We start from the raw sequence: 60,948 nt of genomic DNA, 5'->3' as shown, positions 1-60,948 counted from the left end.
TTGTTATCTTCCCGCCGAAATGACGTTGGCGCGGGACATAATCTTTTGACGTCATTCCATCACCAATAATGGTTACGCATGAACGTTATGGGGTATCAGGTGGTATGTTAATTAATCACAATGCGCTAATTTTATCCACGCTAATAAATCATATTTTACATTTTTATCACATTTGCGCTAAAAAGTACGTACAGTATCTTCAAATAAACATGAAATTAAAAATGATATTTTGAAATTATTTATTTCGTTTTGTAACAAAGCATTATGGATTTCATATCAAAAGATTTACATAATAAGGGTATTTTTGAAGACACTTTCCTGTTTTTATTTCTATTTTAAATTTATTTTTAGTATAGTGCATTAAATAAAATTATATATCAAATCAAATTTGATAATAATTATTGGAAATTTAGCTTTTACAGGTAAATGTCTTCAACAACACTAATTGATAACGCTCACGCTCACACAAATATTACATCTACATATATGTACAATAGAATGTAATCAGTTCCACACTTCACACGGTAGTTGTGTTTAGAAACTGATTCAAGGAAACAAACATTGTATAATATAAAATCCGACAGTCTTGGAATTTTTTTCCCTTTTTATATACAAACTTTACATATCTTGTAATCATGTCTGAAAATCTGCTATTTCGACATTCCAGGAGTTACTATCACTGTCGCTATATTCACCCAAGGATTATGCCAAAGCAAAACTGAAGGCTCTGTGTGTGAAATCAGATAGGACGGCTAGTTTGATCCTAAAATGTAAATAAAAAAATCAATAACAGTACATTGTGGTTGACTTTGTGTGGCTTTGAAGTTCAGCGTCGCCCTCTCTGTAACTTTCAAAGGAAGTCTCTGTAGACCTGTGATTGGTCTTTTTTTTCACGTGCCTTCAATATTTACTATGAGATAGTCCAAGGGTAGATATAACGACATTAAAAGTAACCCCTGGAGTATCGATGACTGAAAATCTAATACACTGTATATTTATTATAATGTGATTTAAGTACAAAACCTACAGTTTTTACTATCTAATAAAACTTAAGAAACATTCTTAGGATGGTTACTTATGGATATTCTGTATTGGCATATTTTAGAGTTATCTGTACTTGTTGGTAGGTATTGATTGTGACGTCATGTATTTGCAGGCGTAACGTCATACGTTTTCACAGAAAATTTCGCGCAGAAAATAATGACGTCACAATGGATACCTACCCGCAAGGGAAGCAACTCTGTAGTATGCAAAGACGGAATAGTCGTTTTGGGTTGTTATATTTCAAATCTTTGCTTTTTATATTTAACAATATTCTACGGAATAGTCAATTAACCATAGTTTTCCAAGAAAACATAATTATTTTTTAAAGTTTTTAAACTTACTGAAAATTGTTTATTTAAAGTTTAGTATGAAGGGATATTCCCTCTTACAAATAGAAAAATAAAACATCCACGTTTTGCTGGTTCTTTGGTGCTGAAAGCTGTACATACATAATTTGAAAAAGATTGTTATATTTTAAATCACAAACTGTTCCCCAAGTACATATTGAACAGTCTGTATCTTCCAAAGTTACCAAATCCTGGCAACCTTCGTCGTTGACCATCAAACGGTTGTCTAAACATGTCATTAGATGGCTCCTGTCGATTTTCTTGGGTAGATTTGTCAAGGATCTCCATACCTTCAATGGTTTCACTCTGACTTTGAACAGCAGCATTTGAAGAAGTCTGACTGTTTATTGGTTGAAAACGACCTTGACCTATGACCATCCCGTTAGCATTAGGATCTACAAGGCGTGGTCCCATTACCGGTGGCATTCCTGACACGGGAGCGTTTGTTGGTGGTATCATGCCACCATTTTGTATCATGCCACCATTTTGGAAAGGAGACGGTTGTTGACCGAATGGAAGGCGTTGGAACATGCCGTTGTTTCCTACTGGTCGGGCAATACGTGGAACGTTCAGTGTCTGGCCATTCGGAGGATTGATCATTACAGGAATTACTTGACCATTTTGTATTCTAACGAGCCTCGTCATCGGTTGGTCGGGATTCTGTGCAACACCATTAACGAATATTGGAAGGGGCTGTTCGCCTACTTGTTGAATACCATTCACAATACGCGGTTGTTCACCATTTTCAACGGCTCCGTTTACAGTACGTGTTTGGTCACCGTTTTCAGCAACACCATTCAATGGTCCGCCATTTTGTGGAATACTTTCACCATTTGGAAGAACTCCCGAAAATGATGGCTGGCCATTAGTATTTGGGAGAAACCCAATTGGCCTTGGAATCTGTCCTTGTACTGGATTGCCAGAGAATTGCCCACCTTGTTGAATAGGTAAAAATCCTAGAGGCCTGGGTCCTTGCCCTTGTAGTGCCGCTTGACCTGTTGTTATTGGCATTTGAACTGGATTTCCGTTCGGATTCAACTGCATTGGATTTATACGCTGTCCATTTGGACCGATAACAACCTGCTCTCCTTCAGCCGATTGCTGTGTTGGTAAAAACCCGAGAGGTCTTGGCCCTTGTCCCTGAACAGCAGCCTGACCTGTTGAAATTGTCATCTGGTTTGGATTTCTGTTCATAACTTGTCCGTTAGGTCCTATAACAATTTGTTCTTCTCCATCTTGCTGTTGAGTAGGTAAAAATCCGAGAGGTCTCGATCCCTGTCCTTGAACAGCAGCCTGGCCGGATGTAATTGCCATCTGATTAGGATTTCTGTTTATGACCTGTCCGTTAGGTCCTATAACAATCTGTCGTTCTCCGTCACTTTGCTGTTGGGTAGGTAAAAACCCGAGAGGTCTCGGTCCTTGTCCTTGGATAGCTCCCTGACCTGTCATGATTGCCATTTGATTAGGATTTCTGCTTATAATTTGTCCGTTTGGCCCAACGACCATTTGATTGCCCTCCGGCTGTTGTTGTTGAGTAGGTAAAAATCCGAGAGGCCTTGGTCCTTGTCCCGGAATGGCAGCTGGGCCTGTCATGATTGCCATTTGATTTGGGTTTCTATTTATAATTTGTCCGTTTGGTCCAATGGTAATTCGTTCTCCTTCAGTCTGTTGCTGAGTAGGTAAAAACCCAAGAGGTCTCGGTCCTTGACCTTGAACACCAGCCTGTCCAGTCGTTATTGCCATCTGATCAGGATTCCTGTTGTTTACAAGTTGTTCGTTTATTCCATCGGATATTGCCTCTTCAGATTGTTGCTGGGTAGGTAAAAACCCAAGAGGTCTCTGTATCTGGCTTTGTCCTTGAATTCCATTAGATTGTTCAATTCCTTCTTCCTGTTGTGTAGGTAAAAAGCCGAGAGGTCTCGGTCCCTGTCCTTGTATAGCAGCTTGCCCCGTCACAACTGGCATCTGTATAGGGTTACCATTCGGACTTGCCTGAGTTGGACTACCGAGTGTAAGTCTTTGTCCATTTGGACCAAGCTGTACTGGGTTTCCTCTGCCAATTATCTGTCCGTTTGGTCCGATTTGGAGTTGATTTCCAGTCATGACTGGCTGTCCGTTTGGTCCAATCACCACCTGACCTGGTATTTGTCCTCCCATTATTGACCCCGAAAGTATTTGTCGTCTGCCAAACTGATCCTGGCCCTGACCTGGGATGAAGCCAACCGGCCTTGGAGATCCATTCACTCCCATTCCCACTGGAAACCTACCTTGACCCCGTCCAGTCATTGGATTAGACCTCTCGCAGGCACACAAATAGCCCCATTTATTGTCGAAAGCTGAAAGGTAAAAGATGCATCTTGTTAATATACATGGCGTACCAGTTGAAATGTAATAATTTATTTGTGTATTGATTATCGTTCATATCTGTTTTGTTTCTATATTTAGCCATTAATGTCATTAATTTTTAATTACATCGGGGTATGAAAATAATTTTGTTTGCAAAATGTATGAATCCGCGTAGTGCATTCTCACAAACGTTTGCAAATACATGATGTAATATGATTTATTTCAAAATCATTTTTATTTTGATTACAATAACAGCATGTTAAAAGACCTTTGCAACGTACAACATACAGAACACGATTGTATATAGATACATTTTAGTGTTATTTTAATTAGAGAGCAATGAATTACTGCAGTACTAGTAATCAGTATGTCAACTCGTCGCATTAAAATTCCAGATAGGAAGCAAACTATAAAAACTTACCTGATGTATCATTACAGATAGTCATTGCTTCGTCCATTCGACGAGCAATATTTCCACGCATGCAGCCCATGAAGTATGGAAACTCATTAGTAGCGTGGTATCTGTACTGGCCGTTGACAAAACGACCGTGACATTTGTCAAGGTCAGAGTTCATGACTTCACGTTTAAGGTCAGATGCCATTGGTCCATAAATTGGAAACCCGTCACGTGCAACACCAATCAGCTCGTCTTCTGCTCCCTTATAAAGACAGTTTTTAGGGAGGGCGTGATAGTGGTAAGCGCCCATTGGGTCGGGGTGGCCATTACATTGGTCTAACTGTTCAGCTGTGTCCCCCTCCACGGCATTCTTGCCCTCCAAATTTAGCGGATTAAATATAAAAACGCCAGTTCGTGTGATACCGATAGGCCCCATGGGAAGACATCCGGGCTTTTCAGCTAATGTCGGATTCTTTGGAACACTGAAGAGGTTGTTTCTCGGTATGACGGGTTGTGACGTCAGAGAATCTGGAGCGTGATCAGGCAAGCCATTGGAAGCTATGATGAACCTGAAAAATAGATGTTTATAACTATTATATTAAAATGAATAGTCAGGCAAAAAAGGGGTAAGTCGGAAAAATGGTGTTATTGCATTAAGTATAATTTCTTAAGAAGTATATCAAATAAATAAAAACGTGAAAATCGCCCTGAAAGCAGTGAAAATTGTTTATATTAAATCCGTCTACTGATTCAAATCGTGTTCTGTCGCAATCTATACAATACTTACGAGGTTTCCGATTCGGATACACTGACAAAGCCTCCGTATCGTCTGCTGTTGAAAAATTGGCCCGCTTCTTCTAGCTCTAAACCTCTGGCCCGCGAACATGCAAATAAGTAAAGGACGCATACGAATAATGGCGTCATCTTTAACATTCTGTAAAAAAATGAAACAGATATTATTTATCAAACAATCAACTTTCAGTGAGTTTTCTTCTTCAAAATCAATTTTTAATTAAGTTATGCTGTCTAATTTCATCTAAGTTAAAAGTGTTATTCTCTATTGCTGTTGATGACGTCATGTTCCTTGGAAGTGAAATAGCGCGCGAGGCGATATGAATGAAACGTCAGTCACGACTTCCTGTCAGGTTATGAATGAGTGAGTATTTTGCTTGTAAGGTGCGGTAACCGCAATACCGATTATCTATTTTTACAGGTATGAACTATAATTTATATTCGGAATATGACGAGTTGTATCTGTCGTCTTCCAAATTGGTCCAATAGTTGCACAATGTAATTTACAGGGATCTGAGCATTGGTAACAGTTAATATGCTGACTGCCCATAGCCCATTTTGGACGTTTGACGGGTCCAGATTAAAATACGGTAAAATTACAATCTGACTGATGTATACCATACGAACCTAATTCTCAGATACCTGAATTGTATTCGACGCGTGTTTACAATTGATTTTTACGATGGTTGATTGATAATTAAGATTTTGCATAAAGAGGGACTTTACAAAGTCTGAGAAATCATAATAAACTTCTTTTCTATAAGACAAACACATGCGAGATGTCAAAAATTGCCTATATGTTTTTCCATGTTTATATAACATCATGTAATCCATATTCGTTTAGCATGTTTAATTAATGCATAAATTGGTACATAAGTAATAACATAAGTAAATGAATTCTACAAATTTCACGAATCGAAATTTACAATATTTGCAGTTATTCAAGATTTTTTTTATCATTTAAAGACAATTAATGTAAAAATCAAAATTCAAAAATCATAACTACATGTAACTATCAATGTATTCAATCGGTCATATGACCATTATCATAATACAGTAAATTGCAATATCTATCCTCAAAATACATTGCAACACTCTAAAGCTATTGCAAATGGATATTCCACCTAACGCTATCTAACAGAAAATTGACAAAAATGTTGAGATATTATGACATTTATCTACATTAAGAAGCTCGGCAGAAACGCTTATATATGAGGATAGTTATGTCTAATATTAGAGACAGTACGTCTGTAGCTTCGGGCTACTGGATATTTCTGTAAACAACTCCATAACCTGCTCGAGGGTCAGGACTACATGTATATGTAACCAAGATCATGATAGAAAAAAAAAATAAAAAAAAACTTTCCAAACGATTTCCTTGAATTATGATTTTGTGATAGATTTGTTTTATTTTTATTATTAATCTATTTGAGATGTCTTTCCTGATTTAAGCAGTTGTAGTCCAGCTAAAGCGGAACCAATAGTAAACAGAGGAGAACCGGAAGTACATTTTGTTTATTATGTTCTACATCATAATTTGACAGAATCGTGAACCTTCGACTACGTTCGGAGTTTTGGCCGGAGGCAAATAATACTCATTACCTATGTCAAATATTCAACACCAAGTTACAGTACCAGGCTAAAAATTTGTTTCATTTTTTTTATTATTTTTTTCTTAATATTTAAATCATTTTAATGAATGTGTTTTTGATAATGTACATTGTAGATATTTACAGACTTGATAGCGCATTGATAGTGTTATTATGTCATAATGCTTTGTTCATGTTTGGAAATGTGGATCAGGTTTACAATAGAAGCTTTGGTTGATTCAAATAGCTCAGGTAAACTTATTTTTGTTTAAGTATACGTAACCGTCGTAACTAATCGCCCTTACATTAAAATCTGACATTTTACAAAAACAAATATAAAATGTCTATTGTAGTCAGATGGATAACACAGTGAGATACCAACAGGCATTCCATAAGAACGTATCTTTCTTGAAAGTTCAGGGCATCCGTGTTATAATTACGATAACACATTGCCTTTTTTCCGGATAAAACTTTACTTTATATTTAAATTACTTATATCAAATAATTTATTGAAGAAAATGCTTACAGAGCTACATTGAAAATTACATAATTTCATTAACATATCATTAAAACAAACAATATATCCTCATCAATACAGGGATATTAAAATTATTTATTGTATCTGTTCAAAAATATGGATATGCATAAATAATTTATCAGAACAAAAATATTCGCGCTTATAATGTCAATTATTATTAAAATATGCTGCAGAAATTGACAACCTTTGTAATAATCTCGTTTCTATAATAATATCTTATCGAAAGTATATATCCTAATGCTTTTTAGCTTTGATGGAAATTGATATACAAAAATGTATATGTTAAAGTTTTATGTGCCGTAACTGGGTAAAAAAAATGGACATGCTATTTTTTCTTCGTTAATCTATTGAAAACCATAAGGTTTAGTGAATAAAGCCATGAACTCTATTCTCAGTTCTCATCTGTACATCTAACTTAAACCTGTGCATTTTAAAGATACATTTAAAGCTTCTAATTTAAAAATAACCGGTGCATTTTTATTTTATATTATTTTTGTGTTAATAGTTAATATACACGATTAAGCACAAATTATTGTTCAATGAGAATATCATTTATGCTCTGTTGGAGTTGGAGCATCTTTAAGTACTGTAATTTTCAAAAAGTTCGTAATTTTTGGTAATGAATAACATATAAAAAGCTCTACTTGATTCACGTGTATGTAAAATAAGGCACAAATAACTTCCATATAATCTTTACTACAATCAAGTAATTTCATCCGATTTGTGAATATTTTCATTGGTTAAGAAGTGATATTTTTATCCCAACACAAAACAAAAATATAACATCTCCGCTTTAAACGCCGTTTCTTATTGGCTGCTATAACAATGTTATGATTTCCTAAAACAAATGTCGCTCAATCCTTTTTTTAAAAATTAGTAATGTTGTGTAGAATAGATTAATTAAATCTGAAGTATTCAAGGTTGCACTGATTTTTGTGTTATATTTACATAACATAAGAATATCTAAAATTAAAAAAAAAAATACTATTGCAATAGTTTTGTTCATTTTTCCTTTTAAATAATTAAGTAATGAGTATATCACGCTGATTCAAATACTACAAAATCAATATTTGTTCTTCGATAAAGGCAGTTGATTTAATGAATAATTAGAAAATCAATATAACAATAATATGCATTGACGTTTAAGTTAATTACAACTTACCTTAACTGTCTCAGTGTTGATTCCTAGTTCCAAGTTATAATGCTACTTGTAAAGAGCAGCAGTGGTATATATATATTGCGCGGGTGTATCTACCCGCGCGTGCGTCGCAAGTCTGTGAAAGATCAATCAATGTTATCAAACTTCGCCGGAAGGTATTCCGAATCCTGACCATGACGCTAGTTTCCGGTTGTGTAGCCAATCAGAAAGCAGCATTTTGGAAATGTCTTTATCAGAATTATTTTCGACTTATATGCATGTAATGTCGGACGTATATGCACTGACGCCTGTTTATAGCCGAGTCTCCTTTTCCGATTGGTCAAAACTGTCCACACGTAGAAACTGACCTCTGTGACGTCACATGATAATGCTATACCGTATCACGGTGTACCATCGGAAATGCGTTTGTAGCGTATTTATTGACATATTTTCGAAAACCTCAGACATTCCTGCATTATATTAATATGAAATCATGTATATACATGTACCTTTGACCTTATACCACATATATTTCCAAATAAGGATATGAGTCTTCATTTGAAGACCACCAACCAGCAGGTTTATGTTTAACAAGAACTGTGTTACGTAAAAAATATATTTGAATATTGAAATAAGCTTTAGAAATATAGTATAAACAAAGCTATGTTATTCGAAACGTTCACGATAATTTGAAGATACAAACCAGTGCGCTGATAAATTGTCAACAAGAAATTATTGAATGCGTGTATCATCCGGGGTTGAATTCTTTATATATTATTGGCAAAACTGCTAATTAGTTTATACAAGCAGTATCATCAGTTGATTACTTTTAAAAGGAACAAAGTACGTTTCGAGGCATTTGCTAGTCCCTATGACTAACATATTCAAAGTTGGAATCATAACAATATAAAACTTTTAAATCATATTTAGATAGTCATCAATGTCAAATGTCTACCTCTTTTTCATAGATTAACAAATATTTTGACAAAATCAGCCGTAAAATCCATCTAAAACAAATACATTCGTATTTACATCTCCTAACATCAACTTTCAGGTCCCAGAAAAACTTCATGGTGATACTGATCCGGTCGGTAAATAGAAAATACGAATTTCAAAGTCACCAAAACGCTTGATCTGCCTTCAGATACTTGTATTCTGCCCGCTTGAATTCACATTTCGGTTTATTTGTAGTAATCTGAAGGTGTCATCATATATAATCCGCTAAAATGCTATTTTATGAGGACTCAAGTTATGGTTTTACCATCGCATCGAATACGGTATAATAATTATATAAAATTGATAATAATGTAATATTATATTAACAATGGTGTGAAAAAAGTGTATACTTTATTGGAGACATTGTTAAGAACACAGGGACCTGGCACGAAAATTTTAACCAATAGTATACATATATATATTATAGTATCAAGGGTATGAACTCGGCGGTCGAGAAAAACGGACCTATTTTTTTAAAACCGTGATTATTTTAATAAATGGGTTCTATACAACATTGACGGATATATTACCTTAAAGAGAAATAATTTATCTCTCCATTGAGTGCTTGATGAACAAAATTGGCCAAGTATTGACGAAGTTATGGCTTGATGAATCGGGAAATTTACGAAAAATATGCTAGGTAGACATTTCCCTGCCCGGTCGAAATGTCGTCTCGGCTCTAATGGGCACCTCAAAAACCAAGCCAAAATCACAAAATCTACGCTTGTGGTGGTAAACAGTATCCATAACTGTGTTCATCCACAATCTCCTTTGGAGGTGTCATGACCCGTACTTTGTAGAAACTCCATTTAAACATCGTGTAGCTCACTTACTTGAACCGTCACCGCCATGTTCATTTGTTTTTCGGAACGCTTCTCGAGTTTACCGACAAGCACAACATAACATAATTTGCATAATGTAGTCACGATATGTAAAGTCGAGAAGCGTTCCGAGAGAAAAATGAACATTGAAAATGAACATTAGAGATTGAAAAACACACAAATTTTATTATAGATATGTCGAAATGTATGGGTTATACACTTACTCAAATAGGAATCAAATTACTATAAATAAAAAAGTGGAACTTAATTGGTGGACTTTTAGAATAAAGTAATGAAATTATTTTACATATAGCTCTTTCACATGTGATAAAAGTATATCAATCGATGTCACATTTCACGATTCCACATATATAATAACAGTACACCTATTTGGATTAGTTTCACTTTTTCACATCTTGAAAGTATTCTGTTTCACATTTAACGATTTCAGAATTATATACTTTTATGATATGTGAAATCGTTAAATTTGAAACAGAATTGTGGTATTTATGTTGTCATAATTAATAAGGCATCGCCATTAAGTTGTTCGTCATAGTTTTTTCTAATGAACTTCAATAATGTAGTGTATTATAGCTGGTTATGCATGGATGAAATTGCATTCTAATTTTGGGACTATATAAAGTATTTTATTTTGTTACCTGCTTAAAGTTCCATGCATGTTGTCATGCAAACACTCTAAGCATACATCATGCCTGATAAGGAAAGACAATCGTGGTATATTGGAAATGTGTTGTAGAATGTGTTGTTATTTATCGTAAATATAACAGTCCTTCTGTCCACAGTATACAGATACAATCTCATGGAAATCTTTATGACAGTATAAACTATACTTTAAAGTGTAAAACTATAAACAGTGACTTCACCTAATCTCGTCGAATTGGAGAATTCAACGTGTAATTACACATGATAACGTAAAAGTTTAGCCGAGACATGCATTAGGTTTATTGAATAGTTTGCTATATAAGTGTACTGTGATTCAATTCTGAGGTTTAATGTTTGATACAACGTCCCATCAATTGCCAGGGTCTTCAAAAGACGTGCCAGGTATGAGGTGGGGGTCGCAACCGAAAAGTAGAGGGCATGAAGTTACATGTCGGGACATCTTTTAAAACCCTTCGGTTACTGCGCTTCAACTCAGCGGTTTGTCTGCTCATGCCTAATAATATTCTTATACATATTCTCGCTCAGCCTCCCATCCCATCCTATTGTTTGTACCGCCATATATGTCTCTTTTTTAATTAAAATGATAGTCCCATCGCACCGTTTATTTGCATATCGAACAGTCGATCGGAATGTATCAAATCAGATAAGTTATCTAAAACTATACAAGGCTAGTGAACAATACTATAAAAGAAACAATCTTTTTACCCTTATGTTTACCGGGCAAAAGATGTAACCGAAACGAGCTGAGCCACAGCAATTTAAGACTTTATTATTTTAAGAAACAATGCACAATAAACAATAGCAACGACAAACACTGGATCGATTACCGATTTGGAGTTCCTATAAGTCAAAGGACACAAATCATTGGCTGTAGTTTTTATATTGGTGTCTAGAGCGACGGTTGTTGAGAGACATGGCTAATCATACTTTACTGATGACACAAAAACCTATTACAGTAAGTATTTAAAACGAATTTGATAGAAATACAAACGAGTGATCTGGACGCTATCACTTCGTAAGCGAGGCAAGTGAGTTCAATCCACCTCATATGTGATATATATGTGAAATCGATACATCTAAGATAAATTGCTATACTTTTAAAGATAAATGTGAAGCTTAATGTACTTTCATAATATCTGAAATCATAAAACGTGAAACAGATTTCAATACTTTCATGGTATGTGGAATTGCTATATGTGAAACAGATTAATATCATAATTTCATGTCATGTGAAAATGTTATATGTGAAACAGAACAATATACTTTTATGATATGTGAAATAATTTTATGTATGTGAAATAGTTTGATGTATGTGAAATAGTTTGATATACTTTCATAAGTGAAATCTTTAGAAATATTAAACAAACTGATATAATTTCATCAAATGTAAAACCGTTAAGTTTGAGATAGATACCAGTGCATGTATATACTTCCATGAGTTTTCTTGCTACTGACCTCAACAGCAGTATATGTTTGCTAGAATTACCTGATTTACAACAGAGGTGATTAATGGATTTTAATAAGTAATTTCAGATGGCTAGTCACGAAATAACTTTTACTAATTGATACGAAAAGGAATGTTATATTTAGCTAACAGTATTGCGATATCAAGTACTTTTCTAAGGTGTCTTTACTTACACGTATGATATATTCCACAATGTGTACTTCACATAAACATTTGTTAAGTGATTTATATTCAAAAAGCTAAAGAAACATAGAGAATGACCTTTTTTAAAGATTCTCATCCGCCGAAAGAGCAATAATGATATTCTTCATTTCAACAATAATTGGTGTTTAATCGTGTATATACATGTATATGCCTAATTAAAACAAAAAATAATATAAAATAATTTATTTCGCCTTTGGGGCATGCGCAATCAGTACTTTATTCCATATAGGATATAGTGCCACGGAATTCTTTCGGGATGCAATTAATTATTTTTCATATTTTTAACCATCCTCGATATTCCAGGGGTTCCGATCACTTACGATCTCTACACCCCTGGACTATCTCATAGTAAAACTGGAGGCAACAGAGTAGAACAGGTAATTTAGTCATTTGATGTACATCAAAGGAGCCGTATAACGGTACACTGTGGTTGACTGGGAGGCTTTGATGTTAGGCGTCGCTCTCTCTGTAGTCTTCAAAGGTCTGTGATTGGTCAAATCTTTTCCGCTGAGCTGCCTTCAATTTCACTATGAGATAGTCCAGGGGTGTAGTAGAGGTCGTAAGTGATCGGAACCCCTGGAATATCGAGGATGATTTTTAACTTGAATCAAAATAAGAAGCTCAAACTTTTTAACGGTGGTAATGGTGTAAAGTAAGTAACTTTTGTAACTGAAAGAAATACTAAATCGTCTGCTGCTGTTTTTGATAGTGAAAAAATACCATTTGTCAGCGGTGGAGCATCTTTAAGAAAATTTACAATAATATTCATTAGAAATTACAACATGTATTTTTGTTTTCACAGTTCAACAAGCTTTTTGGATTTGGATTTATGATTGTCGTCTCTGTAACATTGCTTTGTATTGGATTTCAAACCAGCATCGAACAGATGGTGAAATTACAGATTTCCAATCAAACAGATATAATATCGACCGAATATGCTCATCAGATAAATGCCAACACTATTTATAATGCTCATCAGAAAAATATCAACACTGTTGAGAATACTCATAAGACAAATGTTATCACTGTCGATCATGATCATCACAAAATTGTTAATATTGTCGAGAATGTTCATCAGACCAATGCCAACACTGTCAATAATGTTCATCAGACCAATGCCAACACTGTCAATAATGTTCATCAGACCAATGCCAACACTGTCAATAATGTTCATCAGACCAATGCCAACACTGTCAATAATGTTCATCAGTATGCATCAGACCAATGTCAACACTGTCAATAATGTTCATCAGACCAATGCCAACACTGTCAATAATGTTCATCAGACCAATGCCAACACTGTCAATAATGTTCATCAGACCAATGCCAACACTGTCAATAATGTTCATCAGACCAATGCCAACACTGTCAATAATGTTCATCAGACCAATGCCAACACTGTCAATAATGTTCATCAGACCAATGCCAACACTGTCAATAATGTTCATCAGACAATGCCAACACTGTCAATAATGTTCATCAGACCAATGCCAACACTGTCAATAATGTTCATCAGACCAATGCCAACACTGTCAATAAATGTTCATCAGACCAATGCCAACACTGTCAATAATGTTCATCAGGAAAATGCCAAACGCTGTCGAAAATGCTCATCAGTTAAAACGCACATCGGTTGAGATTGCTAATCACTCAATATTTAGTGATCATGTTGATCACAAAAACAACAAATCTGATGACACGACAAACGATATTATAACTGGTCAGAGGAAAGTCAGCTCCGAAGAAAACTGGATTAACAGTTCCGTATCAACAGCAATGAATGGTCAAGGAAGGCACACTATCGTTTATGACTGTAGTAAAGCAAGACAAGGGGCATGTGGAGGTTTTTCGGACAGAATTTCGGGAATATTATCAACATTAATTATTGCCGTCCTCACCAAGCAACAGTTTCTGATCAACTTTAACAAGCCTTGTGTCCTGCAGCATTATCTGGTCCCAGCTACTTTCGAGTGGAGGTATAATGCATCGATGTTTCAAAATGATACAAAAAATATCATTATCTAATTGACTTTAGGTCCAACAAAATTAATATCTATTTGAATGGAAGTCTGAATATCAACACATTCTTCTCAAAGGGCGTCAACTTCATTCGTATGAACTGGGATTTCACAGAGTCTTTCAGAAAAAGACCAAACATAGGAAGTGAAATTCCATGGCTGACAAAGCTAACTTATGCTGACATATATAAACAGTTGTTTGAAATGTTATTTAAGCCATCGCCTTTGCTCCACCATGCGTTAAAGGAGCAATACCGGACACAACGTTCTCGACCAAAGATAGCATGTGCTCATGTGCGTGTTGGAGGTAATCCGACCATCCCAGGAGATTATAAAAGAGTGAATAAACCTCTGGTAATTCTCTGGCAATATTTTGATACCTTGAACAAAACTGAATACGACTTGTTCATCGCTTCTGACTCTGAGCAGGTAAAGGACGCTGGTAAGAAGCGTTACCATGGGAACATGATAGACACCGTCGGGAAGATAACCCATATTGACAGAAGAAGTAAGACAGATCCAAACGAGGGATTCCTGAAATTGATGTTAGATTTCTACACTTTGATCACGTGTGATAAACTGATTATCACAGATAGTGGGTTTGGTATTTTGACAGCGTATATCCGACAAACAGACGATGGGTTGTACTGTTGGCGAGGACGAGACCTCAGACCGTGTTCTAGATATACTGTACACAATACATTTCCTGGTGAATTTTTAGCACCAGGTACGTTGCCAGTATTTTAAAATACAAAACTTATTTTGAATCTGTATAAGAACAATAAATATACGATTCGATGAACATAAAAGAAGAAATGGAGCCACCAGAATGCTGATATTTATTTGTTGTCTTACAGATATGACATATAATTTGGTGACAGAAATATGGACGTTTCTCCTGAAACATACATTTCTCGTATATTGTGTCAACATTTACAAACTACATAACAAGTTACGAGTTAATAGTAGTACTTATGGTTAGCTATAATGCACTGTCACTTTAGATCAACTTAGTTGTTCAAGTGACCTAATCAGTGAATAATTAGCATCCGGAATATCACCTGATAATACCTTATTACACAGCGAGAATTACTAATGAACGCCTGTTTTGACTCTATTCCATAAAATATCGTTACTGCTGGTATTTCTGCAAGGTATTTTATTAGACCGTTCTCTCTTCAGGTCTTAATATAAGTTGATTACAGTTAGAAATAGGGCAATATAGGTCACGGCTTGTTTGTCGTGGATCTCTCCCCCACTTTAGTGACGGTGAACCTTCTGGCATGATATTTATAATGTGCTTACCTCCAGGTTCATATGGCGGGTCATCGACAAACGTGTATATTCTGCACTTATTGATAGTGTTTATTGACATTTAGTGAACTCATTGATATTGCTTATTGCCATTGAGTGCACTTATTGATAGTACTTCTGCAATCATTGATAGAGATTATTGAAATTATCTGCACTCAGTGCTTTATATTCACATTGTTTTCCTTTATCGGAAAAAAAATGAATATTCAATTAATAATGTATCAATATGTATTATATTATATTGTATATGCGCGAATATTAATTCAATGTAAGCTGATTATATTGAGATCAATTTTATACAATTATCGACCTTTTTCAGGTGGATACGGTGAGTTATCAACCCGAGTAAGTGATATATTCCGAGGCCGGAGGCCGAGGGTTATATCATTTACGAGGGTTGATAACTCACCGTATCCACCTGAAAATAGGTCGATAACTGTTTTATTATATGAAACATACATATATGTACCCGGCTCTTCAAAAAGAATTAACTACAAAAACAGGATGTTATTTGCAAACTTTCTGTTTACAAAAGTAGTTACATGTAGTATTAATGGTAAATATCCAAATGCTCCTTGCTAACGGTGTAGACTGGTAGAACCGGAATATTGTATCAACTGCAGCCCGTCTGGCATTCTTGAACGTTTTCCATAAATTGAAGTTTGCAGTTCATTTCTGTTGATAACCGTTGATCGCAGTAAACTTGCTGCCTTCCGCCATAATAATGATGTCACAATAGACTATCCCGACGTCATTGAATGAGGGAAACTCCCGTTACGCTATATTTGGGTACGACTCGACGTCAAAAGTGATTATGACGTCACATCTCAAGGGAGTTTTCCTCGATCTATTTTTGACACAGGTTACTGGACTCGCGAGAGGTATCTGGACTGAGTCCAGTAACCTCGCGTGCTTTTCGCCGCTGATTTTGGGGTTGATATCGCAGTTGATGAATACTTCTGAGAAGCGTATCGGCCAATCAAAATACAGCAAAAGCAGCAGTCATATGATAAAAAAAATATTATCATACGTAACCGAATGTGTATGAAAAGCAGACTAATTATAAACTTATATTAATATCATATAATAATTGTCATAAATATGTGAACGTCTATGAAAAATAATGAATTACAATAAAAAGGAAACTGGTTTTACCGACATTAATATAGTGTAAGCATTAATCTTCAGAATCGTGTGTGCGCTTACAGTCGTTATGATTTCGCAATTGCCAGAATACATCCATGCTGTTATCAGTAATTTAATACCACACATACAATATGTCACGTGCTGCATACATAATCCCATTCTTTGGTGTTGGCATTTAAATCAAACATCGACGACGAGTAGCCGTTTTTAAATTTATGTGTATATAACTACCTTGTACACTTCACATTTTTTGTATTATATAAATGGATAAAGAGAATGGATTGTCTCCTTACAAAAAATCACTGGTAGGAATTCCCATGACGTATTATTTTGTTTTAAAAAGCTTTTCAATCATCATGTAATGCAATATTTGTAGTACAATGTGTATATAAATATGATATCCTTTTTAGAACAAACCCGTATCATTTTAATAAACCAATTTTAGAAACCTATCCGGAGACACACGATTGTTTGCACTCCGCTTGTAGCACATCTTCGACAATCCAGAGGTTACTATCACTGTCGTTATATCCACCATTCTCGATATTCCATGGGTTACTATCACTGCCGTTATAGTCACGCAAAGTTGAAGGGTCTGCATGCGATAATTTAACTCTTCTCTTTGGTGTACATCAAAATAATCGAATAACGGTGTATTGTTGTTGACTGTATTTTTGAAGTCGGGCGTCTCTCTTTATAATCTTCAAAGTAAGTTTCTGCTGACCTGTGATTGGTTAATTTCCTGCTTCAGTTTTATTATGAGATAGCCATGAGATTAGGCCAGAAGTGGATATACGGAGAGTGATAGTAACCTCTGGAGTATCGACGATGAGTGTAAGCGTAGTGTCGGTGTCTATTCGAACGCATGACTGAACATGCTTCCTTCAGCACATTTACTTTATAACATTCAATAGCTCTTAGGAGTCGGATATCGGATGGAGTTCCTGTGATCTCGTGACAGACTCATATCGTATCATTGTGACTGGTTACAATACTAGTTTCTAAATCCCATCGTTTATATCTTACATAAGAAAGATGTTTTAAATTATCAAAAAGTTATACAATTAATTTTTGTTCAAAGGGATGTCCAAATTCCTTTACAATTCAGTCGGATATTTGTAAAGAAAGAGTCAAATAGTTTTATCCTCATAAAATGCTATTTCTTTTCAAACATTTTTGAAAAGATCTAAGTCTTGTATATCGCCAGAGTAGTCTACATTTGAACTCGCACAAAATGAAGTAAAATCACTCCGAAGTGATTTACTATTTTCTATTCTAACAAATTTAATATTATTCGTAACTGATATTTTCAAAGAAAACAATGATTTGGTCAATTTTGCGAACAGTCGTACTTATTTGTGCACATGTATGTGGTTAAATCAGTGAATTGCCAGTAAAGATACACATTGTGTTAACAATATATGTACCATAAATGGGCGAAATGTTATTTTGTCTCTAATAATTTATTTAAAACCATCAGGTTTGACGAATTAATTCAAATGGAAAGACAAAAATGTGTGATGCCTTATGAACTTAATTACAGAATTGATGTACTGTAACATTCTTGTTTGTGTGCCTTAATTACGTGTTTTAGATACCTGCAGAAATTCTTTACAATTACTAATAAAACTGCACAAATTTGAATAGGAATTGTAGCTGTAAATATAATAATTTTGGCGGTACTGGGCCACAAGAAGCTCTATTCGATTACACATATACATGATCATAAATCTTTTAGTTCTGAAGGAAAATTGTTTTAATGATATATTTCGTTGATAAACCTGTACTAACATTGTAAAGATGTTCCACCGCCGACAAAGCGACATCAATAATTATCATCAGTACAATAACTGATGGTTAATAATGTATATAATATATGTCTATTTAATACAACAAAGGCATTGTTTTGTTTTTGTTGTATGCGCATTTAGTACATCATTTCATATAGGCATAACGTCATAAAAAGTTCAAGGACGCACTCAATTAGTTTCGATACTTTTAATCGTTTATTCTAAAGTAGAATTAAAACCTCAAACCTTTCAATGCTGTCGATAGTGTTATTATTGTTATTGAACAAATATATTAATTCGTCTGTTCCTGTTTTAATACAGTCAAACCTCGCTGTTCAAGTTCAAGGGACAGACAGAAAAACTCATCATTTGAACATCACCTGATCATGTTTATATAGGTACATGCGCAATCAGTACTTAGTTCTATATAGGACATAGTGCCATGTAATAGTTTCGGGATGCAATCTATAAGTTTTAATACTTTCATCTTAAAGTAAAATAAAAAAAAAATCAGACTTTTCAATGGTTGTAATGGTGTAAAGAAGTAAAATTTGTAACTCAAAAAAAATACAAATCCGTCTGCTCCTGTGTTTGACAGAGTAAAACAAAAACACTTGTCAGCGGTGGAGCATCTTTAATACTCACAGCACACTCACAATATGAGATCCATATTATGTACATGCACATGTAATTAGGTTATAACTCAAGACATAAAAAGTAAACCTGTCTATTATACCATATAAGGGACTAAAACGTCCTTATTACAAAGTGGTCTTTATATACAGGGAAATTTATTTGAAATGAGTCATTACGGACCTTGAGAAAATGGTCTTATTAACAGATGGTCTTTATACACAGGTCAAATTGTATTGAAAAGGGTCATTTGTGCCCATTAGAAAGTGATCTTATTAAGCAGATGGTCTGTATAGCCGAGTGGTCTTTATACACAGGACAAATTGTGTTGAAACTGACCATTTAGGACCCTGAGACATTGGTCTTATTAAGCAGATGGTCTTTATACAGAGGTGGGTGATCACACAGGTTTACCATAAAGATGAGGCAATCAACGAGACAAGGGCTAAGCTAGGTCAGAAATTATTTATCGATTTTTTTCTAGATAATTAACCATTGATATGATTATGTGATGACCTGTTTATATGCTAATGCTATTATTGGATATCATTTATGACTTATTTTCGGCATTAATCATTATTTATAATGATGATATATAACCGGCCATAAAGTAGTTTTGATAAAATGATGGGGAATATCTTCTTATTATTTTATATCAAAATTCCCTCATAATATTTTTAACACAAATGATTATAACATTTTAGTAACAATGATTTTTATCAATAATAAAGCTATGAAACTTACAAAGCTATATAAAGCTATGATAAATATAAGATGGACAAACGGCAAACGGACGCCGCGTCATGGCATTAACTTATACAAAGTAACGTGTATATGTACTGCACATTTACATTATAAATATACCAAGTTGATGATGATGTTATAAATTTGGAAACAAGCAATTGCATCATTATTATTTAGACAGTTAGATATCCATAGATATATCCAAAATACACAATACAATGTACAAATTACAAATATGTTCAATGAAACGTGTACACTGTATATGGTAGGCCTATGTATATTGTATAGTATAATTCTGTTTTATGTTACAACAGTAATTATATAGACATTCAAATATCTCCATCTGCACATATACCATGTATGCATACACGTGCACCTGTCCAAGATTTAATTGTACATGTGTATGTACAGCAAAATTACATAATTTATCTATATATTGCACATTTGAACATGCATACCTGTATACATCGTACGATGAGTTGTAGTAACTACATGTATTTAGAATTGCCTTGCTCTGCGAAGAATATTTGTCAGATCTTTAAGGGAACTGATTAGAAATCAATGAAAATATCTCACTCTGTGTGATAAAATTAATACAGGGCCATGTTTATTATATGAAGTAGCTATATAGCTAGTTCGTGTCAGGAAGTGTTGTATCAGGAAGAAAATAAACAAGTTCGTGTACGTTGTACACGTTCTTAATTTTCTGCTGATAATTTATCAATACTCCTTACGCACAATGGGGTCCCTTCAGTTGGTCCGGATTGTTTTGTTTAATGTCCGGTCGTATTAAACAGCCATGGTCATTAAAGGGCTTACCAGGTTTGATGGTGGAAAAACCGGAGTACCCGTTGAAAAATAATAATAATAAAACACTGATCGCACGGTACCTGGCAACTGCTCTACATGGGATTCGAAATCACGCCCCAGAGGTGGAGGGTTTGTGGTAATATGCCGAGGACATCTTAATTAGTCGGCAACAATCTCAAATTGGCCGATAAAATACATTTAATGATATATATATTCCGGCGTATAGCACAGACTTTTTGTTGTCGCATTTATAAGTAATGAACGTTGTGTCGATAACAAACTTGTATCGTAAAATCATGAAGTATGATTAATAAGTTATTATTAGGTTAATTACGATAAAAGTTTGTTATCGACACAACGTTCATTACACTTTTGATCTATAACATGTACATTGTGTAATAGGGCACAGGCGTCTGGCTCGTACCTCATGTAAAAGGTGTCTTGACTGTTGAGTCAAGCGCCTGTGATCAGTAATATTTTAAATCAATATGTAAAGGAAATCTGACACTAAAACGAAGCACTGGCACCCGGAAGAATATCACACGTGCTCTACGTAATAAATATCTTTATTCAAGGTCGGGTAACAATCGAATTTTCCCTTATCAACAGAAAAATGCCCTAAGAAAGTTTTAAATGTTTATAGAGAGCAACCAACTAAATGATTTTACATAGACCACAGTGTTAAACTTTGGGGCCATTTCGAAGGTCTTTTTTTATTTAGTTGGTTGATCCCTATATAAACAGGCGAGAATATAGTTCCTTATCATAAGACTGGAAAACACTGGATTGGTGACATTGTATACAGTGTACAGGACAGGTAGAGGTATGTAAACCCGCACTGTCAATTTAATGTCGATGTTACTTGGGATGTTAAGGACACAATGTACATGTATGGTCATATGGTTTGTATGGTTCAATTTTACGAACAAAGTAAATTTGGTGTCGTTATATAATTTTGAGATAGCATAGCTTTCGTGTTACTGTGAAAACACAGCTGTCATTCTCTTGTCTTCTTCACAGTGGTACCTACGATGGCCGACAGCGGCCGGCAAAAAACAACTCCTACAAAACGTTTTTCGTACTTAAATAGTCATTGATATTTAAGTACAACTTTTATTTTCTAAAAATGTTTTTTGTCATGAAAAATAATTATGTACAAAATAATTATGTACAAAAAATATTTTCTAAAAATAGTTTTTGTCGTGACAAATTTTTATCACATATTTATGTACAAAAAACAACAGGTCTGATGCTAAACCCTGTATTTAAATGGAATCTTCCTATTCTCAGGTGTACAATTAATCTTTCAGATAAGGAATTCAACAATGAATGTTCCATTTGGCTTGCTTAAAACATAGACTGTGTCATAGACAATCAATTAATACTGGTTTCTTGGTGGACTTTATTTTATCTATATTCGAGAAAGTTCATAAAAGTCGCAAAATGTAAGTGGTAATAAACAGGTCATAATCTCTATTTTTTGCCTAATTATTATCCCTTTTATATATCTTTGTATATCAAAGGTTTAAATGTCCATTTAACTTAACTATTTGTTGTAAAACATGCCAGATTTTCCTGCAATCCTCAGTTATAGAACCCCACAAGTATCTGGTATGCAATTAATCATCGTGATAAGGAGTACGGCTATGCCCAAATTGGGGTGATATTCACAAAATACCGCGTCGATAGTACTGAAATATAAAACCGTTAATGAATTTTGTTTACAATGTTGAGTTATATACCAATATTAACTTTTAATCCCGATTATCAGGACTACCATCAGAATAAGGAATTCGGCCAATGAAGATGACATATGGAGTCTGTTCAATGTAAAAATAGTCCAATCTTAGGCGCGTTTGCATTCCTTATCTGAAATATTAATTGAATACCTGAAAATGGGAAGATTCCATTTAAATACAGGGTTTAGCGTCAGACCAGTTGTTTTTTGTACATAAATATTTGATAAAAATTTGTCATGACAAAAAATATTTTTAGAAAATATTTTCTGTACATAATTATTTTGTACATAATTATTTTTCATGACAAAAAATATTTTTAGAAAATAAAAGTTGTACTTAAATATCAATGACTATTTAAGTACGAAAAACGATTTGTAGGAGTTGTTTTTTGCCGGCCGCTGTCGGCCATCGTAGGTACCTCCATCCCATCACATTATACTGACAACGAAGCAATCATGCTGTGATTTCACTCTCATGTTGCTGAGAGCTAAGCAGGAGCAACAACTGTCTCTTTCATCGACGGTTTTGTGTGATACAAAAAATATCGTATAAAGCGAATTTGGTGAGTTTATTATTTCTCTTCTCCTTGTCTTGATTTCATCTGAACTACAACTTTTGCCAAGGTACTCAACCCTTGACCTTGAGTTGAGATTTCGCCCTAGTGAAGAAAGAGACTTGATTTTGTCGTCTGACTGAAAAGATATTGTCCCAAATTTAGTCGCCTTTACCAGTACGCAACTGGAACGGCGTATTTAATTATCACGGTGGCTGATCTATGCCATTTCGTCTTTTCGCCCCGAAAAGACTAAATTTAAATTTCGTGAAAAGACGAAATGTCAAACACGAAAAGACGAAAGTGATGCACGCTAATTAGTGCCTTAATTCTTTGTCTTTTCGCCTTCAAAAATCTCGTCTTTTCGGGGGCAAAATTTTTTCGCCCTGAAAAAGACGACAAATAACAAAACTTATATTTCGTCTTTTCGTCTTTTCGCCCCGAAAGGACGAAAATAAACAAACCTTAAATTTCTTCATTTCGCCCTATCAGTCTCCTCGTGTCAAAATATCATGTTCAATATATACTGCATATATATCTTGTGTGATTTCAGAAACTACACTATATCTGTAATATGATCTTTGCAACGTTCACGTAGAATCACTCGATGGCCTATCTTGTCAATCCCCAACGACTCGAACTTGTCATCCTTTAAGTTATGACTACCTTTGGTGTGATTTCAAGTTAAGAATGTAATTACAATGCAAATTGGTTGGTTTTACAGTATATTATTGCAGTATAACACACACATATGTATATAGGTTTATATGATATTGAACAATATAATACAAAGTGTATGCATATACTCCGTTTTCCTTCTACTCGATGCGGTTGGACATATAAGATATCAACTCGGTGTTTCCATTTTTAGAACAATCGAGTTTATATTCCTTCTGTGACGTCATTACCAAAACATTGTCCTATTGCCAATGTAAAGTCGCTATACAACGACGTAAAAGAAATCAAAGGTAAACTAACGTGTGTTGAAAGTGATTTGTCTGCTTGCAAGTCATTCATTTCTTCCGTTTCCGACTCGGTTTCGTCAGTGAAATCGTGAGTCAAGACAACTATTGCTAATATTCAGGCGATTCAAGAACAATCCCAAAGAAAAGTCGACGCGGCTATCAATGGTTTCGCTGAGAAGATAGGTGCTCAATTAGATGTAGTTCAGAATTTCGTATCTGAAGCTCTCATTTCTTCTGACTCCCAACTCTCCTCCTCCAAGAAAGATTACGACAAAAACACCCCGACCGAGTGGTCATCCGTTGCCTTAGAGAGTAAGGAATCTCCCAGCGAACCAGTAGCTGGAAATCATTCCTTGTCGTCCAAAACTCTTCACGGTACTCCAGTTAAATGTCGGCGTTTGGTAGATTCCAGGAATTCTACTATGAACAAGAATAACACTAAGAAGACTTTGACCTCTGCTCGTCACCATGGTGATCATTCCGTTCTTGCCTCTCCTTCGCATCTTCTGGTAAGCATATCACTAGCAAACCTCCAAATCCTCCCATTTTGAGTGCATTCGTCGCCGTGGTGAGAAATAAGACTACCCGTCTTTTTCTTTGTGGCATGTCAGCGTCATGTACATTCAATGATATTCAATCGTATCTAAGTGAACGCGGGGTAACGGCTAATTTCATTCGCATCATGAAAAGTAAGATAAAGCACAGCGTTTCTGCTCAAGTCAACATACTCTCGTCTGACGTTGAGAAAACAAAATCTGAAAACTTCTGGCCCAACGGATTACGAGTTATTATTATGAGTGATCTTAATGCACGGTTGAGTGGTCACAGAATCAACGGATATGAGGACAACCGAGGTCACCAACTTCAAGCAGCCTTGGATCGTCATCATTTTTTCGCGGTAACAACGTCCTTGTTGTGTGAAATGGTCCTACCCATATCTATGTTCACTCTGATGACGGCCCATCTTCCTTGATCGGTCACCTGATTATTGAATCCAGTAAACATGACCTTATTAAAGAATGCCGAGTGATCCACGATAATTATCTTGATGTATCTAATCATCGTCCGATTATCTGTGAAATGTGTTTTCCTGTCGACATTCTAACAACGTGTGAACAGTTGCCGCACACCCCATTTAAATGGAATTCAGCTGACAGTTCTGATTACTAAGAAATATATAGGCAATCACTCCATTCATTTTTTTTTAAATTCTGATGTATGCAAACGCGTCTTAGCATCCGAACAAGACATTGAAATATTTACCAGAGATATTGCTTCTTGTCTTTACGCTGCGTCGGAGTCTTCTCTGAAGAAACGTAAGTTCCGCCGAATTCCTGAAAACCTATTGGAAGCGTTTTCTATGAAGGAATGCTGTAAAGTAGTTTTGTAAGATTACGATATTTATGTATTAATTGGACACATAAAGCCGAAATAAAAATTAATGAAAAATTCCTTCAAAAAGAATTCTCATTCTTGAAACAAGGAGGAGAATGTCATGGCGTCAACACTGTTTTGTGTGTGTCCTAACGAAATCCTCCTTCTCTAAAGTTCTCTATACAAATATTGTTCTAGCTCAAAATTTAGCAAACTCTGTTTTAAAAGAGTTTGGTATGGCTTACAATCATTTTAGAAGTTTAAAATATGCTAGAGAAGGGGATTTAGGGGTAATTATTTTGCATTTCGACGTAGATGTCCTAACGATAACAACGTTAGATCTACTAGCGCACGATGATTGCGCTTGAATGTTGAAAAAACTACACTTTCTTTACGAAATCCATTAACAGCCGATTAATCTTGAATGAATTTAAAGTACGTATTTAGGCATTGACAATCAATAAGTTCATTGATAAAGATACAAACAGAGGTAAACTTACCGTGAGGCGGGCCTCGCGGCAGTCATTACGTTGTTCTCGGAGTAAGGTTTGTGACGTACATTCCCTACCGTGGCAAAGATTCTAATGAGATTTTGGACCATGATACCTAGTAGTTTGGGAAATAGGCAGAATTTGACGATGTTTTCTCGTATTTCTCCAGATGTGTATAAGTGTTGGCATTTAACGATATGTTAAATGAAAGATAAACATTTCTTCCGAACTACGGCTGTGTATAATTTGCTATAACATGCTAGTTGGAATAAATGCGCTTAAAGTGAATTGCGATGTCGTAGGTCACGTGACCGAGTTGCCATCCCTAGAAATATACATGTAACGTAATCTTTGTAATTTGCTACCGATTTTTATATATATATATATATATATATATAAATGCGAATAAAATGATGTCAGATTATTTTATCGGAGCTATAGTCATAAAAATGCCCGTGAATAAATGGGTGTCGCTGTCTACTTTAAGCTATACAAATAACTCGATTATATCAGTTATATCATAGGCCTAACCTCTATTTATGAAACTCTTATAAACAATGATGATTTACGACAGACATATCAAGAGACAATGAAATATACAATAGAGACATAAAATATGTAAGTCTTTGATCTCACACCGTGTGCTAGTGGAAAAATAACATTTATATTGATTCAGTGCGAAAAATGCCACGGAATCGATAAAAATATAAATATTAATTAGAAAGCTTATGGGAATTCCAAATATTGACCTGGAGGAAACTACACGAAAGGAGTTGTGCTTAAATCCAATTCCATACCAAGGAGTATACAAAGGTTTTGGTGAGTTTGAATCTGTGTGGTCTTTTCCCCCAATGACAATTAGAGTGAACGTGCGTACATGAATGAATACCGCTTTTAAGTTTTACAAAACTCTCTACACATATGTGTATCTTACTATATGGATGCTGTGTATTGATCAATTCTTTCCGATTTTACAAATGATGAAATGTATATATGCTATACGATCGTTTCAAAGTATAATTATTTACAGTATAGTGCTGTAAATGTTTTTTGAAACAAGCATTAAGCGGCAATTTGCCAAATGACTGACTACTTTTGTAATAATGAAGACAATAAGTAGGATTTTCCGGTAAATATAGAGCGCTTTCATAATTCATGTACCTTTAAACGCGTTCGAGTAACGGGGTGCTCTAGGGCTATTTATAGAGGGAATGATTCACAGAAACGCAATGAACAAAACAGTGATGCACATATGCAGACTTAAATCAATATATAATTGGGAAAGATCGTGTTTGAAAACCATTTAGAAAATATTTTGACATAGTCTAAAGCGTTTTAGCTATATATAGATATACAAGTACAATAGATAGATAGGCTATCTATAGATAGATAGATAGATAGATAGATAGATAGATAGATAGATAGATAGATAGATAGATAGATAGATAGATAGATAGATAGATAGATAGATAGATAGATAGATAGATGGATAGAAAGATATTCTTTATTTCCTCATTTTTATGAGATTACAACAGCAAGGAACATAGAAAAAAATTGAAGTGTAGAATCATTTCACGTGAAACACTTGAACCTTAATATTTACAAGTTCGAGCAACGTTGCTACGTTATGTCTGGTTTACTGATTGTTCATATTCTAGTTGTTTCTTAGATTCGTCACTGTCTTTTATAAATATTCATCAATTTTTGCATACATTTTTGGTATCAATTTTGAGATGTATTTCACCATTTCTGTCCAGTTTTCGTCTGACGAATCGATATCTTGTGATCGCCTGCCAAGGCTAAATTTTGTTTGATCAGTTTCACTCATGTTCGTAAATGTAACATAGTCATTAACATGAAGAAAATTAACAATGATTTCCAGGATTTGATCCCTCTCAGCAAACAGAATATGGCATTCTATCAGAAAATGTACTACTATATCAGTTACCGTTTTACCACATAATTTGCAAATAACAGGAACAACTTCCCAGACAAAGGATAAGTGTATAAGGTCACTGATCTGCCATGTATCTTTCACACTTAATTTAGAAATCTTCCACAGTGGATGTGTATCCAGCTTAGTATGTATGCTAGCAAAAATGTGTAGACTTTCTTTAGCAGCCAAAGATTCTCTCCATTTTTCCTCCTCGCGAGTTTGTACTATCCGTTTTATGAACTGTTTCCGTCGTCCCTTTGAAGGAATATCGTCGTCAGGGTTGTTCAATCCAAAGAAAATCTCGATATTGTAGTTTTTCATCATATTGTGCACGTCCGGTATAAATCCCAAGGAATTAATGTTGTTCGTCGTATATGTTTTAAGTCTAACATCAGATAATTTCTTCCATAGAAAGACGCCATCCCCTGTATAAAGCTTATTCCAGAAGAAGAGCTTGTACTTCTGAATTTCTGCATTAATCTCGCTAAGGCCTAATGATGATATAGTTACAGCTTTCGGAGAGCGGGTGTCGAATCCTTGTATTCTGCGCGCGGCTTGACGCTGAAATATTTCCATATCGTTTGACGTGGTGTTGGAAAAATTACTCCACAGTTCACATCCGAATAAGAGAGATGGTAAAATCACTTTTTTTTCCATATTGAAACACTTGAGAAAGGGTTCATTCCATTTTTGTGAATTCCTATCGAAATGAAGCTGTTCAATTTCCTCCTATTCTTGGCAGTCGACTCCTGCATAGAGAGGTCGCTTTTGAGGTTTTCGTTGAAAGTAATGCCCGCGTATATTTTTGATCTTTCCATAGGAAGTTGTTCTTCACCAAGTGATACTTTACATTTTCCTAAATCGACTCTTCTTCTCTCTGTACGAAATATTACTGCTACACTTTTAGTAGAATTGTAGTTGAGCCTCCATTTCCGTGAGTAGTTGTATACAATATCGAGGAAACGTTGCAGTGTGGTATTGCTTCCAGATATGACACATATCGTCCGCAAGAAGTATACATGGAATATGTATATTTCCACAGCTATTCCATTTCGAGAGACGTCCAATTCATGCGCTAAGCTGTCAATCATGACGAGAAACATCCAGGCAGATATGATGCGGCCTTGACCGACGCCTTGTTTGACGAAGTAGGTTTGCGACATTTTCTCGCCATATAGTACCATAGCTTTCATATTTTGAAAGGAGTTATACAAAAGTCTCCATGTTTTCGAGTTGACTCCGAGCTGGTATAGCTTGTAGAAGAGGCCTGCTATCAAAACACTGTTAAAGGCTTTTTGATTGTCTAAAAATGCTACACATACCGGAGATGACGTTTCCATATAGCTAGATATACTTTCATTTAGAATGAATCCTGCCGTAATACTACCACATCCCTGGCGAAATCCTTGCTGGAATTTAGAGGGAAAATTGTTAATCTCCGAAAATATAAGTAAACGTCTGTAAATTATATTCTCGAAAAGCTTTTGAATTACCGACATTAGGGTTATATGCCTATAACTGTTGACGTCAAGTCTGTCTTTATTGTTTCCTTTATATAGCGTTATAACTATTCCTAACTTGAAATGATCCGGGCAGACTTCGGTTCGTATAATGTTGTTAAATATTTTTGTCAATAATTCCACAATAATGTCTGACAAACATTGAAGATGTTCAACAGATATCTTGTCATGTCCAGCCACTTTTCCTCTTTTCATTGATTTCAGTTCAAACAAGATGTCTTCACTAGTAATTGGTGTATCCAAGATTGTATCAACATTATCAAATGACTGCACATGAAGATTTGCCACTTCTGATTCAATATGGGTTTTAAACTCTTCATCAAATTGAGCCCTGCTAATAGGACTACTTAAATGCTTATAGTGTTGGTACCAGATATCTCTGAGTGTATCAGGATCTCGTACTATCTCGCCATTAACACGCAGCTCGTTACATGATTCTTTTCGGATATTCTTTGAGCGCACTACCTTGAAAAATGTTCCGACGTCTAGTTCTGCGGCCGTCATAAGGTATTCATATTGCTTGTTTAAGTAAGCTTCTCTTGCCTTATTCATCTCTTTCCTAAAGTTTCGTTTTGCTTCTTTATATTTCGCGTATGATGCATAGCAGAATCCGCGTGATTGACCATGTGCGATCCATATGATACGTCGTTCTCGCATAAGCTTGTGTGCTGATTTTACATTACCGTCTTTCTAATATGGTTTCAAATAAGGTCTATGCGTCTTTTGCGGTAAACACTCCTTCGCAGCCTTATCAATTTGTTTACAAAACCTTTTCAGAAGCATATCATTGTCACTGAGATCAGCCGATATAGCGTCGTCTAGCGCTTTGACTTCTTGTTGCACTTGTAGACGAAAAGTGTCGAGTTGGTCATTGGAAACTCGTTTCCAGTTAACAACAAAACTGTCTGATCGGTAAGGGATCGCGTTTGCTCTATAATGCGGAAGAGTAAGTGTCAAGCCAATCGGCAAATGATCGGACGTATTTAGAACACACTCATCGATTACTCCACTTCTGTTAACCATATCCATTTCGTACTTTGGAAACAAGGCGTGGTCGATAAATGTTCTATAAATTCCATTTTTTGTCATATATGTGTAATCAGGTCCGAAAGACCATGTTTGACTATTTATTGAACACAGTTGTCTTTGTTGTATGAATGATTGTAATAAAATTCCTTTTCCGTTTGCACTTTTATGTTTTTTTTTGTCCCGAAGTCTTTACTGACGTGGGCGTTGAAATCTCCTATTATGAGTACGGTACCGTCATTTGTGTATTTGTCGTAGCGACATTCTAGCGTTTCGAGACCATTGATGTAATCGGTTTTACTACAGTTTGATGACGGCATCAACACACCAATTATATATATATATTCGTTTGGTTACATGGAATCACAGCACATATTATCCGGGAAGTACAGTCTATGGAGATCACTGAGAGACCTAGAGTTTTTCTCCACATTATGCCAATGCCACCGTAACCCGTCACTCGCGTCCGTTCTTCGATATCAGTAGGTATTCGGCTATCTGTCATATTGTAACTGCTAAATCGGTTATCTATGGTATCAAGGAAGTCGGATTGCTCAGGTAGTAGCCATGTTTCTGTGATAATCACGATGTCTTTGGGAGTTGGCTCAAATTTGGAGCACCATACATAACACCGCGCGCGTTCCAACCAACTATGTTGATACTTGTAGCAGTGGCCATCACTAACATCATCAATAGGAGAATGGTAGTTGTGTTATCCATATCACGCAAATCCATCACTTTGCCTACTCGACGCTGTTTCCCAAACTCGGGCCTTTATGTCAGAAGGCCAAAAGTTTTCTGCCATGGATCTATCATAACAGTCTGCGCGAATATTCAGACGCAGAGTGTAGTTCGGCGGAACCCAACGATTACGTAACCACTTCTTTAGCACACGAACAAATGTCACAATAACTATACGAGATAAGGCATACTCTTTTATGGTTTTGGTGACTTATTCGGGTGATGCGTCACACTTTACACGCGATAATACGATACGCTTTATTCGCGGCCCCGTCTTGACGCCGCAAAATTCATATTGAGACGTAATTTTCGTTGGTATAGCTTGTCAATACTCTTAATCGTGCTGATGATTTTGCGAAACAACTTTTGAATACGATTGCGCTGTATCATCGTATTTATCGTAGACTCTACTTGTCCTTGGTGCATAAGACGTCGGATAAGAATCCTTCTCCATGGACAAAGAAAACCTTTCTGGTCTTTGCGATGATGTCGAACCTTCGGGGTTCGGAGTATCATTGTTTTGTAGACGTATCCCGCCTGAAGTAGTAGTGTTTGTTATCGATATAAGATGGTGTTCATCCTGTCCCTCAGTACCTTCACTCATTTGATTCTGTATAACGTGACTGTCGGAGACATTTAATACGTCATCTGGACGTCGGTTGTTTTTGTTAACTTCTTCATCATTACATTGCCTGTTTGATTTTGGTTCAACTGCGTTTTTTTTCTATCTAACTTGGCCTCCATTCCATTGAGTTTTTTGTTTATCTTTTCAAGAGTGGGCATTAGTTTTTCATTAGAGACCTCTGTGGAATGTTCAATCATTTTATTGTGTTCGCGAATCATTCGTATTTCATTTCTTAACATTGCCTTTTCATTTTTCTCTCTGTCGTTTTCTGTTTGAAGTAAACTGATTGTCGTGTCTTTTTCCATTAAATCATGCTTGTAACGTTTTATTTCTCTTTCCAACTTATTTTCGTTTATTTTATCATTTCCGCTTTGATTTCCTCCATCTTTTTATCAAGCGCTAATTGAATATTCTTCAGAAATTCAAGTGTTTCCTTGTTATTACACATACACCTACAGTTGTTTACGCCTATGTCATTGCACGAGCCGTCTGTATTGTTTACCTGTGCGCTCACCTGTACTTGGTCCTCGATATCTGAGGCTCCCGAGGAGGGGACTCCACAGATTGATTTAGCGCGGTCTTTTATCCGAAGGAGATTGTTAATATCCATACTGTTTACTGTTGTACCATCAATGTAGTGAAATAACACGTATATATCATCGAGCAACTTATCACTAGCTTGTGAATTACCACCATTTGTTCTGCGTATCAATTGCCCTTTCGGTGTATCACGTCTTCTCTCAAGTGCGAGTTCATATAAGCCCGATCGTATACCACAAAGTTCAGTGATATTGCCATTGTAAATTTCGTTCAATTTTTCTTTAAATTTCAAGCGGTCGTTATTTCCGATAATGTCAGATAGATGACTGAAAATTTCACTGTTACTCTGTGAGAATACAAGTTCATCATCACTGTCTTTGACTGACTCCTCGAGAGCCTCACCAGGTGTATCACCACTCATAGCGAGCGAACATTACATATCACTCACAGAAAAGTACTTTACATATTTCGTTTTCTTTAAAAGAAATGTTCAGTTCGATATTCTCATAATAAATGTACTACTCACACAAATTTTCAAGTCTTTCACCTGCCGTTACTTTCTTTAAATCCATTAACTTTCGGAGCTGTTCTAAACAATCTTCCTTGATTAGGGGACATAATTCTCTCTCTCTCAAGACATTGAAATATTTACCAGAGATATTGCTTCTTGTCTTTACGCTGCGTCGGAGTCTTCTCTGAAGAAACGTAAGTTCCGCTGAATTCCTGAAAACCTATTGGAAGCGTTTCCTATGAAGGAATGCTGTGAAGTAGTATTGTACGATATTTATGTATTAATTGGACACATAAAGCCGAAATAAAAATTAATGAAAAATTCCTTCAAAAAGAATTCTCATTCTTGAAATAAGTAGGAGAATGTCATGGCGTCAGCACTGTTTTGTGTGTGTCCTAACGATATCCCCCTTTTCTAAAGTTCTCTATACAAATATTGTTCTAGCTCAAAATTTAGCAAAATCTGTTTTAAACGAGTTTGGTATGGCTTACAATCATTTTAGAAGTTTAAAATATGCTAGAGAAGGGGATTTAGGGGTGATTATTTTGCATTTCGACGTAGATGTCCTAACGATAACAACGTTAGATCTACTAGCGCACGATGTTTGCGCTTGAATGTTTGAAAAAACTACATTTTCTGTAAGAAATCCATTAACAGCCGATTAATCTTGAATAAATTTAAAGTACATATTTAGGCATTGACAATCAATAAGTTGATTGACAAAGATACAAACAGAGGTAAACTTACCGTGAGGCGGGCCTCACGGCAGTCATTACGTTGTTCTCGGAGTAAGGTTTGTGACGTACATTCCCTACCGTGGCAAAGATTCTAATGAGATTTTGGACCATGATACCTAGTAGTTTGGGAAATAGGCAGAATTAATTTGACGGTGTTTTCTCGTATTTCTCCAGATGTGTATAAGTGTTGGCATTTAACGATATGTTAAATGAAAGATAAACATTTCTTCCGAACTACGGCTGTGTATAATTTGTAACATGCTAGTTGGAATAAATGCGCTTAAAGTGAATTGCGATGTCGTAGGTCACGTGACCGAGTTGCCATCCCTAGAAATATAATGTAACGTAATCTTTGTAATTTGCTACCGATTTTTTTTTTTGTATATAAAATGCGATTAAAAAAATTACCAAGACATGATGTCAGATTATTTTATCGGAGCTATAGTAATAAAAATGCCCGTGAATAATGGGTGTCGCTGTCTACTTTAAGCTATACAAATAACTCGATTATATCAGTTATATCATAGGCCTAACCTCTATTTATGAAACTCTTATAAACAATGATGATTTACGACAGACATATCAAGAGACAATGAAATACACAATAGAGACAAAATATGTAAGTCTTTGATCTCACACCGTGTGCTAGTGGAACAAAACATTTATATTGATTCAGTGCGAAAAATGCCACGGAATCGATAAAAATATAAATATTAATTAGAAAGCTTATGGGAATTCCAAATATTGACCTGGAGGAAACTACACGAAAGGAGTTGTGCTTAAATCCAATTCCATACCAAGGAGTATACAAAGGTTTTGGTGAGTTTGAATCTGTGTGGTCTTTTCCCCCAATGACAATTAGAGTGAACGTGCGTATATGAATGAATACCGCTTTTAAAATTTACAAAACTCTCTACACATATGTGTATCTTACTATATGGATGCTGTGTATTGATCAATTCTTTCCGATTTTACAAATGATGAAATGTATATATGCTATACGATCGTTTCAAAGTATAATTATTTACAGTATAGTGCTGTAAATGCTTTTTGAAACAGGCATTAAGCGGCAATTTGCCAAATGACTGACTACTTTTGTAATAATAAAGACAATAATAGGATTTTCCGGGAAATATAGAGCACTTTCATAATTCATGTACCTTTAAACGCATTCGAGTAACGGGGTGCTCTAGGGCTATTTATAGAGGGAATGATTCACAGAAACGAAGAAATGCAACAAAAAAAACCAGTGATGAACATATGCATACTTAAATCAATATATAATTGGAAAAAATAGTGTTTGGAAACCATTTTGAAAATATTTTGACATAGTCAAAAGCGTTTTAGCTATATATAGATATACAAGTACAATATATGATATCAATCTGACTCGTCGTTGCCATGACACCGATCCCTTCCCGCCTCATTGTTGATTAATTATCAATGCCACGTATAATGTAATCAGCCTTTACCTTTAATTTCAATTTCAATTTCTTTATTAGTTTAAGCTTTACAACTTATTACTGTTATATATAAAACACAATTCAGTTATCATATTATGTAATAGTGTAACATGTAAACGCTCATACACTAATACTGCATTGCACATTCACACACACATACATACACCCATTTTAACACGTACGGACGTACGCACCTTCGAACACACGCGCGCACACACGCGCGCCCTTACACGCCTTCTCATACATACACAGTCTCACACTCTCTCACTCATCCATATACAGCATCTTGGCTTACTCTCTCTAGTTTCTAATTCTTAATTAATAATTATCAATGTACATGTCTGAATGAATTGTCTACTACGAAAATCATTTAATAGGTAGGAGAGTGATAAGGACTGTTCACTTAAACAATTATAACAGCAATGGCAAATTAAAGTTACAAACTTTAAGATAGTATTTAATCTAACTATCAATATTGTAATACTCACAATTTCATAAAACATTTTCCCGGCGCTTAAATGCTAAGTGTAAATATTTGCCAAGATTATGAAGTTCTTTGACATTATTCACGGATAATAATTGAACAAGTTTAAAAACACTAGATTTACGCAAGTAGTATGGTTTAATATATTTTTTCCGAATATCTGAATAAAATGGACATCTTAATATAAAATGAAACTCGTCTTCCACTTCGTTTTTGTTACAAAAAGTACATGTTCTATTTTCTCTCGGAGTGTTGATATATCTTCCGCTTTCAATTTTTAGATTATGTGATGACATTCTTATTCTAGAAATACACTTCTTATATCGTTGTTCAATAGGTTTCTTAAGATAATACTGTAGATCAAAATTATCTACTAAATGCTGATATAAAAAGCCCCTAGAGGAATTACTGATATCACTTGTCAGGTCTTGAAAATATATAAGATAAAATTTGTTTTCAATCATCTTGTATATTGTTTTCCCATCTAAATAACTATTATAGAGGTATCCTAAGCCTAACCTATCTAATTCTGATTTTATATTTACAATCCAATTGTCGTTGCTAGACTGTCTATTTTCGTAACAGGCTTTCAGAATGCAGTTTTCAGTGTTTTTGACTTTAACCCAATATTTCAAAATTTTTAATTTTCTTTTATTTTGTAATGATAATCTTCCTAGTTCACAATACACCATATCATGACAAGTCTTTTTACCTACCCCTAAAATATTTTTGCAAAAGTTCGAGTGAACCCTCTCGACGTCTTGTGCCTTGTGAAATCCCCATATTTCACTAGCATAGCCTAAAACACTAGCCACGTATGTATCAAAAACTGAGCATAATGTCTCTGCATTGAAATAATTATTTTTCATTTTATTCATGATTCTGAAATAAGCCTTCCTTCCCTTTTCGGCTACATGCTTTTGTGTTTTATTAAATTTACCATTGAAATTAAACAGCATTCCAAGGTAATTAAATTCATTTACAATTTCGATTTCGTTATTGTTGTAAAACCATTTCTCTTTTTCTCTAACATGACCACCATTTCTAAAAATCATAATTTTCGTTTTTTGAATATTAAGTGTAAGCTTCCATTTATCATTGTACTTCTGCAATGCATCTAACAATGATTGCAGGGCACTTGGCGATTCGGCTAACAAAACAGAATCATCCGCGTACATTAGTAAAAATATAGTAATCATGCGTAATTCAATTGATGGACAATTTTCATTTATAAAGTTAATTTCACAATCATTTACAAAAAGACTGTACAAAATCGGTGACAATATTTCGCCTTGAAAGAGTCCGACTCTATTAGGGAAATAATCTGAAACATGACCTTCGTATCTAACACAAGATTTGACATTATCATACAGCGATTTTATAATTTTTATTAGTTTTCCTTGTATTCCCTGTTTAATTAATTTGCTCCAAAGGTGACTTCTATCAATCAGATCGAAAGCTTTTTTATAATCTACAAAACAGCAATACAGACGATTTTTATTTTTTAAAGCTCTATTAGTTAATGATTGGAGAACAAAGATTGCATCCACTGTTGAACAACCTTCTTTAAAACCGAACTGTGCGTCAGTAATGACGTTATTTTCTTTATCCCAATTTAAAAGTCGTCTATTTAAAATAGATGTAAATAGTTTACCCATACAACTAACCAACGTGATACCTCTATAGTTACATGTTTTATTGACATCGCCATTTTTGTAAATAGGTATTATATTACCACGTGACCACATCTCTGGGAAAAATCCAGAGTCATATATTTTTGTGAATAGGTTTGTTATATGAGGAATGAGAATGTCCTCAAAGTCTAAGAAAAGTTCATTAAAAATACCATCTTCCCCACAGCTTTTATTCCGATTGATATTTCGAATAGCGATGTGGACTTCGTCTTCTGTAATTGGTTTATCCAATTCGTCGAAGACAGTGGATTCTACGTCATCGCCTAAGCGACCTTGGTTAACAATGTCATCGTTACCCCCTCCTAACATTTTAAAATGTTCCACAAAATCTTCCATATTGATATTTGACCGAGGTATTTGACTAGGCCCTTTTGAAAAATACTTATAAAAATGTTTCGGGTTAGATTTTCTTAAAGTTTCCATCATGTTACCTTCTTGAAGTTTGTATTGCCTTTTAAGTTTACATTCTAATTTCTTATATCATTTTTTTCTTATCAATAAGTGTTGAGTGATTTTCAATCGATTTACATTTATTATAATCTTTTAATGCATTTTTGTATTCGATGTAGTTCTTTTTACGTTGATCTGAAAACCAGGGTTTGTCTTCTTTATCATTTCTGTATTTCCTTTGCCCATCATTTGGCAAAACTTTTACAGATTTTACGTCACAATTTGGCAAGATGACTTCACTAATCATACCAGAAAAGATGTCAATACAGTTATCAACATCCTCTTTAGAGTTAAAAGACATATTACAAACTTCATGTAAATTTGCTACTATATTTGATAAACCATCTGCTATAACGTGATTATTTTCAATGTTCCATTTGATATTTCTGAAAACTTTCCCAGAATAGGGTTTAACATAATCTTTTGCAACAGTATCTTTACCAACTGAAAAACTGCAATCAATCTTAAAAGAGATTGGAGAATGATCTGACAGAGTATTAAATTCACCTGAGGTAAACGATCGTATGGACGACATACATCCACAATCTACTAGTAGGTAATCAATTAGACTTGCTCCATTAGTGGTAAAAAATGTAAAATTTCCTTGTTTATCATCCTGATGGCGGCCATTTACAATGCGCATGCCCGCAGACTTACATAAGGCGATCAGTTTTCTACCAAATGAGTTTATAGTTTTGTCCATATTGTTACGCTCTTCTATATCATTATCATTATTGTAGTTCAAATTGTTTGTATTTTCTAAACTACCTAGTCCGTCATTAACAATATAATCTGTTCGCAAACCCGTTCGGGCGTTAAGATCACCTATAACAAAAACGTTACCATTTGTTTTGTAACTCGCTATAGACTCTTCAAGTTGATGGAATAGATCTATTTCCCGATTCTGATAAAAACACTGTTTTCTGGAGGAAAGTAGCAAAAACATAGGTAAAATGGCTCAGGTAAGGCTTTGAGTTTTAACCAAAAAATACAATCATTCAATTTTTCGACAATATGTATGTTTGGACAATATTTGATTTTATAGAAAATAACCACACCGCCTCCTTTACCCGTGGTTCTTGGAAAAATATGAGAAAAATAACCAGGTAATGAGATGACATCATTGCTGGAAATCCAGCATTCAGATAAACAAATAATATCATGCTTATACACAATTTGAAGAAAATCATTATCTTTCAATTTGTAACTGAGTCCTTTTCCAATGTTCCATGAAAGGATTGATAACTCATCCCTCTCCTCTAGATCCTATCTGTTGTCTTGTTGTCCGTGTGTGTGACGCCGTTGGTGCCATGGCCTTTGGCTTCCTCTGTCAATGTTTTGCTCCGGGTATGTTGCATGGTTATGATTCTGATGACTATGCAGTACTTTCCTAGGCGAAATATGGCCATTCTGCCTGTCCGATGCCACATGCCGATTGGTGGAGGGAGGGGGTTGGTTACTTCCATTTCCGGTTGATCTGTTTGTTGTTGTGTATGTGAGTAACTGAGTCCTTCGTGGCCATTTTCGGGCGGATGATGTTCAATGTACTGTCTACCATTGATGTATAGTCTATCCCGGACTAGCTTTGCGTCGTTGCCGGCCTGCTTATTATGTTTGAGTACTGGGTACAATTTTTTCCTCCTTTCCTCAATTTCACCAGGATACTGTTCATGGATACCAAAACTCGTGCCTTTGAGCCGAAATGACTGGCTTTTCACATACTGTAGGTCCTGTTGGTATATGAACCTGGCCACTATTGGTCGCGGTTTCCCATTTGCACTTCTGCCAAATCTATGTACGTTAGCGAACTCGATTCTTTCCTGTATTCCAAGTTCAACGTAGATAAAGTCTCTGAGGAGAGACATAGTATTTTCATTACGAGATTCACCCAGCTAACCCTGTAAATACTAGGTTGTATTTCATGGACCTACATTGAAGATCTAAAATGGTTTGCTTCATTTCATCCCGTTCCCTTTTGAATGCGTCCATGTCCTTACCAAGGTTATAAATGGTTGTCTCGTGATCTCTAATCGTTTCTAAGAGTTCAGTATTATCGCCTCCATTGGTGCTTATCTCCTCCAGCTTGCCTGACACGAAACTACATGTTGCTTCAAACTCATTGCACCTTCGCTCAGTGTCTCTTACTCTCTTTTCCACTTCAGTAACTCTAGTTGTCAAACGAGAAAGATGTTGTTCTATTGCATCCAACTTATCTAACTTTTGAATTTTTTCAAGTATGAAGTCAAGTTTTCGACTTGTTTCTGCGTGTTGATTCTCGCTTAGAATGACATCCGCACTTTTTGTTTCAATGTCTTTCCCACATGCTGCCCTTGCTGGGTTAGGTGTTGACGTTACCGGAGTGTTCGTTGGTTTAGGCGGGCTTCCATACAACACACCACTTACAGCATTTAATATACTGCTTACTGTACTTGTCGAGTTATTACTACTCCCAGTAGAATCACCGTCGTCTATGTCTTTCTTCTTTCGCTTCTTACTTTTACTCTTGGTCATAGTTAGTCAGATACAATAACTCACTGTTTATTCACACAAAATAATCACCAAGTGGTTAGGTAAGGTGCGCGTCAATAGAGCGTATAATTATCAAATAATTCTCTGTCGTGACACGTGCGCAAAAACCTTGTGTCAGTACATGCGAGAATAAAGGTCATAGTTCAAATTTTAGACATATAATAGATATATCTTCAATATTTGCTTCGCTAATATCTACTAACGCACATAATTATGTGGTCCAACTGGGATATTAAATCATCACAGAGACGTGTATCCATCATGTAGCGCAGCGAATTCATAAAATATCGTGTAGAAATACCTTTGCTAGACCTTCTGAAAATGAGCTCGTCCGAACGAGACATCATATGGCGCAGCCATCTTGTCTTTAGCTAGGACGCGGCCTAATCTAACGGAGCGCAGTGTTTAGAAACTGCGGTTAACGAGTATTGGTCCCAGCTGTGATATTTCACACAGGGATCTGAGAATTAGTTACAGATTATATACTCATGGACCCAACAAAGTGCCATAAGATCATTTTAAGACGTTTAAGAGCTCTAGATAAAAAAACGATAAAAATCATACTCTACATGGTACTATATACGAGAAGGGTGGCAAGCTTTTAGACTCAAATATATAACCCGCCTACATTTTGCGGCTATAAAAACACATTTCTGGTACATTGTCGTAAAAACGAATACTACCGTTGGAAAGAGCGATTATTTTCCTTTCGAAATAATCCTACACTTATATACAAAGTCAGCCCTGCAGGTAGGGCGTTAGAATTGTACCTGCTGCCTCTATTGCATGATCGTAAAAGGCGACTAAATTTAGGATCTTATCTTTCTATTCTTCCTAACTGACTTTATCCTTCCTAATGCCTCCCTTGGCACCGCCTCACTTTTGGCCTTTAGTTGGGCGTTCGCGCATGTGAGGTAGGCTCTGGGTTCTGTCCCCTAGCCGAGACACACCAAAGTCTATAAAAGTGGTAGTTTCTGCTCCTGCTTAGCGCTCAGCATAAAGGGAGTGGGACGACTGGTTCGCCCGTTGTCAGTATAATGTGACCGGGTGGGGTGTGTTGCTTGGTGTCTACGGCGGCGTGCTCCAGTGATATAGCACTATAAAAAGGGCAAAAGTTCCACTATACAAGAAGACACAACATGAATATACCGCAGTCTCCCGAAACACGCACCTCGCACACCATGCACGCAACACACTGCATACATGGGAGGCCGTCCTGACATGACCATAGCTGTTAATAGGACGTTGATTAATCAAACAAACAAACAAACAAACATATACAAAGTGTCGTCATCAAGACGATATAAGCCCCATTATGACAAACACCTTGAATGACAGCTAATTAATATTCACGGTGGCCGATCCTGATAAAATATGCATGAGCTAGAGCTAGGCCTATGCTGCAATCTCATTGGCTGGCTATATAAAGGCTCTCTTCTCGGGACGCATCACCAGCGGGGGGGGGGGGGGGGGGGGGTGGTGTAGAAAGCTAGTTCAATTTATTATCATTTATCATCGGTGTGTTCTATGTCCGGTCCTATATTGCTTCATAACCAAAACGACAAGTTTATATATATACATTGTATATGGTAGGACCCCTCACTTTTCCCAAAATATACATGCATATATTTACGAACAAAATGCAAACGTGCTTATACGTGTGTATATGTGTGATATACATTGTCCACATTGTATATACCATGTAATGCACATACTTGTGACCTTTGTCTTTACATGTACACCATATAACAGATACATTGCATGCAGTGTCTACACACATATATATTTACCCCATTACACTGTATGCAGTGTCTACAAACATGTATCTTTACCATATTACACTGTATGCATTGTCTACAAACATATATATTTACCCTATTACACTGTATGCAGTGTCTACAAACATGTATGTTTACCCCATTGCACAGTATATGCAGTGTCTACAATCATGTACCTTTACCTCTTTACACTGTATGCAGTGTCTACAAAGATATATGTGTTAGGTCTTGCCATATTGTCAATACACTACAGTGTCTACAAACATGTATGTTTTATGTATTGACCATATTATATATACACTGCAGTGTCTATACATGTACGTTTTATGTCTTTACCATATTGTATAGATACACTGCAGTGTCTACAAACATGTATATGTTTTATGTATTGACCGTATTGAATATACACTGCAGTGTCTATAATGTATGTTTTATGCATTGACCATATTGTAGAAACACTGCAGTCTCTACATATATGTGGTATATTGTTACATTAACGAATAACAGAAATGAGAAACCAGCAGCTAAATTCAAAACACAATTTAATTATATATACAATATTATACAGAGATGATTTACAATGTCTAAAGTAATTGGTGGTGGTACAAGAGTAGTACGATGATTTAAAGTGTTACTTATCTGTATGCGAATGTCCTGGTATAATCCTTGATCCTTCCAGGTTTCAAATTAACAATAATCACAAATCCACAAGGAAATTGAATGTCCACCGATGATTTGTAAAGTTCCCGGCAATATGAATAAATCCACACAAAGTGTTGTAATAATCCACAGATAAAGTCACAATAGCTCTCCCAATAGAATCTTATATGGCGCTGTACAATTCTTGATATGTCTCATTACAGGTCTCATTACAGTTCTGATTAGCCTTGGACAGTTGGAGTATATATAGCTAAACCCTAATTCAAGAATATTGGAGAATCTTCTACTTCTAGAAATAATCTAACTAAAAGCAGTAAACAAATAAACACACATAAACTTTCTGGAAATAGATCATTCTAGATCTCTTCCTAAAATCAACATGTTTACAAACATATTTGTTTATACATGATTATATTCTAGAAAGTTCTATAACCTAAATCAATGAATGACCTTCATTGGATGTATTGATATTAAAGCTATAGGAGTTATCTCCCCTATCTCATAACTACATGTATTTAAGTGTCATACATAACAATATTTCACGGTGCCCGATCCTGATAAAATATGCATGAGCTAGAGCTAGGCCTATGCTGCAATCTCATTGGCTGGCTATATAAAGGCTCTCTTCTCGGGACGCATCACCAGCGGGGGGGGGGGGGGGGGGGGGGGTGGGTGTAGAAAGCTAGTTCAATTTATTATCATTTATCATCGGTGTGTACTATGTCCGGTCCTATATTGCTTCATAACCAAAACGACAAGTTTATATATATACATTGTATATGGGTAGGACCCCTCACTTTTCCCAAAATATACATGCATATATTTACGAACAAAATGCAAACGTGCTTATACGTGTGTATATGTGTGATATACATTGTCCACATTGTATATACCATGTAATGCACATACTTGTGACCTTTGTCTTTACATGTACACCATATAACAGATACATTGCATGCAGTGTCTACACACATATATATTTACCCCATTACACTGTATGCAGTGTCTACAAACATGTATCTTTACCATATTACACTGTATGCATTGTCTACAAACATATATATTTTACCCTATTACACTGTATGCAGTGTCTACAAACATGTATGTTTACCCCATTGGCACAGTATAAGTATGCAGTGTCTACAATCATGTACCTTTACCTCTTTACACTGTATGCAGTGTCTACAAAGATATATGTGTTAGGTCTTGCCATATTGTAAATACACTACAGTGTCTACAAACATGTATGTTTTATGTATTGACAATATTATATATACACTGCAGTGTCTATACATGTACGTTTTATGTCTTTACCATATTGTATAGATACACTGCAGTGTCTACAAACATGTAATTTTTATTTCTTTCATACTACGCGTGTAATACTGGCTACAATACACTCATGTCGCCTGAGCTGTATGCATGGCTACCCATGCAATGTTTGACGTCACGGCGTCAACAAAATCTCTATTTCCTCGGTAAAATTTTAACATTTTTTTCACAAAATTGACTACTATAAAAGATAAGCAACGATTTTGTGTTGATACACGTAATTTTCATGTATGAATTGACTTCCAGTGTTTCTATTTATTTCACAATGGCGGGGATGTTATAGTTGTAAAATTGCAGTTAAACGATCCGTGGTAATGAAAGAAAAATACTCTTTCATAAGTGGAGTATGAAATGGATAAGGGGTATTATTATAAAATAAATTTTTCAAACCCACGGGAATCACACAATTGTTGCCAAAACCCACTGGCAAGCCTCGGGTTTTTTACTACATTTTGTGACCCTCTGGTAGAATATCCCTATCCTTCAAATCCTATGAAAGGAGTCTTATAGTATTAGACCGTAATGATATATACAACTGCAGTGTCTATAATGTATGTTTTAAAGCACTATCTACCATATTGTAGAAACACTGCAGTCTACTACATTATTTGTGGTATATCTTGACCATATTGCACCTATTCTACATATACATTTTTCATGTATAAATCAAAGTTCTTATTCAGATTGTAGATACACTGCAGTGTCTACATGCATAAAATGGTATGTCTTTGCCATACATGTATGTGGACTTTGTGTAGTCATACCTTGTGATAACAAAATTTTTCTAAAGGAATTTATTTCACTTTTAGTACATGATCAACATTGATTTATCTATGAATACACCCATAAACATGTATCTGAACATTTATGTGACATACATGCATATTTCTTTGTCTCATCTTTTCATTGTTTTCATTGTTAACCAATACTCGTTAACCGCAGTGTTTAGAAACTGCGGTTAACGAGTATTGGTCCCAGCTGTGATATTTCACACAGGGATCTGAGAATTAGTTACAGATTATATACTCATGGACCCCAAAAAGTGCCATAAGATCATTTTTTTAGACGTTTAAGAGCTCTAGATAAAAAAACGATAAAAATCATACTCTACATGGTACTATATACGAGAAGGGTGGCAAGCTTTTAGACTCAAATATCTAACCCGCCTACATTTTGCGGCTATAAAAACACATTTCTGGTACATTGTCGTAAAAACGGTTACTACCGTTGGAAAGAGCGATTATTTTCCTTTCGAAATTATCCTACACTTATATACAAAGTGTCGTCATTAAGACTATATAAGCCCCATTATGACAAACACCTTGAATGACAGCTAATTAATATTCACGGTGGCCGATCCTGATAAAATATGCATGAGCTAGAGCTAGGCCTATGCTGCAATCTCATTGGCTGGCTATATAAAGGCTCTCTTCTCGGGACGCATCACCAGCGGGGGGGGGGGGGGGAGGGGTGGTGTAGAAAGCTAGTTAAATTTACTAGTGGGGTGACACCTGAAGGAGTGTCACAGATTTAATGAAGAGACTCGCGAAAGGGAGATAACTCTTGGAGCTATTTCATTATGTAAGGACACATATCAAAATGAAGTAAATTGAAAGAGATCTGATTTAAAAAAGAAAGACCAATATACCTTGCATAGTGCATACTTATAAACATAATGTAAGAGAACCAATAAGAATTTCTATGTATGACCCATGTAATATAAGGTGTCTCAGTAGATAGATCACGCCTGGATTTGCTTAAGTCCAAAATTTCATCACATTCGATGCGTCAGTTTCCTTATTACTCAAATCGCGGTTATAAGCGGGTTGATAGCTAAAAGTTGTCGTGTTTACATTTCGTTCCGAAGGAACGATAACTCTAGTTATCGTACCTTACGTCTCTTCATTAAATATTTTCTCTCTACGTTTTTTAAAAAAAATCCAGAAACTAGGTTGGGTTCGCTTTAAAAGATGCAAACAACGGGATTTGCGTTGACAAAATCCCGCAATTTTCAATAATGGCTGATTATTCTATTCTGGTTTATTAGTGACTGATATTACAATCTGAGCTCGATTTAAAAAAGAAAGACCAATATACCTTGCATAGTGCATAATTATAACACATAAATGTAAGAGAACCAATAAGAATTTCTATGTATGACCCATGTAATATAAGGTGTCTAGGCCTTTAGGTTCTCGATAAAAAAGTTGCTTAAAGATTTTAACCTATTTGAAACATGTGGCCTTGTTTTAAAGGTCAAGGTCATTCATTTGAACAAAGTGACCCGTCAAACTTAGTGCCCTCATCCAAGCATATCACATGCATGTAGTTATCAGACAAGATCATCACTATACATGTATATACAATCATATGGACAGTATCTATGATGTCATAAATACTCAATGACATCACCAATATCAGCACAAATCCTTATACTTACATATTGTTATTCTGTAATATATATAAACTTTTTCTGATTTATAAAAATTAAATGGCATCAAAGAAGTGGAAATATTATGCATATAACATCACAAGTTTTGAATTCTTACTTTGGAAATATGCATTTTCATAAAAAATTATTTAAAAGTCTCCACTACCCACATTTCATTAAAAATTCTTTTAAAAATTTCCAATCAGTGAATTAATGGATATATAACGTGTACATGTATAACATCGGTTTGTATTTTCTATAAAATTTGTCAGTAGGGGAGATAACTTCATAATTGCAGGAGATTTTGAGCACCAGCCAGCACTTAAACTTGCAAAAAGTAATACCGGTACATGTATTTGTTTCCAGAATATAGTTAAATGAGATATTCTTGGTCAAAATTTATGTGCAAATACAATGTACACTGTATGTTTGTATAGCAATGATCTACATGTAGTTTCAAATATTAATGTAAGAAAAAAATTGTATTATATGTTTCAACATTCAGTATTATGCCATGGTTTACTTTGTGAGTTTTGTGCAATAATTTTATGAAAGGGCTTATACAATTCCGGTTTCTAGAATAATAACTATATGTTTAATATTAATGAAGATTTTTATTTTCAAAATACTAAGTGTAACATGTTTCTAAATAAAAAAAATTAAAAATATTTATGGAAGAAAATTCTAAGAAAATCAAATTTGTTCAGTAGCTGTTGTTAATAGATAATGTGAATCAGTGTTGTTTTTATATATATTTATATACATGCACATACATAATTATAAAGGGTCCGGTACATAATCTTTATATACACGTAATTCACTTTAAGTTTTAAAATTTTCGATTAACTTCTGTAAATGTATATTGCCATGTATAAAAGAAACATCTTGTGTGTACATTGTACATATAGATACTGGTATATATCTCTACATGTAACGTTACAAAGATAAGAGACTAAAGTTTCTACATGTAATGTTACATGTAGAACTTAAGTCTCTTATCTTTGTTGAGGTTTTAAATTCAATGTAAACTTATAATATTATGAGGGAATTTTGATATAAAATAATAAGAAGATATTCCCCATCATTTTATCAAAACTACTTTATGGCCGGTTATATATATCATTATAAATAATGATTAATGCCGAAAATAAGTCAGAAATGATATCCAATAATATCATTAGCATATAAACAGGTCATCACATAATCATATCAATGGTTAATTATCTAGTAGAAAATTAATAAATAATTTCTGACCTAGCTTAGCCCTTGTGTCTCGTTGATTGCCTCATCTTTATGGTAAACCTGTGTGATCACCCACCTCTGTATAAAGACTATCTGCTTAATAAGACCAATGTTTCAGGGTCCTAAATGGTCAGTTTCAACACAATTTGTCCTGTGTATAAAGACCACTCGGCTATACAGACCATCTGCTTAATAAGATCACTTTCTAATGGGCACAAATGACCCTTTTCAATACAATTTGACCTGTGTATAAAGACCACCTGTTAATAAGACCATTTTCTCAAGGTCCGTAATGACTCATTTCCAATAAATTTCCCTGTATATAAAGACCACTTTGTAATAAGGACGTTTTAGTCCCTTATATGGTATAATAGACAGGTTTACTTTTTATGTCTTGAGTTATAACCTAATTACATGTATATGTACATAATATGGATCTCATATTGTGAGTGTGCTGTGAGTATTAAAGATGCTCCACCGCTGACAAGTGTTTTTGTTTTACTCTGTCAAACACAGGAGCAGACGGATTTGTATTTTTTTTGAGTTACAAATTTTACTTCTTTACACCATTACCGCCATTGAAAAGTCTGATTTTTATTTATTTTACTTTAAGATGAAAGTATTAAAACTAATTGATTGCATCCCGAAACTATTCCATGGCACTATGTCCTATATAGAACGAAGTACTGATTGCGCATGTACATATATAAAACTTGATCAGGTGATGTTCAAATGATGAGTTTTTCTGTCTGTCCCTTGAACTTTGAAACAGCCAGGTTTGATTGTATTAAAACAGTAACAGACGATTTAACATATTTGTTCAATAACAATAATAACACTATTGACAGCATTGAAAGGTTTGAGCTTTTAATTCTACTTTAGAATAAACGATTAAACGTATCGAAAATAATTGAGTGCGTCCTTAAATTATTTATGACATTATACCTATATCAAATAATGTACTAAATGCGCATACAACAAAAACAAAACAATGTCTTTGTTGTATTAAATAGACATATATTATATACATTATCAACCATCAGTTATTGTACTGATGATAATTATTGATGTCGCTTTGTCGGCGGTGGAACATCATTACAATGTAAGTACAGGTTTATCAAGGAAATATATTATTTAAACAATTTTCCTTCAGAACTAAATGTTTTATGATAATCGAATAGACCTTCTCGTGGCCCAGTACCGCCAAGATTATTATATTTACAGCTACAATTGCTATTCACATTTTTACAGTTTTATAAGTAATTTGTAAAGAATTTCTGAAGGTATATACCTATCTAAAACACGTAATTAAGGCACACAAACAAGAATGTTACAGTACATCAATTCTGTAATTAAGTTCATAAGGCATCACACATTTTTGTCTTTCCATTTGAATTAATTCGTCAAACCTGATGGTTTTAAAAAAAATTATTAGAGACAAAATAACATTTCGCCCATTTATGGTACATATATTGTTAACACAATGTGTATCTTTACTGGCAATTCACTGATTTAACCACATACATGTGCACAAATAGGTTTTCTCATAAGTACGACTGTTCGCAAAATTGACCAAATCATTGTTTTCTTTGAAAATATCAGTTACGAATAATATTAAATTTGTTAGAATAGAAAATAGTAAATCACTTCGGAGTGATTTTACTTCATTTTGTGCGAGTTCAAAAGTAGACAACTCTGGCGATATACAAGACTTAGATCTTTTCAAAAATGTTTGAAAAGAAATAGCATTTTATGAGGATAAAACTATTTGACTCTTTCTTTACAAATATTCGACTAAATTGTAAGGGAATTTGGACATCCCTTTGAACAAAAATTAATTGTATAACTTTTTGATAATTTAAAACATCTTTCTTATGCAAGATATAAACGATGGGATTTAAAACATAGTATTGTAACCAGTCACAATGATACGTTATGAGTCTGTCACGAGATCACAGGAACTCCATCCGATATCCGACTCCTATTAGAGCTATTGAATGTGATAAAGTAAATGTGCTGAAGGAAGCATGTTCAGTCATGCGTTCGAATAGGCACCGACACTACGCTTACACTCATCGTCGATACTCCAGGGGTTACTATCACTCTCCGTATATCAACTTCTGGCCTAATATCATGGCTGTACCCATACCTGAGCAAAAGTCACGCTCATTATAAAACTGAAGAAGCAGGAATTTAACCAATCATAGGTCAGCAGAAACTTACTTTGAAGATTATAAAGAGAAACGCCCGATTTCAAAAATACAGTCAACAACAATAAACCGTTATTCGATTATTTTGATGTACATCAAAGAGAAGAGTTAAATTATCGCATGCAGACCCTTCAACTTTGCGTGGATATAACGGCAGTGATAGTAACCTCTGGATTGTCAAAGATATGCTACATTTGATATGTTGATAAATGAAGCGTAGCGGAGAGCAAACAATCGTGTGTCTCCGGATAGGTTTCTAAAATTGGTTTATTGAAATGATACGGGTTTGTTCTAAAAAAAGGGATATCATATTTATATACACATTGCACTACAAATATTGCATTACATGATGATTGAAAAGCTTTTTAAAACAAAATAATGCGTCATGGGAATTCCGAGTGATTTTTTTTGTAAGGAGACAATCCATTCCATTTATTCATTTATACAATACAAAAAATGTGAAGTGTATAAGTTAAATACATATTAATGTAAACACGGCTACTCGTCGTCGATGTTTGATTTAAATGCCAACACCAAAGAATGGGATTATGTATGCAGCACGTGACATATTGTATGTGTGGTATTGAATTACTGATAACAGCATGAATGTACTCTGGTAAAATCGAAATCAAAAATACTTTGACCTTCTTTCCTGAAAAAACCCCTTTAAACTTGTGTAAACTACAATGCAAGTTTTTTATTGCAACCTAGGATATGATGGTCTAACATAACTTTTATAATCTAATGATTTCCACCTTCCCATATTAAGGATTTGTTGCTCACTATAACCTACCAATTGCTGCCCGAGAAGCCCCCCTCTATTCTGAAGGAATGAGTTTTGATATTGCTACAGATAAACGCCCAAACTCCAACGATTTCTTTAATACTGACTTAATTGGTAGCGGGAGAGTGGCGAATGATCCAAGTGGATGAAAAGGCAACCCTGAATTTTTGGACGTACAATCATATACCAAAGCCTGCACTGGACAATAACAGCAGAAGCTGCTCTAGGTATTGATAGAGTGACTGAATGACCCATCTGATCAGTTCTGGAATATTAAATGGTTTACCAGACAGCTCGACATCATTAAACTGCACCACCAGTTGATCTATTGAACCTAGTAACTGCAAGTTTACCTACTCTGAGTAGACCATGAAAGGCTAACAAAAAGGCAACTGTAAAAAGTTTTGCTTCAAAATCATACTTACAGACATATTTTAAAGAGTTTGGGAAAGACATCAACATTTCTACTTTTATTTGGGCACGATAATCCTTGGACCCTTTACGCCTTTGCATACCTATAACCATTTTTTCACAATGAAATTGCTTGTATGGTAAGTACTATTACTTAGCTTCATGAAAAAATTCAAACTTCCCAAGTAAGTCTTAACTGTTGAGCCGCTGTATTGGTGCTTCCAGATGTAGTACAAAATTTATGATATGATGCACTTGTGGATGCCAAACTGATGGATACTTAACAGTTTTCCTAAACTAATTAAATGCATTCAGCGCATTGTCATTAGTTGACCTGGTGTTCCGAGAAATAGATGAGTTTAAACAATGAAATTCAAATCGAAAATTCTCCAGAACCTCTATGGAATTATGCAAGGATATGCCTCGGCAACTGTGGCGGCAGTTTTCGAAACTTCTGAATGTGAAATCACGACAGTGCATCAGCAAAAGAGTCTGTAGCCCCTGAACATGAATAGATTTAAACTGTATGTTACTCTTCAAGGAGGTTAATACTAGAGGCCGAATTAATTTCATCACCCTGTTTGACTTACAAGCCTTTTTGTTCAGTATTTCTACCAGTGCTTGATTATCACAATGGAAAATCACATTCTTATTCTTAAACTATCCCCCCCAAATGACCATTGCTAGTGCAATTGGAACAAGCTCTAAAAAGGTAATGTACCGAATCAAATCCAATTTTCTCCAAGCAAAAGGCCATTGCAAACAAACCCACTGATTTTGATATAATGCGTCACCACCCCAAGTCTGGGTTACCTGCACTATCTTTATACAGCTCCAATGTTGTGTTTGTTGTCCAATCCTTGTCTGGTTTAAAACACGACCCATTAAATGAGGAGAAAACTGCAATAACACTTCTAAGTCCTCCTTCAAAGCCTTAGTGAGCCTTATGTAATGAAAAGGCTTATATGACATGGACTCGTAAAGTCTCCTACAAAAAACTCGAGCACCAGGAATTGCTTTTGTACAAATTGCTACCTTTCCTGTCATAGACTGCTTTTCTTTTAAACTGACTTTTGACCTGTTCAAAAAACTCTCAAGTAAGTTTACTAGAGACACTATTTTTTCTAATGGAACCATGATTAATATCTCCTCTGTATCAATATCTAGACCTAAAAATGTTAAACAAGGTGTAGGACCCTCACATTTGTCTGGAGCTAATAGAACACCTAACTCGTTAGACACCTGATCAAAAGTGTTCATACATTCTCAGCAATCTGTTGTGTCTTTCCTGACAGCAAAAAGAAAATCATCCAAATAATGTTCTATACATTTTGAATTAGATTTTTCACACACTACCCATTCCGAAAAAGAAGAGAACTTTTCAAATATTGCATAAGAAATGCTACAGCCCATAGGCAATCATTTATCTATATAATACTTACGAAAACCTTACTTGAAAATTTTTCCTTATAGATTTGATAAAGCCGCGAAGAAGGAAGTATTCACCGCGCATGCTTATTGGTAGAGAACGCGTTACACTAAATGCCACTGCTTGCGGTAGAAATGACACATACCGGCTGTAACCTAACCCAAACGTATGAAATGAAAATTGCGGCCCCAATCCTACGCAACTTAACATTCCATCCAAACTATATACATTTTTTGCTCCTTTAATAAATTGATTTATTTGTTACACAATAAATCTTAGTATAGTCAATTTACTTTTCATACCTGTGTGCGCGCGTATATAAATTAAATTAGGTATTTGATAAAGTCTACTAATAATTTTTGAAATCTCGTATTTCACATGACTGTCATATATACTCATCAGTAAATTCTCCAAATACAAAAAATGTATGACAACATCCATTTTCATTTAGTTGGCCCCCTGTGGATAATATACCCGAAATTCTGTCCGAAAATCCTCCACATGCCCCTTGTCTTGCTTTACTACCGTCATAAATGATAGTGGACCTTACTTGATCATTCATTGCTGTTGATGCGCCATTTATCTGATGAGCATTATCGACAGTTTTAGCATTTGTCTGATGAAAATTCTCGACAGTGTTGATATTTGTCTGATGAACTTTATCGACAGTGTTTACATGTTTCTGATAAGCATTCTCAACGGTGTTAACATTTGCCTGTTGAGCAGTATGAATAGTGTTTGCATTTACCTGATGAGCATTACCAACAATGCTGACATTTTTTTGATGAGCATTTTCGTTCGATATTATAATTGTCTGATTGGAAATCTTTAACTTCATCATCTGTTCGATGTTGTTTTGAAATCCAATGCACAGCAATATCACAAACACTATAATGATAAGTCCAAGCAGTTTGTTGAACTGTGAAAAAACCAACATTTTGTAGTTTCTTATTAATATCATTGCAAACTTGTTTTAAAAGAAGTTCATTCTCTATATTTCTTAAGTTCTTTTAACATATATCACTGAAGAAATGTTCTTGTGAAGTATACATTGTGAAATATACCATACGTGTAAGTAAGGATACCTTAGAAAAGTAATGACATCGTAATAGTGTTAGCTAAATATAAGTTATTTCGTGACCATCCATCTGAATTTGACTGTTAAAATCCATTAACCATCTCTGTTGTAATTAAAGTAATTCTAGCAAATATACACGTCTGTTGGGGTCAGTAGCAAGAAAAATCAGCGAATAAAGATAAATTTAGTTATTTTCACTGTTCCTAGTAATATCAAAGAATATCAAAGTAATATATATATCGCCCACAACTCTTCAACCTGATTTCCCTATGCGTCAAAAGTTCTGCATAACCGTTGTTATTTGTGGATGGCTTATATTCGTTACATTCGTGATTTCATCAAATCCCACGAATTCAAAATACCAGTGAAATATTCATCAATTTATTGGCATACAAGAACGATAACTCAAAGAATTACAGGAATTAGTGTTCGGAGAATAATCTCCGCGAATATCATCCGTATATGAAACCGTGAAGTATTGACCCCACGAATATAAAACACTATACAGTATATCAATTTGTTTTACATATAACATGTTATAACTCTTTCACATGTGATAAAATTATATCAATCGATGTCACATTTCACGATTCCACATATAATAAAAGTACACAAATTTGGTTTAGATTTCACTACTTAACATCATGAAAGTACATTTTATATGTATGTTTCATATTTAACGATTCCATATCAGAAAAAAATATATCATTTTTTCGTATTCAACTCTTTCACATGGGATAAAAGTATATTCATTGATGTCACATTTCATGATTCCATATATAATAGAAGTACACCCATTTTGGTTAGATTTCACTATTTCACATCATGAAAAAATACTATATGTATATTCCACATTTAACGATTCCACATTAGATAAAAGTATATCAATTTAACAATTATACCAATTTGGCTTAGATTTCTATAATTCACATCATGAAAGTATTTCTGTTTCACATCTACCGATTTCACATATGAAATTATATCATTTATATGTATGTTTCATATTTAACGATTCCATATCAGAAAAAAATATATCATTTTTTCGTATTCAACTCTTTCACATGGGATAAAAATATATTCATTGATGTCACATTTCATGATTCCATATATAATAGAAGTACACCCATTTTGGTTAGATTTCACTATTTCACATCATGAAAAAATACTATATGTATATTCCACATTTAACGATTCCACATTAGATAAAAGTATATCAATTTAACAATTATACCAATTTGGCTTAGATTTCTATAATTCACATCATGAAAGTATTTCTGTTTCACATCTACCGATTTCACATATGAAATTATATCAGTTTGTTTCACATATATAGCGATTTCACATATCATGAAAGTGTATAAATCTGTTTCAAATATAACGCTTTCACATATCATCAAAGTAGATCATTCTGTTTCACAATTAACTATTTCATATATCGTTAGATATATCAATCTGTTTCAAATATAATGATTTCACATACCATTAAAGTATATAATTTTTTTTTCACGTTTAACGATTCAGATTATCATGAACGTATGATATCAATGTGTTTCACTTATAACGATTTCACCTATTATGAACGTGCATTATGTTTGCTATATTTCAATTACACATATAATAAAAAAGTAAAGTAATTTATCTTTAAAGTTACATGTGCCGTAACTGGGCGAAAATTTTGACATTCTAATTTCTCTTCAATAAACTATGGAATTTCTTCTGGATTCAAGAGTATAAAAATACGTCATATATAACTTTAACGATTTCATATATTTATGACAATGGAGGAGGACTGATCTCGCCTCGCTTACGAAGTGATAACGTCCAGATCACTCGTTTGTATTTATACATAATTCATTTCACATACTAACTGTAATAGGTTTTTCTGTAATCCGTAAAGCATGATAAGCCATATCCCTCCAATAATCGTAGCCCGAGACACCACTGCAGCTGCCAATTGATTGGTGCCCTTCGTTTTATAGGAAATCCTTACCGGTGATCGATCGAGTGCATGTTGTTTCTAATGTTTATTGTGCAATGTTACATTTTCGCCGGTAAATACAATGGCATTAGATTCCCATGTAAAGTTTTAGATAAATTACCGCGTTTTCGACCATTTGATGGTGCGAATGGGCTATCATTTTCATTTAAAACAAGTTATTTTGACATATATTGCATTACAGTCAATAGGATAGGGCGAGAATGTGTATAAGGGTATTATTCCGCATGAGCAAATAAACCTCTGAGGTGAACCGCTGTGACCGAAGTGTTTTAAAAAGTTGTCACGACATGTAATTGTTGGATGGAATTTCCAAATACCTAAATGTTCATATGCAGCACGTTATAATTTGTATGTGTGGTATTTACTTACTGATATCAGAATGAATGTACTCTAAGAATTGTCAAATAATAATGAGTGTATGCTCATACACGTTTAGTAAATGTTTATTTAAGCAATTCTGCGACTAATTATTACACTATATTAATATAAGTTTAGTCAATTACTTTGCATACATTGTCGCGTACTTATAATAATGAGTACACTCTATTAATGTAGGTAAAAGCAGTTTACTATTTATTACGATTCGCGATTATATACTCAGCTTATTTTTATAGACATTCAGGAATATAAGATATATGATATTGGTATAAGTTAAGTGAACTTTTCAAATTACAAATTCGCGTACGTATAATTATTATTTTATATTGATCTCAATATAATCAGCTTACGTTGAATTGGTTTTCGAGCATATACAATATAATATAATACATATCAATACATGTAATGTCAATTTACTTTTTAATACCCTTGTGTGCGCGTATATTATATATTCACAGGTATTTAATAAAGTCTACTAAGACATCAAATTATAACGAAGTAGTAATAACTTGACAATTCTTGGAAGAAGCCTAAAATGATAAACAGAAGTATATCAACTTATATTTAGACCTGAAGAGAGAACGGTCTGATAAAATACATTGTAAAAATACCAGCGGTAACGATATTTTATGGAATAGAGTCAAAACAAGCGTTCATAAGTAATTCTCGCTGTATAATAAGGTATTATCAGGTGATATTCTGGGTGCTAATTATTCACTGATTAGGGGTCACTTGAACGAATAAGTTGATCTAAAGTGACAGTGCATTATAGCTAACCATAAGTATTACTGTTAACTCGTAACTTGTTATGTAGTTTGTAAATGTTGATATACGAGAAATGTATGTTTCAGGAGAAACGTCCATATTTCTGTCACCAAATTATATGTCATATCTGTAAGAAAACAAATAAATATCAGCATTCTGGTGGCTTCATTTCTTCATTTATATTCATCGAACCGTATATTTATTGTTTTTATACAGATTCAAAAAAAGTTTGTATTTTAAAATACCGGTTACGTACCTGGTGCTAAAAATTCACCAGGAAATATATTTTGTACAGTATATCTAGAACACGGTCTGAGGTCTCGTCCTCGCCAACAGTACAACCCATCGTCTGTTTGTCGGACATACGCTGTCAAAATACTAAACCCACTATATGTGATAATCAGTTTATCACACGTGATCAAAGTGTAGAAATCTAACATCATTTTCAGGAATCCCTCGTTTGGATCTGTCTTACTTCTTCTGTCAATATGGGTTATCTTCCCAACGGTGTCTATCATGTTTCCATGGTAACGCTTCTTACCAGCATCCTTTACCTGCTCAGAGTCAGAAGCTATGAACAAGTCGTATTCAGTCTTGTTCAAGGTATCAAAATATTGCCAGAGAATTTCAAGCGGTTTATTTTTTCTTTTTAGATCTTTTGGAATGGTGGGATTACCGCCAACACGTACATGAGCACATGCTATCTTTGGTCGAGAACGCCATCTCCGGTATTGTTCCTTTATCGCTTGGTCGAGCAAAGGCGATGGCTTAAATAACATTTCAAACATCTGTTTATATATGTCAGCATAAGTTAGCTTTGTCAGCCATGGAATTTCACTTCCAATGTTTGGTCTTTTTCTGAAAGACTCCGTGAAATCCCAGTTCATACGAATGAAGTTGACGTCCCTCGAAAAGTATGTATTAATATCTTTGCTTCCAGTCAAAAAACTCTTTATTTTATTGGAGCTATAGTCAATAAGATTATGATATGCCGTGTTTCTTCTTTGAAATATCGATGCATTATACCTCCAATCGAAAGTAGCTGGGACGAGATAATCCTGAAGGATGCAAGGTTTATCAAAGTTAACAAGAAATGGTTGTTTAGTAAGAACGGCTATTATAAATGTTGATAATATACCCGACATTCTGTCGGACCAACCTCCACAAGCCCCTGGTCTTGCTTTACTACAGTCATACACGACTACATACTTGATATCGGTAATGTTTATAACGGTTGGTATGGAGCTATTCATCCAATTTTCTTGTTTTCTTATCTGATCAGTCAAGTCGTTATTTATCTGGTTGTCCAGTAAACTTGCACCAATGCCAAAGCTATAATTCTTTGAGCTATTCATCCAAAATTCTTGTTTTCTTATCTGATCAATCAAGTCGTTATTTATCTGGTTGTCCAGTAAACTTGCACCAATGCCAAAGGTATAATGCTTTTCAGTATTTCGAACAGCGAAATATGTGCCAACCATGAAGCTTATGAGGACTAACCCGATGCACTGTAAAAATAAACAAGTTTACTTACAAGGGATATCCATGATCCATTTTTTTTCTTACCTTTTGTGGAGGGGGATGCAAAAATAATTCAATTTCTCTTTTTGTATTTTCCAATGTTTTTAAGACTATTTGTACCTTCATTTTCAAGACTGACGATATCAATAACACTATTTACCATTAAAGGCCGGGTACGACCTACTTAAAAAAACGGGTGGTTGGCAATTAAGTCGAGAAGGGAGTAGGCGGGACTATACAGATACTTAAATCCTTACAAAAATTATCATCTTAGATTCGCTGATTTAAAAAAATTGGAATTCGAGTAAAACTTGAAAAATTAATCGCTGGAATATATTTACATTGCCACTGCACAGTACCTACATGTATATGTTGCTACTATGCCCAATGTGTGTTATTTTCCAATATTAAGGTTGTCATTTATGCGTACTAATACCATAATAAGAGTTAGACTGACACTGGGTTTAAGTGGGAGAATTAACTGAAAAAGTGTTCAAATATTCTTTAAATTGATCATTATAATTTTGTTTATGATTAAAATTTTACAAATGTAGCTCACTTACTTTAACTGTCACCGCCATGTTCATTTGTTCTTCGGAACGCTTCTCGAGTTTACCCACAAGCACAACATTACATAATTTGCATAATGCACTCACGATATGTCAAGTCAAGAAGCGTTCCGAGAGAAAAATGAACATGGCGGTGACGGTTAAAGTAAGTGAGCTACACAATGTTTAAATGGAGATTCTACAATGTACGGGTCATGACACCTCCAAAGGAGATTGTGGATAAACACAGTTATGGGTACTGTTTACCACCACAAGCGTAGATTTTGTGATTTTGGTTTGGCTTTTGAGGTACCCATTAGAGCCGAGACGACATTTCGACCGGACAGGGAAATGTCTACCTAGCATATTTTTCATAAATTTCCCGATTCATCAAGCCATAACTTCGTCAATACTTGGCCAATTTTGTTCATCAAGCACTCAATGGAAAGATAAATGATTTCTCTTTAAGATAAGATATCCGTCAATGTTGTATAAACCCCATTTATTAAAAAAATTACGATTTTAAACAAATAGGTCCGTTTTTCTTGACCGCCGAGTTCATACCCTTGATACTATAATATATATATATACTATTGGTAAAATTTTCGTGCCAGGTCCCTGTGCCTACGTTACAAGATGATGAAAATTGTGAAACACCGAATAGCTCAATACATATTTTTAAATCTCCCTGTTGTTTATCTCATTTTCCCATCGCGGCCCATGTTGTATGTGACATGATAGATAACAGTTTGACTACAACCTCGGTTGTTATTGCTGTATATGATATGGCATCCTCAATACTCCAGGGGTTCCGATCACTTACGATCTCTACACCCCTGGACTATCTCATAGTAAAATTCAAGGCAGCTCAGTGGAAAACATGTGACAAATCACAAGCCAGCAAACATTTCCTTTGGAGACTACATAGAGAGCGAAGCCCACTTCAAAGCCACACAGTCAACCACAGTGTACCGTTATGCGGCTCTTTTGATGTACATCAAAGGACTGAATTACCTGTTCAGGTTTGCTGCCTTCAGTTTTACTATGAAATAGTCCAGGGGTGTAGAGATCGTAAGTGATCGGAACCCCTGGAGTATCGAGGATGCTGCTGTATACGATATGGTGAAGGTACCATACTTACATGATTACGTTTGCAATAATTCATTGTAGTTATAGGCGCCGGGACGATATTACTTTCTCCTCTGTGTTGCCTGTTTAGTTATCCTGCAATGACATTTAATGCATTTAATGGTCGATAACGCATCAATTAGTTTTACAAAATTAGTTCACTTTGACCTAGATTTTGACATAAAAGTATATTTTCCGATTATATATATATATCAATACATAATCATTCATAAAAAAAAATCATTCAAAATTATCATTAACCTCTAGGGCTGTTACAAGATGTCAGTTAGAGAGTTTAGCATTATTTGAACCATGTGACCTTGAATGAAGGTCGTGGCAATTTAATGAGGTATAAAAGTACGAAGTACATGTACCATTCTTCACACCAGTCTAAGCACCAGCCCTATTGCGCTTGCGCAAGAATCAGATGCAATAAGAGTTCTGTTAGTGTGTGTGTGTAATCACTTTGGATGTGTTCAATTGTGTACCGAAGTTCTACATTTTCTTTTACAATTTGGATAGGTCATGTTAACTTAGGAAGTGAGTTGCAGAGATACAACCATTTAGAATAATGAAATCTTGCATATTTGCATATACAGATAGATTCAGTATCAAATCAAAGACTGACAGATACGATGTACTATTTGCACTACAAACATTAAATGCAGGATTTCTGATCATATGTATATATATGTATTTACATGTATTCCAAATAATGGTTTTCTGATGGGAAGTGACTTTACCGACAAAGCAACTGGGACAGAAATATAAACAGACAATTTAATTTGGCTGTAATATAAAGTAACCCATGCTTCAATTGACACATAAGCTAAATAGCATGCTCTATGACATATGTTTCGTATGATACTATTAATATTTGTCCAGAAAAGATGAGACAAAGAAATATGCATGTATGTCACACAAATGTTCTGATACATGTTTATGGGTGTATTCATAGATATATCAATGTTGATCATGTACTAAAAGTGAAATAAATTCTTTGAAATTTTGTTATCACACAGGTATGACTACACAAAGTCCACATACATGTATGGCAAGA

General features: G+C 34.9%; 2 protein-coding genes and 1 pseudogene across 2 annotated transcripts; 1 reads left to right on the top strand and 2 right to left on the bottom strand.

Annotated features, from left to right (window-relative positions):
* Nucleotides 1-216: 216 nt before the first annotated feature.
* On the bottom strand, nt 217-8,266 carry LOC138335226 (collagen alpha-5(IV) chain-like). Its single transcript, XM_069284213.1, has 4 exons — nt 8,216-8,266; nt 4,922-5,068; nt 4,159-4,703; nt 217-3,727 (listed from the first exon to the last, which is right to left on the bottom strand). Exons 2-4 carry the CDS (start codon nt 5,065-5,067, stop codon nt 1,524-1,526), a joined length of 2,895 nt encoding a protein of 964 aa, XP_069140314.1. The 5' UTR covers nt 5,068; nt 8,216-8,266; the 3' UTR covers nt 217-1,523.
* A 5,304-nt stretch (nt 8,267-13,570) lies between these two features.
* Nucleotides 13,571-15,811, top strand: LOC138335786 (uncharacterized; annotated as a pseudogene).
* A 38,743-nt stretch (nt 15,812-54,554) lies between these two features.
* LOC138335225 (uncharacterized) lies at nt 54,555-59,998 on the bottom strand. The gene is made up of 2 exons (XM_069284212.1): nt 59,902-59,998; nt 54,555-58,199 (listed from the first exon to the last, which is right to left on the bottom strand). Exons 1-2 carry the CDS (start codon nt 59,923-59,925, stop codon nt 56,940-56,942), a joined length of 1,284 nt encoding a protein of 427 aa, XP_069140313.1. The 5' UTR covers nt 59,926-59,998; the 3' UTR covers nt 54,555-56,939.
* Between the last annotated feature and the right edge of the window lie 950 nt (nt 59,999-60,948).

Source organism: Argopecten irradians, chromosome 11 (assembly GCF_041381155.1).
Source record: "Argopecten irradians isolate NY chromosome 11, Ai_NY, whole genome shotgun sequence".
Classification (NCBI taxonomy): Eukaryota; Metazoa; Mollusca; class Bivalvia; order Pectinida; family Pectinidae; genus Argopecten; species Argopecten irradians.
The sequence above is the reverse complement of the archived record's forward strand: the minus strand, read 5'-3'. Positions and strand labels throughout refer to the sequence as shown.

Coding starts and splice junctions, on each gene's coding strand:
- LOC138335226 (XM_069284213.1), bottom strand. CDS start 5,067: ATGTTAAAGATGACGCCATTATTCGTATGCGTCCTTTACTTATTTGCA. Junction 4,704..4,921: donor GTATCCGAATCGGAAACCTC/GTAAGTATTGTA, acceptor TCTATTTTTCAG/GTTCATCATAGCTTCCAATG. Junction 3,728..4,158: donor TATCTGTAATGATACATCAG/GTAAGTTTTTAT, acceptor TTTACCTTTCAG/CTTTCGACAATAAATGGGGC.
- LOC138335225 (XM_069284212.1), bottom strand. CDS start 59,925: ATGAATTATTGCAAACGTAATCAT. Junction 58,200..59,901: donor ATTATTGCAAACGTAATCAT/GTAAGTATGGTA, acceptor TTATTTTTACAG/TGCATCGGGTTAGTCCTCAT.